We start from the raw sequence: 60,948 nt of genomic DNA, 5'->3' as shown, positions 1-60,948 counted from the left end.
AAACCCGGTCGTTCAGATAGCTTTTGGCCATGCAAATTCAAAACAAACTTAGCGCGTATTAACAGTGGTGACTGTGGGGTGTGCCGAGCGCACAGAGCGGCCACTTTGGAAGGAAGAGTGGCAATTTTGACCAAGGGTGGTGTTACATTTAAAGAAGGGAATGACCAAAACTCACGCCATTCCAAATGGGAAACCTCGAAAGTTTCCAGTAAATTTTCAAATATCATATACGGGGAGCGAACTGCGACATAGTCATTAAAACTAAAATAAACGAATGAAAGGCAACGCTTATAGATTACTAATTAGTTTTCAAACAAGCAAACAGAATTGTTATAAGTGAAGGCGCGTGGTTTAATGGTAATGGTATTGCACTCAGGATTATGAGATTGTGGTTTCGATTCCTGGACCGGTCGATCCGTTGCGTTTTTGAGCAAAACACTTCATTCCACGTTGCCCGTCCACACGGCTGGCAAAAATGTGTAATCCTGCAACGGACCAGCTTCCCGTCCCGCTGGGTAATATATATGCCACAGAATCCGGTCTTCTGAGCCTACGGCTCGGGGATGACCTCTAGTCCTATTTTTTATTGTTGTAAAAATTTCGTTCGTCTCGAAACCGTTGAAACAACACAGAAAGGCAAAGCGACTGTGGTTACTATGGCAATGGCAGAGCTACTCTCGCTATGCCGAAGCTAGCACTTTTTCGTACAGCCGCAGATTCATCACAAAAACATTATTTTCCGGAAGTGATACTCTCTCTTGCAACAAGGCGACACTGACAAATGTCCAACAGAATAAATAAAAATATGATTCGATAAGTATGCCGCCGTTCTGAATTTTTAAATCCCAGTAAAGAAATATTCTAGTCTCCAGCATTTAGTTTGAATCGGTAAGAGGATCATGCTTCCACAACATATTCATGACAGTGAATATAGACCAGGATGGTACCTAAAAGAGAAATTCTACGCATGGTTAAGGTGAGCAATTTAATCTGTCAACTTGTCGTACACGTGGCATTTATACACAAAACACAAGAAGACAACACTCAACCTGTTTCTTACCTGTCGATCTATTTCTCCTCTCACTTTTTCAACTATTTCATTATCATTTGTCCAATTAACCAAATATTTCGCTACTTCTTTCTTTAATCTATGACATCTTGTTTCAATTAAAACAGATATATTATCGTATTTTCTTCTCAAATTTATTTCAGTTTAATATTTATTGATCTATAAATGAATTAACACCGAACAGTCAGTTCTTAAAATTACTTTTGAAAGTTATTTAAATTACCCCAAAACTCCGCTAATAACTAACAATGGTTTCTATAAACTAACATATGTAATTTCTTGTCTTATTGACAATTATTTATTTACTCAATCCTAATGTTTTAGGCACATATTAATTTAATTTTCTAAATATATTTACATGTAGATGGCAACAATTACAATTGTTTAAATTTAAAGGGGGTCTTGCAAAAAACAAATAAACAAAAAAAAAAACTTTCAGACAACTTTATGTAAAACTCTACATTATTAATATTTTTATTTGCAGGTTAATATTTTCTGAAAAAACCTCAAGGAACATATTTTTGTTTCTTTTATTAAATCTGTCATTTGCATTTGTGGAATTAATATATGGCGTGTGGACGAACAGGTTTGTTACCGTTATATTTTTAATTTATCGTAGAAAAGAACCCCATATTTTAAAATGAAGTTTGGTTCTAATAGAAATGTTTTGATGGGAATTAAAATATTTCTATATTTTATATATATATGATTTATATTACCGTTACTGCCATTCTATCGATTTTAAAGGGCAACATCTGTTGTGACGTATTTATTTGTAGTTGTGAAGAAAAACCTATAATTTAAACTTATAAAAAGGGAAGCATTTACTTGTGAGTTAAAATATATACTACGGATTTACTTTGCCGTTTTAAAGCTTATGTAACCTTCTATTGGCTTTCTTTGATTAATTAGAGATATTAATGGTTAACCGGCAACAGAAAATGATAATCTTTTGATTTTAATATATTTGCGATGTTCTTTATATTAATTGATTTTATTATTCAATAGTTGACAAAGTTAATTTAAATCTTGCTCAGCAGCCAAAACTAGTGCAAAGCATATGACGAATATAGGAGGCTTGTCTTGAAATAAGAATAAGAAGTCTAAGATAAAATGTTGAATAATTTTTTTAAAGAAATATTTTGTTTAGAGCTTTTGATAATTCTAATATTTATTTATGTAATAATATGATAATATAGTTTACTGTGATAAAAGTAAATATTCATATTTCTTTGTGCCTTTTGATAAACAACAGACATTCTTCAAGTAATACCAAACTATCGCATCCTGGTTTGATTTTGAAATTGGAGCAGTTTATGTTTTTGCTTTCGTCTAAGATTACCGTTAAATGTTTATGTATTTCATGTCATCGTCACTTTTGCAGTTGAATGTGTTGTGTTTGTCAGATGAATGGGTTTAGGACATTTTCTATGCGAACGGATGAAACTTGACGTTTCTTGTTTGTCTACGAGTAACAACCACATACCAACAGACATTGTTGTTTATATCTACTAGTTAATCTTGATAAAATAAAAAGTATTCCTCCCAAAACTATCACATCTGTCTAAGGATTTCTAAGACTACATTATCCAATGTGTATTTTCCTCTCTCAAGACGGAGTATTATTTGAATGAAGTTTGGCTTCTCTTTCTAGCAGCTCTAAAGACCACGTAAAAACTCCTTCGTTGATTCGTCGTCCTTTGGTTAATGTGAATCTTTAGATTTTGTGCTTTGTATTTTTGGTCACAGTCTATTACCTTAACCTGAAGACGTTTTACCGTCGCAGCGACAATGGATTTGCTGTTTAACGGACACTTTGTACAACTGTCATGCTTTTCCAAATATCTCCATTTGTTGATTTTGTTAAAATCAATTTCGTTGCTCACCTCTTTTTGCATATTGACAGCTTATTGACTTTTATAAAAAGTTTTGCTTTAAGTGTAAATTGACTCAGGGATTATTCATTCGTTTGTTGACATTCTCCTTCGGAAAGTTTAACTCCTAGAATATTTTATTGTTACTGACACGCAGTAGTCTAGGAGCGAGAGAGGGAATATTTAGAAATAAGCTGACAAACGGTCTAGTGATGCAGTTCTGTATGTAAGGAGATCACTTCTGGTGCTGTTAAAAAACTGTTACCCCCATCGGTCATGACAACAAGGATTCCAGCTGATCCGATCAACGGAACAGTCTGCTCGTGAAATTAACGTGCAAGTGGCTGAGCACTCCTCAGACACGCATACCTTTAACATAGTTCTCAAGGTGGGTCAGCGTGACACAGGATGTGAGACAAGGCTGGCCCTTTGAATCACTGATATTACTCACTGGTACTACTAAAGCAGCGCGGACCCGAACGCGCAGTCGCGCGTCCGCGCTAGCTAGTCTTGAGTGGTCGATCCTAACCCTAACCCTGTCCCTAACCCTAACCATAACCCTAACCCTAACCCGCGTGTGCAAATGAATACGTGTTTAGGGTTAGGGTTAGGATCGACCACTCACGACTAGCTAGCGCGGACGCGCGACTGCACGTTCGGGTCCGCGCTGCTTTAGTAGTACCTTACTCACTTTTGCCAGTCAAATTGACTGAAGCAATGTGAAATAAATAAAGTGTCTTGCTCAAGGAGACAACGCGCCAGGTATCGAACTAACGACCTTACATTCTAAGCGACCCGCCTTTACCTGCTGTTAAAAATATGACCAGGTGACAGTTGTGTGTCTGGGAAGACGGTATTTCTAGTGTCGTGGCTAATATATGCATCAAGTATTTCTTCGTAATTTTAAGCTTCGGTGGAAATACGTCATTCTGTAACAGCTCGGTGAGACCCGTAATGGAATCTATATCCCACACGTGGGAAAGTACTACTGCTGGTTCACATACTACAAAATATCCTAGATCACGTTCGACGGAAAGGACCACTTGAATCATTGATAAGAAGTCGTTTACCAACACGTTCCTGTCTGGTTCACAGCCAGTACTTACTCCGCCTCCACCCTCTCTCTCTCTACTATTGAAGTGATCTCCCTTTCTTTGGAAATGACCGGTCTTGTCCAACTCACTCATTTCACGTTCATCTCCCCTTCCTAACTCTCACTAACCCCCTTCTCCCATTGCTTCATCCCCTGACCATCACCGTCCACTGGAATCCCTCCTCTACCTGTGTTGTTATCAACAAAGATTGAACAGATTTCTGAGCAAATGTAGGCCAGCCACGACCATCCCATTGTTTATTCATACAATACGAGGGGGTGCTGAAAAGCCCCTGGCTTTGGGTGTAAGAAAATACAGGAGGATCTGTTAATTATGCTTTTATTCAGCATATACCCCTCTCAGATTCACACACTTATTGCAGTGGTCCTTCAGTTTTTTGAAGTCCTATAAAAAAACTCAGAAGGTTGGGCCTCCAACCAGGCCTTTCACAATACCCTTAAAGCCAGGAACTTTTCAGCACCCCTTTGTATATCCAAGATCACATTATTCAGTACGTTGTATGGTTGTTTTTAAAATACTGTGATTTGAGGGAAGCTTGGCTGCTGTTTCTAGCTGTTTAAGAGACTTTACAGAGGCTACTCCGTTGTCTCCTGTGGCTGTTCAAATGAGGACTTCTGAAGGTCATAGGTACAACCCCTTTCTTCAGATCAAACCTATATCATAATCCTTTAATGTCTGTTTTCCATGCTGACCTGGGTTGGATGGTTTGACAGGAGCACAGGCAGGTAAACTGCGTCAAGCTCTGTTATCTGTTTCTCTGCCTTTCCTAATGCCAACCACTTTACAGAGTGGACCGAATGCTTTTTATGTAGCACCAGCACCAGTGGGTTCACCAAGTAACTTCCAAGACCAAGATTCCCTCAGCTGGGAGATGGAGTGGTGCTGAGGAAGGTGGCTTCATTCCAGTTGAGAGGTTGAAGAATAATTGAAGGATAAACATAGGTATCTTACTGTAGGGGAGATACTTTGGTCACCCTGATAGGAAAAGAGAGAGAGATTGACAGAGAGAAATAGTGTTGGAGATACATTGGGACATAGCTACAAGATGCAGTGAGGGGAATATAAATGGTACAAGGGGGGGTTGCATAAGAGTGTGAGGAGAGATGTTTAGAGATGGAGAGAGGTCACTGCAGCAAGTGATGGGGGGGAGGGAGGCTATGGTAGATATGTGATGGCATAGAGAGAGTGTGGGTTGGCACATGAGGGAGAGTGGAATGGTCTGCAGCAGGCGGTAGGATGGAGGAAGTGTTGGGGAAAATAGGTTGGGTAGTTTTGACAGACAACAGGCTGTATGGCCATGATTTTATTTGGCTTGGCATGCCTTCTCAAGCACAACAAATCACTAGATGTTTCAATCTCTTGTATTCTGCTCTGTGCTTGCATAAGTCACAAAGTTTATCCAGGTAGATGGTTGGATGCCCTTCCTGTCATCAACCCTCATCTGTTTCCGAGCAAGGTAATATTTCTCCCATGGTTTTCCCAGAGAATTGGAAATGAATGTCTTCTATGACAGCGACACTCATTTTAAAACTATCATGTGATAGTGAGTCAAGGAGTCACGTACACACACACACACACACACACACACACACACACACACACACACCATTATCAGCATCATTGTCATCCAATGCCAGTTTCCCATCCTTGCATGTGTTGGCCAGTTTGACAGGATCCAGCAAGCTGTGCAGCTGCACTGAGCTTCGGTGTCCGCTTTGGCATAGTTTCTTCTTCTCATGCCACCAGCACCAGTGAGGCCATTAATTCAGTTTGCAAGACGACCAACCTGGCACGAGGTGGGTGGCAACTTTATGCCAGAACAGAACTGGTTTGTTGTGTGACTACTGCTATTTCAGAAGAGAAAGTCGAAGTGACTGAATGGAGCCAGAGAGTGATGGGGTGGTGGTGGAAGTAGGAGATGACTGATAGTATGGAACAGCAGAATGGGAATAATGTAACAGTAGACAGGAGAAGGGCAAGAGAGGGATGATGTTGGGTAAGTTACAGGAGTGGGTGGATAAGAGAGATGCAGGTGTAGTGCATGAGGTGGGGGTGAGAGATGTATGATGTCGTGGGGGTGTATCAGCCAGCTGTCAAACTTCAGTCAAAAAAACAATATACCATTTGTTAATATCTGAATTTCTTCAACAATATTGATGCTTTTGTGCTACTGTTAAAGAGCAAGTTGGAATGAAGTGCTAAGATAAGGAAATGGTAAAGTTGTTAGAGAAGTAATGAATTACTGTCTGCTATAACTTTGAGGGGAAAGATCATTGATTAAATTCATTATCAATTGGCATCTATACTCTATGCTGGTATGGGTTGGAAGGTTTTGACAGGATCCAATGGGCCCAATGACTGCATTGTGCTCTACTATCGGCTTTGGCATGGTTTTCAACAGCTGGATGCCCTTCCTAATGATTAGTGCTTAGTAAAGACTAATTTTCCCTTGCATTTGTGATTTGACCCTTCAGCATTTAAAGCAGCCATACCTGTTTTATGTTCAAACTGGCCAGATCCAGTCTCTCACACCTACCCAACAATGTCATGGTAAAAATAAACAATTACATCATCAAAATTTTGAATCCATGAGATAATGCATGATTAATTGAATACAATATGAATAAATAAGCATTATATATGATAGAGGAGTCTGAATGCTAAAATATTTAGGGTTTTTTTTTTTGACCAGGTCCACAAAGTGGTGAATGAAAATTAAGGCTCAGTGGTTTGTAACTGACTGTTCAGGCTATATTCAAGACTGTTTGGTTTATTTTCCCTATTTTTCTGGGTGCCAGTTGTTTGAAATCCCTGGTTATTTGAGTACTGGATAGGAGGGAATCGACTATATTTCTTTTGGTCCTCTTGGGGGTTTCACAAGTTCAATACATTGGGAACCAACTCCTTTTCAACCGTGACAATTCTCCCCCACTTGCCCAGGAAGGCCTGCTTTCCCGCCACAAGGACCACTCCTAAATGCTTTAGTAAAAAGCCAAGCTGTTGACTTTAACCCCCACCCTAACTACTTCAGACCCCTCCCCACCACTCCTTGCCTCTTAAATTAGAAGTTTTTTGTCTGAACTTTCTGTTACCTCAATTGTTCTGTATTTCAGTTATCTTTTCCACAACTTAGTGTTACATTTATTTTCAAATTCACTGATAAAGGTTATTTCTACTGTTCATGCCTTATCTCTCCACAAACAGATTTCATCCACATGCAACGTAAACACCTCCTGCCATAGACGTACAGTCATAAGCACCGAGACACAGTCTCGAGAACTTCACGCTCATTGCTAGACGTCTTAATCTTTGATGATCTTTCATAGCAGCTGCACATCAGTAACATTGGTGTGACTGCAATATCAAATATTAAGCTTCTTTCTGCCACAAGGCTTAAGTGTTTCCATGTTAGATTATTGTTTTACACATGTGGGATAGAATAGCTTAACCCACCAACATCTGACTGAAAATCCAGCAACAGCATTTGATACAAAGGCTAAGCTTTCTCACATCAACACGCTGCTGCAAATACTAATTTACAGATATGAGTTTCAAATTTTGGTGCAAGGTCAACAACTTCAGCCGGTGGAGATGGAGACGGTAGTTAATTACATCGACCCCAATACTCAACTAGTACCTTTTTAATTAACCCCGAAAAGCAGAATTTGAACTCAGAACATGGAGATGAATGAGATACTGCTCAGCGTCTAATGATTCTGCCAGCTTGCTGTCTTATTAATCCACAGATATTAAAATGACCTAAATTAAAACCATCCATCAAAATTCCATATTAATTCAGTTTACATTTAGGAAGTGACTGGTTGTAGAATAGAAACTTCCTCTTCTAAAATAATCTAAATTAAAATCTTCCATTAAAATTCTATTTAAATTCAGTTCTCAGCAGAGATGCATCGCATTCTGTGATACAAACTTCCTGTTTTAAAGTAATGTAAATTAAAACCTTCTTTCGAAAAGTTTAATAACGACAAAGTTATTTTACTAAATTTTCTGTTAGTTTCCAAATTAATTAAAACGGGCTGCATATTTCAATAGAAATTTGGTAATGAAATGATTAAATCTATATTTCAATTGGATTGATCTCTGATTGTCATCTTATTTTTAGATGTAAACAAAGTCCCAGATTGGAGTTGAACTAATAACCATTATTTTTTAAAATTAAAATTAATAAAGATCTCATCCATGAAACTAATGCTACATGTATGTTTTGATAACAAATTGAGTTATGGTTTGAACACAACCCTCCACATTTTATATAGTCTACATGTGTCACGCCTGTCCTCCATGTTGGCATTGGGTAGGCTTGTATAGCGTACATGTATACTTGTACAAGTGACGGATTGTGTCTCAACATTTGTGAGTTAAATCAGTAAAAAAATTTATCGATTTTGGTTCCATACAGAAGTGCTTTGACCATTTAACATTTAAACAAGGCTGTATCTGGCCGAAATATTTTACATGCTTTACATTCAAGCTGGCTTGATCTGGCCTCTCATACCTACCCTAAAATGTCATTTAACATAAACAATCGCATCAGTGCAATCACAAGGCTACAAGATAATGCTAGATAAATTCAAAACAATGTGAATAAATGAGCTTTACGTTTGACAGAGGAGTCTGTATTCTAAAGGTTTATTTAATCAATTTTATTGATTGATTTTGTTTATATGAAATTATTTAAGTGAATGGATATTTATTGTAACAGCTGGATGTATCTGTCAAGAAAGCTAAAGTAACTTTTATTTCATTTCTCTTTGCAGTCTTGGTCTCATATCAGACTCTTTTCATATGTTCTTTGATTGTACGGCACTGTTAGCTGGTCTAGTTGCCTCAGTTATTTCCAGGTGGAAAGCAACAGAGAGTTTTTCGTATGGGTAAGTATTACATTGATGAATATATGTTATGTTTGTAGTATTTGATTATGATCAGAGTTGTTCATATGAACATAGGTATGTGGAATCTATGGATTGTTTACTTCTTATTCTGCTGAACAAATGAGGCTCAATTTGAAACTCGTTAGTAGCCTCCAATTCTGCAATTAATCAGTACTCAAGATCTTTATCATTTTGTTGGTTTTTGTTTACGCATATTTGGTTAAATTTGTAACTGAATTTATTTGACATTTTCAGACTTAAGAACCATTTGGTAAAAAGTTGGCTTCCTAACCACATGGTTTTAGGTTCAGTCCTACTGTGTAGCACCTTGGGCAAGTGTCTTCTACTATGACCCTGGGCTGGCCAAAGCCTTGTGAGTGGATTTGGTAGATGGAAACTGAAAGAAGCCTTTTGTGTGTGTGTGTGTACCATTACCTTGCTTTGACTCTGCATGATAGTAATAAATGATGTTGTAGCTGTGCCCAGTGCCCCCTGATTGGCTCCTGTGCTGGTGGCATGTAAAAAGCACCATCCGAACGTGATCAGTGCCAGGCCCGCTTGACTGGCTCCCATGCAGGTAGCACATAAAAAGCACCCACTACACTCTGAGTGTTTGGCGTTAGGAAGGGCATCCAGCTGTAGAAGCATTGTAAAAGTCAGATTGGAGCCTGGTGCAGCCTTCTGGCTTCCCAGACCCCAGTCAAACTGTCCAACTCATGACCGCATGGAAAACGGACGTTAGACGATGATGATAATGTGATAATGATAAATAGACTGCAAAAAATATGAATTCTTATAAACTATTGATACTTATTCCAATAATATTAAAATGTTATTGTTTTTTTTTTTTTTTCTTTTCTTTCTAATTTTCAAGCTATGTACGTGCTGAAATATTGGCTGGTTTTGTAAACGGTCTCTTTCTCCTATTTATTGCTTTCTTCATTTTCTCTGAGGCAGTTGAGGTAAGTTCATTTTAGTAATTCCAACACCAAACTTTCACGCATTACTCCTTGAATTTCTTTGGTTTTGCGATTTTAAAATAATTAGATTTATTGCAGTTTCTTGTTGGTAATTAGTCAGTACAATCTATTAATTGCACAGTCACATGATCGACCAGACTACCGGACATTGTTATACATCGCTGGTCATGTCTATCCTGGCTCCATTTGGGTGTCTGTGAATGACCTTCTTCCCAGAGGCAGTTCCATAGCTGGGATCATGACTGATACAACTACACATGGTCAAAATAGATCTCGGGGGGGAAAATAGTGGCCAAGATGTGGTTCTAGGCTTGTTAAAGACTTAGAACTCCCGAACCAGGGTCTCACTACCAGATCCAGTTTAAAGTCATACCCAGGACATGACAATTACTATAATAATGTCCTTTACTAATTACAGTGACATTAATTATTTGGTTTTATTTAAATAACTACAGGTGTCCCCTAGGTAACAAGCGTTGTGCTTTTGAAAGTCTTGACATAATGTGGAATTCTGTAACAGAAAACCTATTTTCCAATTAACTTCCATGTTTCATGGAAAAATATGTTTCTTATTACGAGACTTCTTAACGCTACGGCTTCGTCTTGTACAAATACGGTAGAACACGTGTATGACCGTAGTAATTTGCATAATTTAAATAAAAATGAGCAAAGGGAAATAACTCAGAGTGACCGGTCTGTGGGGGGGGGACCCGAAAACCCCCTGACAAATACAGGTATATCAAATACCTTACAACATAAATTCTTGATTTATTAAAATGTTCTGGCTATATATAAATGAGAAACCCATTCTAAATTATCTCGCTGACGTACTACGACGAAATACCCAAGATGCAGATAAGATAGAGATTTTTATTTATTTACGGCCTCAAACATCTCAATACCTTGCGCTTTAGTTTTGTCCCTTATTATTTATCTTGTTTCTCTCCATGAAATTCAATTGAATTCAGTTGTTGTCTTAAATTCATGCTTATTCATTTTCTAAGCTTCCTAAATTCATGCTACGTTATATTCTAATCACCCAGAATTCATTGCTCTTTTAAAAAATTACGATTTATGCATTGTTGTCTCTCAAATATTTAAAATCTACAATTAAGAGCCCTCTCTACTCGCTGGCGGTACCTACCCACCACCACTACCCATTTTCCTTTATTCAAAAATTCTTATCGCTCCTTAAAATTATGGCTTTTAAGTGTTGATTTCTCAGCCCAAGAATTACAGCGTGATGTGCTGCTTGACTGGTCCCCCCTCTCTCTCTCTCTCTCTTTATATATATATATGATGATGATGATGATGATCTTTTCTCCCGCCATGCCTCTGTCTACCCCTCCATCCTCTCTCTCCCCCTTCGTAGTTTTTCCTTTACGGTCTTCAGGTTCTGGCTATATATAAATGAGAAACCCATTCTAAATTATCTCGCTGACGTACTACGACGAAATACCCAAGATGCAGATAAGATAGAGATTTTTATTTATTTACGGCCTCAAACATCTCAATACCTTGCGCTTTAGTTTTGTCCCTTATTATTTATCTTGTTTCTCTCCATGAAATTCAATTGAATTCAGTTGTTGTCTTAAATTCATGCTTATTCATTTTCTAAGCTTCCTAAATTCATGCTACGTTATATTCTAATCACCCAGAATTCATTGCTCTTTTAAAAAATTACGATTTATGCATTGTTGTCTCTCAAATATTTAAAATCTACAATTAAGAGCCCTCTCTACTCCCGCCATGCCTCTGTCTACCCCTCCATCCTCTCTCTCCCCCTTCGTAGTTTTTCCTTTACGGTCTTCAGGTTCTGGCTATATATAAATGAGAAACCCATTCTAAATTATCTCGCTGACGTACTACGACGAAATACCCAAGATGCAGATAAGATAGAGATTTTTATTTATTTACGGCCTCAAACATCTCAATACCTTGCGCTTTAGTTTTGTCCCTTATTATTTATCTTGTTTCTCTCCATGAAATTCAATTGAATTCAGTTGTTGTCTTAAATTCATGCTTATTCATTTTCTAAGCTTCCTAAATTCATGCTACGTTATATTCTAATCACCCAGAATTCATTGCTCTTTTAAAAAATTACGATTTATGCATTGTTGTCTCTCAAATATTTAAAATCTACAATTAAGAGCCCTCTCTACTCGCTGGCGGTAACCCGCCCTCCCACCCCCTCCACCGGAAGTTCATTCCTCTGTCATCCCACCCCCTCCACCGGAAGTTCATTCCTCTGCCATCCCACCCCCTCCACCGGAAGTTCATTCCTCTGTCATCCCACCCCCTCCACCGGAAGTTCATTCCTCTGTCATCCCACCCCCTCCACCGGAAGTTCATTCCTCTGTCATCCCACCCCCTCCACCGGAAGTTCATTCCTCTGTCATCCCACCCCCTCCACCGGAAGTTCATTTCTCTGTCATCCCGCCCCCTCCACCGGAAGTCCATTCCTCTGTCATCCCACCCCCTCCACCGGAAGTTCATTCCTCTGTCATCCCACCCCTCCACCGGAAGTACATTCCTCTGTCATCCCACCCCCTCCACCGGAAGTTCATTCCTCTGTCATCCCACCCCTCCACCGGAAGTTCATTCCTCTGTCATCCCACCCCTCCACCGGAAGTTCATTCCTCTGTCATCCCACCCCGAAGTTCATTCCTCTGTCATCCCACCCCCTCCACCGGAAGTTCATTCCTCTGTCATCCCGCCCCCTCCACCGGAAGTTCATCCCTTTGTCATCCTGTCAACCTCGGCTGTCTCCCGGAACCCATCTAGTGGCCTTGGCCATCCTCTCCCCTACCTTTGGGTAGCGCATTAAGGTTGAGAAATGTTTGCAGGTTGTAGGTAATGTTTTGCTTATGAATTCTTCCAATTGCAAGTTTTCTTTTCAGGTACACGACACTGCTTTTCCTCTTCCCAGGCTACAGGCCCACACCCCCAACACCCATACTGTTAGGATTGGCACTCTCAACGTCGGCACGCTGAAAGGTAGATCTGGTGAAATTGTTGAGATGCTTGAACGGAGATGCGTAGATATGTGCTGCATCCAGGAAGTAAGATGGAGAGGAGGTTCTGCAAGGTTCCTCACAGGCAAAGAACACAGGTACAAGATTTTCTGGGCAGGGAACACTGACGGGGTCGGGGGCGTAGGAATACTTCTAGCGGAGAAATGGGTGGATAAGGTAATCGAGGTCGTTAGAGTAAGTGACAGAGTACTTAAGATCAGACTAGTGCTTCATCATAGATTAGCTACTGTCATCTCAGCCTATGCACCTCAACCTGGGCTACCAGATGGTCTGAAAGACCAATTCTATGACACCCTCTTGCAAACTACCTCGTCGACGAGTGACAGGGACCTTCTCTTTGTGGCTGGAGACTTCAACGGTCATGTCGGACGTCGTGCTGGGGGCTTCCATGGCATACATGGAGGCTATGGCTTCGGTTCCCGCAACGAGGAGGGAACCAGACTGCTGGAGTTCTGTGATGCAACCAATCTTATGGTCTGCAATACCAACTTCAGGAAACCTGCCAGTCACCTAGTCACCTACCGCTCCGGCAGACACTCTAGCCAAATCGACTACATCCTCGCCAGAAATAGGGAAAGAGGGCGGCTTATAAATGCCAAAACCTACCCTGGCGAAGAATGTACCCCACAACATAGATTAGTAGTTAGCGACTTTGGGATCAAGGCAAAATGGGTGCCCAGAATTAGACAGGCTTGGAGAAGAAGGGTGTGGAAGCTTAAAGACCCTGCAAACGGACAGAGACTTAGAGAGGGGATATAGCATCATACAACGTGGAAGACAATTGGAGATTTCTGCGGGACAACCTGTTGAAAGCCACCGACCAGATTTGTGGGTGGTGTAAGGTCCCCTCCCAACCCAGAGTAACGTGGTGGTGGAACAAGGAGGTAGACAGGGCTATTAGACAAAAGAAACAAGCTTGGAAGGACTGGAAGAACGGTGGTAGCAGGGAATTGTACCAATGTGCCAGAAGGGAGGCTAGGCGACAGGTTTATTTAGCCAGAGGGGAAGCAGATAAGGAAAGATTTGCCAATGTTCTGCGCCGTGAGGACCAAAGACTCGAGGTATTTCGGGTTGCAAGACAGTGTAGGAGAGAGAATAGTGATGTTGTAGGAGAGAAATGTGTTCGCATGGATGATGGTACGCTTGCATTAAATGAGGATGCAAAGAAAGAGGTCTGGAGATGCCACTACGATAGATTGCTTAATAAAGAGAATGAATGGGAGAAAGAGAGCCTGCCTTATGTCGACCCAATAGAGGGACCAGCTATCCGAGTTGATAGTACCAGGGTAGATAAAGCAATTAAGAGTATGAAGACCGGGAAAGCCCCCGGCCCATCAGGAATCACTGCAGAGATGCTCAAAATATCTGGCAGTGTTGGCTATAGCCTAGTCACCCGTATTACGAACCAGGTGATACACGAAGGAGTCATACCCTATGACTGGTGTAGCAGCATCATAGTCAACTGCTACAAAGGTAAAGGGGACGCTTTAGATACAAATAATTACAGAGGCATCAAGCTGTTAGATCAGGTTATGAAAGTTACAGAGAGGGTCATAGCCCAACTAATTAGGGAGCGAATCAATTTAGATGAGATGCAGTTTGGGTTCGTGCCAGGTAAAAGCACTACTGATGCCTTATTTCTAGTGAGACAGTTGCAAGAGAAATACCTAGCCAAGGATAAACCTCTGTACCTGGCTTTCGTTGACATGGAGAAAGCCTTTGACAGGGTCCCCCGATCCCTTATCTGGTGGTCAATGAGGAAACTTGGGATAGAAGAATGGCTAGTGAGAGCTGTGCGAGCCATGTACAGAGATGCGGCCAGTAAGGTGAGGGTTGGAAATGAGTACAGCAATGAATTCCGGGTAGAGGTAGGGGTCCACCAAGGTTCCGTCCTCAGCCCCCTATTATTTACCATAGTCCTCCAGGCAATCACAGAGGAGTTCAAGACAGGTTGCCCCTGGGAGCTCCTCTATGCTGATGACCTTGCCCTAATTGCGGAGTCACTATCAGAACTAGAGGAGAAGTTTCAGGTGTGGAAGCAAGGTCTAGAATTGAAGGGCCTTAGAGTCAACCTAGCTAAAACCAAAATCCTAATAAGTAGGAAGGTAGATAAAACACAAACCCCTTCAGGTAGATGGCCCTGCTCAGTATGTAGAAAAGGAGTAGGTAGTAACTCTATAAGATGTACCCGGTGCAAGCTATGGACACATAAGAGGTGCAGCAACATCAAAGGCAGGTTAACTAGCAAGTTAGTTTTTGTTTGTGGCAGATGTTCAGGTGCAATAAAGACTGCAAACAAACAGGAAACAACTTCTATCTCATTCCAGGGTGAAAAACTAGAGGTAGTCGATAGCTTCCGCTATCTGGGCGACCAAGTTAGTAGTGGGGGTGGGTGCGCTGAAAGTGTAGCTGCTAGAATAAGAATAGCCTGGGCAAAGTTTAGAGAGCTCTTACCCCTGCTGGCGACAAAGGGACTCTCACTCAGAGTAAAAGGCAGACTGTATGACGCATGCGTACGAACAACCATGCTACATGGCAGTGAAACATGGGCTGTAACTGCTGAGGACATACGTAAGCTCGCAAGGAATGAAGCCAGTATGCTCCGTTGGATGTGTAATGTCAATGTGAATACCCGTCAGAGTGTAAGTATCTTGAGAGAAAAGCTGAACATTAGAAGCATCAGTTGTGGCGTGCAAGAGAGACGATTGCGCTGGTATGGACATGTGGTGAGAATGGAGGAGGATAGCTGCGTGAAAAAGTGCCACACCCTAACAGTTGAGGGAACCCGTGGAAGAGGTAGGCCCAGGAAGACCTGGGCTGAGGTGGTGAGGCAAGACCTTCGTACATTGGGCCTCACCGAGGCGATGACTACGGACCGAGACCTTTGGAAATGGGCTGTGCGTGAGAAGACCCGGCAAGCCAAGTAAGATCGTTGCCAGTGCCCCTGGACTGGTTCTTGTGCGGGTGGCACATGAGATGCACCATTTTGAGCGTGGCCGTTGCCAGTACCGCCTGACTGGCTCCTGTAGGATTTTCGAGCGAGATCGTTGCCAGTGCCCCTGGACTGGCTTGTGCGGGTGGCACATAAAAGACACCATTTCGAGCGTGGCCGTTTTCGTGCGGGTGACACGTAAAAGCACCCACTACACTCTCTGAGTGGTTGGCGTTAGGAAGGGCATCCAGCTGTAGAAACTCTGCCAAATCAGACTGGAGCCTGGTGTTGCCATCCGGTTTCACCAGTCCTCAGTCAAATCGTCCAACCCATGCTAGCATGGAAAGCGGACGTTAAACGATGATGATGATGATGATGAACTCTGCCCCTGAGAAAGTATCTTGTCATTAGTTTACAGACATTGGCAGGTATTTATGGTAATATTAGCCTAACCCCTTTAGCATTTAAAAAGGCCATATCAGGCCCAAATATTCTCCGTTTTATGTTCAAACTGACCTGATCTGGCCTATCACACCTACCGCACAATGCCGTTCTAAAAGCAAACACTATCATTGAAATCCCAAGGTTATTAGCTGGTAAATGATCAGCTCAAACCAATGTGAATAAACAAGGATTACATTTGACAGAATAATCAGAAGGCTTAAGGGTTAATCCCTTTTTTTTTTTTTTAGAACTAGTCCTAGCTTTGGACGATTTCTAGAGTATTAGCTTCCATTTACCCCTGTAACAAAATGACTTTGTATCATATTGTAGAGAGCGGTGGAGCCTCCCGAAGTGAAGCATGAGCGGTTGTTTGTTGTATCTGTATTAGGATTTCTTGTCAACTTGATTGGAATTTTTGCTTTCCAACATGGCCACGCCCATGGAGGAGGTAAGCTAGACAGGGATTTTTTTCTGTATTTTCAATTTTTACTTTATTAATTTTCTTCTTCCTATGCATTTATTCTTTTCATTTTCTCTTGCTTTACATCATCAAAACCACCACCACCATCATCATTATCACTACCACCATCATAACCACATCATCATCATTTACCACTGCTATTGTCATTATCATCTTCCACCATCATCATTTCCATCAGCACCATCGTCTTCTTCACCATCTCCAACATTGTCATCATACCCACATCCCATGCTGAACCGATAGATGGGAACACCTCTGTCTTCCTCCAGTATCTCATTTTACGATTCGTTTCTGTGTCTGGATGCCTTTCCTCACATCAACCCCTTTACCAACCCTCAACAAGTTGTCTTGTCTTTGGCAAGTCTAAAGAATCCTCTCAGACCCTGCATTGTCTCTGCCCAATTCACCAACCACCTCACCATTATATGATGGCATTTATATAATTTCCCATTTTAAATACACATTATTTTAACATTTAATTTTACTCTCTTCTGAGATGAGATTCTGCCGAGGTTGACTTTGCCTTTCATCCTTTAGGGGGTCAATACAGTAAGGACCAAACGAGTACTGAGGTCAATGTAATCGACTTTTCCCCTCCCCCAGAATTGCTGGCCTTGTGCCAACATTTGAAACCAGTATTTAATTTCTTCTTCATACTTTTATTTAGACCATGGACATTCTCATGGACAATCTCATGGACACACACATAGTCATGGATTTGGTAAGTAGTCTTTTAATATTGTAAACAGTGACATTTTATTTAAAAAATTGTTTGGAGTAAAGGTTGTTTGCCAACATAACATGGCAGTCCTAGTTTAGGACGAATGTTGCTGTAATTTAGCCCCCCCCCCCCATCGTTTGATAACCGATGTTGGTGCGTTTACGTCCCTGTAACTTAATGGTTCAGCAAAAGAGACTGATAGAATAAGTACTAGGCTTCCAAAGAATAAGTCCTGGGATCGATTTGTTCAACTAATGGTGGTGCTCCAGCATGGCCACAGTCAAATGACTGAAACAAATAAAAGAATGAAAACCCCTGATTTTGCAGAAATTCTTCAGCCAAATGTCCGTTAGCAGTTCCGTACGATATGTACTTTGACCAATGATGTTATTTACTAATTTCTGTTTAGTCGTTTGTATTAATGAATTGTGCAATCATTTTGTTTTAGGTTTAGAAGTTCCCAGCCATGAACACAATCATCATCATGAACACAATCATCATCACAGCCACGACCATGATAATAAGCCTTGTAATAATTCACCCGGAAGATCATCTCAGGTGTCACAGAAACAAATTATGCAAGGTCAGGATTTTTACCCTTTTTTTTTTTTTTTTTGCTTTTTTTCTGTTAATTATTTAGAATTAGACAAGTTACTAATTTAGTACATCATAGAATTCTTTGATTATTTCTTTTAGATTACAGCAAAAAAATTTTGCAAAGCACCTGTGTTGGTACCCTATAAAAGACATCTCTCTGAGTAACTTCAGTGTAACCGAATCAATAAACTGGATTTGAACTGAGGCTCATTTAGGATAGGATAAATGCTGAAGTTTAGTAGATTATGAATGATTACAAGAGTCTGGAAGTTTAGAGCTGTTGAGTCAAGTAAAAACCAATATTGTAGCTGTGGCCAGTGCCTCCTGACTTGCCCCTGTGTAAAAAGCACTAATCCGAATGTGGTCGATGCCAGGCCCGCCTGACTGGCTCCTGTAACGGTGGCATGTAAAAAGCACCCACTACACTCTTGGAGTGGTTGGTGTTAGGAAGGGCATCCAGCTGTAGAAACCTTGCCAGATCAGATTGGAGCCTGATGAAGCCTCCTGGCTTGCCAGTCCTCAGTCACACCACCCAACCCATGCCAGCATGGAAAACAGACATTAAACGATGATGATGATGATGATGATATTTTTGTTTCTCTCACCAGGCATGTTTTTGCATAAAAATGTATTTTTGTTTCTCTTTTGCCAGGTGTGTTTTTGCATATACTTGCTGATACATTAGGAAGTGTTGGTGTTATAATTTCTTCTGCCCTCATTCATCAGTTCGGTTGGATGATTGCTGATCCCATATGTTCCATGTTTATAGCTACTTTAATAGGTGTCAGGTAAGTCATTTTTATTCATATCATACACAGTATTATGTTGTATCATGGGAGGATCAGTATGCCAATAATAAACACATGCACTGGTTCTATTTCACTTCTTTTTAGTATTATTAGTCAACTGGTTAATTATACAGTTCTATATTTAAGAGATGGGGAATTATGTACATTATTTACATTTGACGGATATTTGTCCTCATCTTGTTTGTTGTTAACAACAAACAAGATGAGGACAAATATTCCACCAGCACGAATGCCAATCAGGTGGTACTGTCATTGGCCTTGTCAGCAGTTTTGATTTTGATTTCACTTGCCTCAATAGGTCTTTGCAAGCAAAGCTTATTGTCCAATGAATGAGGGGTATTCATAAGTGGGCTGGTTACACCCACTGGCATAGGCCATGGTCTCGCTTGGCTCGTCAGGTCTTCTCAAGCACAGCATATCTCCAAATGTCTCGGTCATTAATATAGGAAATTAAGTCTAGTTTTACTGGTGTGTTTAGTGTGAGGCCTGATGGACATACATGCAGAACCTTATGTGTATGTATGTGTGTGTATATATATATATATATATATGATTTGAACAAAGTTGACACCCCCACTCCCAACATTGGGACCAACTTCATACAAGCATGAAGTGATGCTGGCAAAATGCTGCTGCTCCTTTAGATGCAAACCTTAGCTATCATTGTAATTTTGTGGCATGATGCAAAGCAGGCCTTGCCATCCACTCAAGAAAACACAGTAACCGATCCACAAGCACTCAAGCCAATTGAGTCCTCAACACTTGTCCCATTTGCCAAAAGGTTTGCAAGACACCAGCAGGCCTCAAGAGACACCTTCATGTCCATAGAACATGATTAATGCTTGATTTTACTGAAAATTTATTTGTTGTTCACAAGAGAATCCATCAGATACACGCACACACACACACACACACACAAATCATTCTTATTATTGGAAGTAGGTGACAGGATGGGCATCCAGTCATAGAACCTCTGTCTGATGCACGCAACCATGGAAAGTGGACATTAGCTGGTGATGGTGTATATCAATGAAAGCAGACATCTTCAGATCTATGTCAGCTGACTTTGTAAATATTAACAACACAATTACTTTCGTTCTCTTTTAGCGTAATACCACTTTTGAGAGACTCTGCAGGAATTCTGATGCAAAAGACCCCACGACAACTAGAATCCTCTTTACCTGGATGCTATCAAAGGGTATGTTCTTTAACCCTTTTGTTACTGTATTTATTTTGAGTTGCTCTGAGTTTCTTTCACTTGATTTTAAATATAACAAAGAATTTAGTAAAGTAACTTCATCATCCCTAAGCTAGTGTTAGGAACATAAATTGTGACTAAGGTTTGCAGGAAGATTTTAATTCAGAACTTATGAAAACAAGACATTTGTACAACAGAGTCGGAGGTGGTTTCAACTGGGTTGGTAACGAAAGGGTTAATCTCAATAAATGCTTGAAACTGGCACGTTCTTAGTTCCTTGGAATTAGTCTTTTATTCTTTTACTTGTTTCAGCCATTAGACTGTGGCCATGCTGGGGCACAGCCTTGAAGAAGTTTAGTTGGATGCAGTACTTTTTTTTTAAGCCTGGAACTAATTCTATCATTTGCTGAACTGCTACATTATGGGAATATAAACACATCTTTTACTTGTTTCATTCATTTGAATGCGGCTATGCTGGAGCACCAATAGACACTACAAGCTACCTTCAGTTTGTTTACCAAATCCACTCATACGGCTTTGGTCGACCAAAGGCTATGCTAGAAGACACTTGCCCATGGTGTCACAGAATAAGGCTCAACCCAGAGCCATGTGGTTCAGAAGCCACACAGCCACATCTATTTCTGACATTGGTGTAAAATCACACCATCAATAATTGTATTTTTATCAATAAAACACGTTCTTTCAAACAAGTTAACATAATCTAATTTGAAACAATTAACCGTTCTTTTATGATGTCTTTCAGGTTAGTCAACTTGAAGGAGTTTACAGTGTGCAGGAACCCCATTTCTGGACTCTTTGCAGTGAAGTTTATGTTGGTACTATAAAATTAGAAGTTTCTAATGATGCTGACTCCAAATATGTCCTCAGTCAAACTCATAATATTTTTACACAGGTAAGTGCAAATTATTATTCTTTTATTCAATTTGGCAGGTAAAAAGCACCATTGATTGATGCCAGTGCTGCCTGACTGACCCCTGTGTCAGTGGCATGTAAAAAGCACCATTCAAGTGTGGTCTTTGCCAGTGCCGCCTGACTAGCCCCCTTGCTGGTGGCACGTAAAAAGCACTATTCAAGCGTGGTCGATGCCAGTGCTGCCTGACTGGCTCCCATGCCGGTGGCACGTAAAAAGCACCATTCAAGTGTGGTCGATGCCAGTGCCACCTGACTGGCCCCTTTGCTGGTAACATGTAAAAAGCACCCACTACACTCTCAAAGTGGCTGGCGTTAGGAAGGACATCCAGCTGTAGAAACCTTGCCAGATCAGATTGAAGCCTGGTGCATCCTTCTGGCTTGCCTGTCCTCAGTCAAACCATCCAACCCATGCCAACATGGAAAGTGTACGTTAAGCAATGATGAAGATGATGAATTTGATATGAATTTCATTATTTAATTTTATACTTTGTGTTGAATTGTGTTAGAAAGTGAATTTCAAGGTTGTTGCTATAGCAACAACAACAACAACAACAATTGTTTCTACAATATGCACAAGGCCTGAGTGGGGAGAAGCACCCAGTCTACTCTAAAAAGTGGTTGGCATTAGGAAGGGCATCCAGCCATAAAAACCATGCCTAAGCAGACAATGGAATAATTCCTGGGGTCAATTTGTTCGACTAAAGGCAGTGCTCCAGCATGGCCGCAGTCAACTGACTGAAACGAGAGTAAACAAGATTGTATTGCTATTGATAACAGTTAACCATACGTTCATATATATTCATGAAATTGCTCTCAACCCTTGTTTACAATCTTTTTCAGGCTGGTGTTCGTCAGTTGTATGTCCAACTTGACCATACATCCATGTAATGCCATTTCTTCCTTTTATGATGTTTGAAGAGATCTGAATGTTCCAGAACAGAGCAATCACAATGGATTTAGTTGGTTAGGATTGTCTTTATTTTTATGCTGTGTGAATGAGACTGGGTCTGTGAGAATCTATCAAAACTTTTGCTTTGATCTGGAATTTACCGTCTTTGTTCCTGACTTTAAAGGTTCTTTTTACGAAGGAATTAAATGCATGTTTCTCAATCAGGAACTGTACTTTTGTACAGATTTATTTCAAAATCTTGAGAAAAAGTCTACATATAAAAGAACTCTAGCAGAGAAATAATAATAATAATAATAATAATAAAAAAACACAAAAAATATCTTTCTTGATCTCTATTTTTTAATTATGTATATTTTTTTATTATAAGATATTTAGTCTGGAATCATTTGACCAACAGAATAGGTTTTGTTGGACTAACGATAATAGATTAGATATTTTATTCACTCTCAGACTTTTCTTTGAGTTCTTTATTCTAAGTGGTCCAACCAGACTTCTTTTGAACTTGTCACCCTTGGAATATTTTTTGTTATACATATATATACTTTAAATTTACTGGGATTATCTCTATCTTATTTAGCAGGATTAAAGCACTAATTTGCTTTTACATAAAAGGACATGATATATATATGTATATATCTTCAATAAAAACGGTGTTTCTAAACTAAATTTTCATTACATTTAGCGAATATATTTTTGTTTACTGCTGCTTGTATTAACTTTCCAATGTTAATATAAAGGAATTAATTAGGGTAGACATTACAACTTTTGGGCATTCGTATTTTGTTCAAGTTCTTCCTAGCACTAATCAGACATTAGTGAAATGGTTCTGAATACAACACAGGCTCTCCTAGGGATAATAGTGAAATAAGGATGAATATAGGTGGAGTTACCAGTTGGTATCATATTGTTGTTGGCCTTGTCTTGTTCTCTGTTGCTGGGATACTTAATGAATGGCCAAATCCATCTAGTTCTCAGAATGTATGGTCAGTAATAATTCATTGCTGTGGGAGCACTTTGCGATTAGTGAGTAGCTTGTTGTTGGAAGTGCTGAGTTCAGAGTTCAACTTCTTTTAAAGGAAATCTGTTTGTGATGGTTCAGCAATCTATCCAAGGGAATATTTATCTCACTTCTCAATATTTTGGAAACCAGGGATAAACATCAATCCTAAGGATTTTTACAATCTAGGGAAAATATTAACTGAGCAACAAGTTAACCCTTTTTAGTTCTTTAAAAAGAATTATTTAGTTGCAGATATTTATGTTTGTTCTAAATTGCCATATTTTATTTGCTTTGAACAAATTTTAAGTAAAAATTCAGTTTGCAGCATTTTTGGAAAAATCAGTAAAGATATTGCTACCAGTTTCAAAACAAGAACCATTTTAAAATTTATAATAATAATAATAATGTTGCTGGAGCGTCATAGCTTTATCAAACATACATTCATGCATCATTGTATTCATTCCTGTTTTATTTTATAAATAGTATTCTATGCTAAAGAGTGTGTCAAAATATTTCATAATACATCTTTATCACTTATTTTACTGAAGATATACCATTCCAATGATGTATAATTTAAATTTTGACACATTTTAGCAGTGATGCACAGCTTGGTCCCCATAGACCACCATTTGGGATATTCCTCTGAGGACCCTCAAATTTTTAAGGGCCCACATTGAGTTTTATGTCCATTTGGTGGTTTGTGCATTTTTCTTCATGAATCTAGTTGAGTACCTTCTGTAAAAGATTGTGCATTACTACATTATATATATCATATATAATACATAGAATATATATATATATATATATATATAAAACACTATTGCAGAATAAAACAGAATTGTTTAGAACAGAACACAAGAACAATCTCAGACCAAGCCAATTGCCAAATAAGAACAACTCTTAACATATTTATAAACACACAGAAACTGTCCAGAATAATCAAATGATAGACTTCTCGTGAATTTTATTTTTTAATAAACTAAATCCATCATAAGGGTCAGTGCCCTGTAAGTGGTTATGGACAATTATATAATAAAACGTTTTCAATATATTCAAAATTCTAGTTTAAATTGTTATTTCTGTTTACATCACACAAAAGCATCTTGTTTTCTTTTTGTTTTTTGACTTTGTTTATTAACACATTTCTGAAGCCTTTAAAAAAAAAAAGGGTTTCATTTTATTTTCTGTTTACTAACTGAATGTTTTTCTATTCTGTTACTGGTTTCAGTCTTTGATCTGCAACAATGCCCGGTGGGGGCTCTGCCTTCACCTAACACAACTTGACCTCACTGCCATCGTTTTGGTAAATCCTATTGACCTTACGACTTTATTAATCTCTATTCATCAAATGGTTTAATTTTGGTCTACAAGGAAGCAACCTGTTCTACCAGAATCCACCCTGTCCCCTCCGTATGTTTCTGGCCATTCTGAGCAACTTCTCTTTGCTGTATGTCACAATTACCTTTGCCATAATTGTGTTTTTCTCTTGGCTGCTGGACATAGGTTAGGCTCATTACTGTGCTGATGACAGCTAATGAGGCAGAAACATGTGTCCACAACTGTCTTATTTCTAGACAATAAACCTGTCTTTTTCCTTGATGGTATATTGACTTTTGAAGAATGTTTGATTCTGAAGATTATCTCCCTTCACTTAATTGCCATCTGTCACATTCTCTAAAGGTGGAGATAGATCCAGGTTAGTAATTGGCTCTTTCTCTATTAACAAGAAATCTTGAAATAAAACTGTATAATGGTGCATGCGCGCGCACACACATGCAGATATATGCATGCATAAATAAATATCCGTATATGTAGTTGTCCAACTTGTTTTCATTTGTCAGGATAAAAACAAGTTTTGGTAGATAGATAAGAGAGTGAGTATACTTTTATAGAACGTTATAAATTTAGTCTCCCTGCAGCCAATTCATGTTACCAAACAGTTTCACATTGGTAAATGAACAATCATCAGATATGATTGAATGGAATAGCACAGCTTGGGCTCTTTATTACTAGAAGCTGAAAGCCTCTTCATCTCAGATATTTTATAAAAAAATCAGAATGAAACGCATAGAAGAAAATTTATGGCTTTCTCTTAAGGTTATCAGAGTTATGTCCCTTTGAATGGTCTTTTTTTTTTTTCCAGCAGTCTTGTACATTCAAGTTCGAATTGTACCCTCCAGTTTTTTTTTATGTCTTTGTAGGGTCAAGAGAGTGGTGAGGAGAGATTTTTTTGAAGGGCACATGTGGTCGTGTCTGTGTACTTTTAAGGAGCAGTTAAAGTGTAGAGCACCGTTTTTTTCTTTATTACTGCCTTTCTTTACTTGCCCTAAGACTGTTTCCTCTCTCCCTTTTTTTTTACCGTTTTTCTGCCGAATTGCAGTGCACCAGATCACTGTCTCTGGCAAGGTCGTCATCATCATTATTATGGCAGAATTGTTAACGCACCAAACAAAATGTTTAGCGACCTTTTGTCCGTTTTTACATTCTGAGTTTAAATTCTGCTGAGGTCAGACTTGTCTTTCATCCTTTTTGGGGGTCAATGAAGTAAGTACTACATGAGCACTAGGCTTGATCTCATCAAATAACTCCTTCCTACAAAATTTCAGGCCCTGTGCCAATAGTAGAGATTATTATTATTATTATCATTGCCTTTGCACATCTTCTAACGCTGGAGATGTGCTACGGTGTCAGTTGTTCACTACCAGTAAACTAAGGTAACACTTCTTATTTTTCGAGCACCTTCCAGAGTATTCGAGCGGTTCCGAGCAGTGCTGTTTTCTGCAAGTGCTCCACCCTTATTGCAGCCCCTATATGTCGGTACCAAGCACCTGTAACTCTATATCCATGCTGCCAGCATAGCAGCCAGTGGAGGTTTTAGGCTACCTTGCTGTGTCTGTACTTGTACTCTTTCAGCACAAGATCTTCACAAACACTAACAATGTGTCACACTTTCGATCCTCTTCCCACACATTCTACAGAGGTCTGTTGCACTTGTGTGGTATATATTCCTTTTCACTGAGTTGGTATTCAATGCCTGATCCTGGGCAGCAATGATTAGGCTTTCAGTATTCTTTTTTAGGTCACTCTTGTTAAGCCACCTCCATGATGCTTCAATCGTTAGCACACTGGGTAAAATACTTAGTGGTATTTCATCTTCCACTATGTTCTGAGTTCAAATTCAGCCAAGGTTGAATTTATCTTTCATCCTGTCAGGGTCGATAAATTAAGTACCAGTGAGACACTGGTTCGATGTAATTGACTCATCTCCTTACCCCAAATTCCAGGCCTTGAAAGGATTATTGTTATTATTATTAAATAGGTGCAAAGCAGCGAGCTGTCAGGAACGTTAGCACGCCGGGTGAAATGCTTAGCGGTATTTCGTCTGTCTTTATGTTCTGAGTTCAAATTCCACCAAGGTTGGCTTTGCCTTTCATCCTTTCGGGATCAATAAATTAAGTACCAGTTGCATACTGAGGTCGATCTAAACGACTGGCCCCCTCCCCCAAAATTTCGGACCTTGTGCCTAGAGGAGAAAAGATTATTAAATAGGTGCAGGTGCAGCTGTTTGTCCAGAAGCTTGCTTGCCAACCACATGGCTCTGGGTTGAGTCTTGTCCTGTGGCATTTTTGGGCGAGTGTCTGCTACTAAAGCTCTGAGCTGACCGAAGCTGTGTGAGTGGATTTAACAGAGAGAAACTGAAAGAAGCCTGTCATATATATGTGTGTGTGTGTGTGTGTGAATTTATACATATGTATGTGTTTGTGTTTGTCCCCATCGCCACCGCCACCACCACTTGACAACCGGTGTCGGTTTGTTTACATCTCCATAACATTAGCAGTTCAGCAAAAGATGTCGACAGAATAAGTCCTGGGATTGATCTGTTTGACTCACTCCCTTCGAGGCGATGCCCCAGCATGGCCACAGTCTAATAACTGAAACAAGTAAATCGTAAAAGATAAAAGACAACTTCACAGATACATTAATGGCGATCGATGTGAAGCAATTGTCTTCTGGTGATGGTGATTGCTAATAAAATGAATTTATTCTCCATTCTCTAATGTTCCTTTTCCATGCTGACGTCCGTTAAATGAAAATAAATCTCTGGTCCATTCTTTGTTCTAAACTTGTGCTGGATTCGCAGCTGAAGAAGGTTTAATTACTTGTGTGAGAAAAACGATTGATTAAACAATGAGATTCTCTCCCTCGACAGTTAATGCCACAACACCGGATGCAGTTTATTGCATCGGCCAGAGCAATCGTCATCATCATTGTCATCGTCGTCACCATCGCTCAGAACTCAGAATGTAAAGACAGACAAAATGCCACAAAGCATTTCACCTGGCGTGCTAACGATTCTGCCAGTTCACCACCTTAATAATAATGATGATGATGATGATGATAATAATAATAACAACAATATGGCATGTTTATTTTTATGGCCTACAAATGTATACAGTGCATTTCTATGCCCTAGGTGTCAGGAAGACACTCAGCAAGAAAAGGAAACAGAACTGAAAGATGATAATGAAAATAATAATGGTAATAGTAATTAATGGAACCCATAACAAAACCAACCAAAAGAGAAAGAACAGGGGACAGATAATCATAAATACTATAAAATAGTTGATTTAGGGGTTACACACACTCATACACTACAATGCAACACTTCTCCAAAAGCATACAAGAATAAACTCTTACTGTAAATACCCAACAAAATGAACAAAGCCCACAACATGTGCCATAGAAGGCCGATACCCGACAGAAGAACACAACCTGTGCTACACAAACAACACACAATACAAAAAGTAATGCAACAGAAAACTCAAACCAAACCCTATAACAAAATGTACTGATGCAATACAATATCACCCCCACCCCACTGCCCCGCCAAAATGCAGCACACCCCACCCCACAAGCACAAAGGGGCAATAGAAAGTTGCTTGAAACTTTCTGATGTTGAAAAATAATGGTGGTGATGAATGTTACCTTACCTCAGTTTATGAGAGACAGGGGTTTCTGAAGGGACTCTAGTTGTAGCAGCGAAAATGAAGCTGGACCTTTAAGGGAAGACCTCTTGCTTGGGAGTGGTTCAGTAAAGATGCAAACTGACTACAGCTGTTATCCTAACACAGCATCAGCAGGTAATAGAGTAAGGAGGAGGAAGTGGACCAGCGAAGAAAAGAGGATAGTGATGCAGTACTAGTTAGAAAGTGGAACCTAAAAGAAGGGGCTATAGAAAATGGATGTTAACATTTTGGGTAGAGAAGGGTATGTTCAAAGTGACTGAGCAGAGACTAGTTGATCAAGCTAATACTATTGGGAGAAGAAAGTGGATGACAGAATTGGAGGCAGAAGGGATCACAAGAGAACTGGAAAAGAAGGACCAGGCAGTGGGACAGACAAACAATAACATAAGAGACACAGCTCAGACTAAAGAAGAACATAAAGGAAAAATAATAATAGCGCCATCAATAAAGAAGGGACAACTGGCAACAGCGACTTAAGTGAGGAAGATTTTAGATGAGTTGCAGGAAGTAATGAGTAAAGAAGTAAGAAAAAGATTGCCAGGATTAAAAAGGTACCAACAGAAGGCAGCTGCTAGAAACGACTAGGAAAATAGATTTTGTTATCAATGGGATTGATAGTGAAAATATAGAAGACACTAACTTATTGATCTTTGTAGGAGGAGTTGTAGTCATCAGAAGATTAGCTCTCTCAGAGGAAAAGAGTAAAAATGAGCAAATGTGGAAAAGGAGACTTCAAAGTAAAGTGAAGACTTAAAGACAAGATCTGAGTAGAAGAGAAACCTGGAAACTAAACAAATTAGGAAACACAAGATGCAAATCTTCCCTCGAGAAAGGATACTTAGTGAAAGAGAAAGGATATGAGACAGTACTAGAAGGGTTGAAACAGCTTATCATAGCAGTAACAGGCAAGCTCTCCAGATATCAAGAGAGAATAGATCAGTATTAACAGAATAGATTATTTGAGACAGACCTGAGGAGATTTTATGATCAAACAAATAGTGAAGAACAGAATACTGAAGATTAGAAACCTAATGCAGAAGAAGCTAGAAAATTCTGGAGTAAGATTTGGGGTAAACCAGTCAATCATAATGGAGATGCAGTATAGTTAAAGAAGGTGAAGAAAGAAGTAGTGAGTGAAAAGCAGCCAGATCTAAGATTAACTAGTGCATTAATGAATAAATGCCGAATTGGAAGGGTCCAGGACCAGATTTAGTTCAAGGGTATTGGCTGAAGATATTCAGTAGTTTATATGGGAGGCTGAGGGAACAACTTCAGGGTTGCCTTAATGGAAGAATAATATCAGACTGGATGGCTAGTGGGAGGACAATACTCATTATGAAAGATAAGAGCAAGGGTAATACAGCTAGCAACTATAGACCAAACACTTGCTTACCATTAGTGTGGAAGCTGTTAACAGGAATGCGGTCAGAAAGCATTTACGAGCACCTTGACACCAGAATTTACTACTAGAAGAACAGAAATGTTGCTGGAAGAAGACTAGTGGAATGCATGATCTATTATATATAGACAAAGCAGTTCTAAATGAAGTTAAAGCTATAAAGAAAAATCTAACAATAGAATGGACAGATTATAGGAAAGCCTATGAAATGGTCTTACACTCATGGATAAGTGAATGTTTGAGTATAGTCAGTATAGCAGACAACATAAGAGAATTAATTAGCTTTAGCATGAAGAAATGGAATGTAGATCTCTACTCAGGTAACACACAGTTAGGAAAAGTAGTAGTGAAGAGGGAGACAGAAAGTTTGTTAGTAGCTGCACGGGATCAAGCATTAAGGACTAATTGGATAAATGCCAAGATAGACAAAAACCAAGTAGCTTCCCAATATAGATTGTGCAAATCAAAAGAGGAAAGCATTACTCATATAGTAAGTGAATGTAAGATGCTGGCACCGAAAGAATACAAGAAAAGACATGATAATCTAGGGAGAGCAATCCACTGGGAGCTATGTAGAAAGCTAGGATTTGAACATACTGATAAATGGCATGAAGATGAAACTAGTAAAGTACTCGAAAGTAAGAAATATAAGATGTTGTGGGACTTTAACATTCAGACTGATAGAGTAAATAAAAGCTAGAAGGCCTGATTTAGTAGTAGAAGACAAAGAGAATAGAAAGTGCCAGATAATTGACTTTACAGTCCCAAATGATGAAAAAATCAATATGAGAGGTATAGAAAAACTAGCAAAGTACCAGGACCTAGACATTGAATTACAGAGACTATGGAAAGTGTGGGTAAAATGTATCCCAGTAGATATAGGTGCATTGGTAACTATCACTAAAAATCTGAACAGATGGATAGAGGAAATAGGCATAAAACCCAGTTTTGTACAGCTGCAGAAAACAGTGTTATTAGGGACAGCTAGAATACTTAGGAAGGTTCTTAGCATCTAAGGCTACTTGTTGTAGCCTGATGTTAGGATTTGTTTCTTTTCCAATAGTCTAATCTGTTGTGTGTATATGAATAATAATAATAATAAAAATTTTTCATTACCTTATCACAAGGCCACAAACCAACGGAGCAGAACACAGACGATTGAATTGACCCCAGGTGCTTTTTTATTGATCTGTTGATAAGGATGGAAGTTCAATTCAGAATGTGAAGAAGTGTAACTAAATAGCTTGAAGTATATAATCAGTTGCCATGGTGATCGTGTGTAACACACCACTATCCTACTACAGCAGTTACCATCGTTTATGATTCATATTTTATTTTTTCTAAAGTTAGTTTCATTGATTCATGTGAGTAAAATAAATGTTGAAATGATGCTTACAATGAGGTTTAAGTTTATGATATTGAGAAGGTGCATGGCTTAATGGTTAGAGTACTTGACTCACAATCATAAAGCCATGCGATTGATTCCCGGCACTGTGATGTATCCTTGAGCAAGACATTTTATTTTCACGTTGCTCCAGTCCATTCAGTTGGCAAACATAAGTAGCACCTATGTTTCAAAGGGGCTAGCCTTGTCACACTGAATCTCCCTGAGAACTACATTATGGATACAATCTTAACTCTCCCTTAATAACTGTGTTATCCCAAAATAGTGGAAATCTGTGAGCATTATTCCCTGGGTCAAAAGTGGTAACCACACAACATATGTCGATTACTGCCCAGTCAATCTTAATAGCTGTTGCACGAAATTGATGGAATCCTGTGTCAAAAAGCTACTCTGGAAATTTCTGAACTTCCATAATTTTATACAACTTTGGTAAATTGGATTTATTCCTCATTCCAGCTGTTGGGGTCAACTCATTGAAATTCTTGAAGACATCACCCAAATTACAGACAATGGTTCATGGCTGGATGTTTCCTATCTTAACTTCACCAAAGTCTTTAATTTTGTGCCACACAAACGACTTACGGCAAAACTCTCTGCAATGGGTGTGGGAGCTTATCTTCATAATTGGTTCAAGTTCTTCATTCTTGGCTGGATAGAAACAGTCATAATACTAGGACAACATTCTGCACCTTGTGCAATAACATCCGGTGCCCTGCAGAGATCTGTTTTGGTTCTCTGTTATTTGTTGCATTCATTAATTGCAAGATCAGATCCTCTCTGGTACCATGAACACTTCAAAATTATATTTCCAATCATATAAACTACTTTGAAAATTATTTTAGCCATTTCAAAGAGATTTCTTTTGTGCCATAAACCATTTACCATTTCTATGGTGCCCCCTCCCCTCCCTTGATGCCCCAAGCACACACTTATTTTGCTCTATGGTTAATCCAAAGTTGAATGTAATGTCCATCTCTCTCTTCTGTCTTTTACAGACCCACTGACCCTTACAATTTTACCTCACTTGCTTTCTCATAGGCACAGGCATGGTAAGAAGCTTGCTTCTCAACCATATGGTTCTGGGTTCAGTCCCATTGTGTGGCACCTTGAGCAAATGTCTTCTATTATAGCCTCGGGCCAACCAAAGCCTTGTGAGTGGATTTGGTCAATGGAAACTGAAAAAAAGCTCGTCATATATACATACATACATATATATACACACACATATATATGTATATATTTATGTGTGTGTTTGTCCCCCTAACATCGCTTAATAACCGATGTTGGTGTGTTTATGTCCTCATAACTTAGCAGTTCAGCAAAAGTGACCAATAGAATAAGTGCTAGGCTTACAAAGAATAAGTCCTGGGGTTGATTTACTCGACTATCGGTGGTGCTCCAGCATGGCCGCAGTCAAATGACTGAGGCAAATAAAAGAATATCCCCTCCATCCACCCCAGACCCACTTCCTCTCTCTCTCTCTCTCTATCTCTCTCTCTTTCTCTCTCTCTCTCTCTCTCTCTCTCTCTCTCTCTCATTTCCATAATTTCTTTATTTGCTCAGAAGAAGCTTATGATTCCCTCCATTACTGATCCGGGTTTCTTGTTACATCTGATCATTCAGGACAAAAAGATTCACCTGGGCAGTGATGGATTAAAATCAATAACTCATACCAAATGTATTTAATTAGAGAAATAATTACATATATTTTGGAAGACATATTTATATAATTAGAGGTAAATATATTTAATTACATAAATGTAGCTATTTTCAGTAAGGTGTGCTCGCTAATAAGTAAATCACACATTGATTGAGATTATTATTTACTTGTATATCATTTAATTAATTAGCTGTGAGTAACAGACTTGCTTCGTCAGGCTTCTGTAATCTGATGGTAAAGTTCTCAAGCGGTGGAAACCATTGACGTGTGCTATATGAGAGTTTGTCTCCAAATGATCTGATTGTGTCGAAGCAGAGAAGAGATGGGTGATGGCATTAAGACTATTCTTACCAACTTTGAAATACTGGAAGGAAAAGCATTTAATCTTTTAGCATTCAGATTACTCTTTCAGATGTAAAGTTTATTTATTCACTTTGTTTTTAATTAACCGAGGATTATCTCATAGCTTAGATCTTGCTGGTTGGAAAACATAAAACAGACGTGGCCAGTTTAAATGCTAAAGAGTTGAACAATAATTGCTAGGAACTGAGTTGCTGCCATTCTTGATAACAGGACACAAGTTTCTAAATTTAAATTCTGAATTCTCTAATAATTAACTCGTTAATCCTTATGTAAATTTACTAATTAAATGATTTATTTTCATTGTAATTATTGCACCAATCTCATTAGTCTGAGATGCAATAAGAAATTATGAAGCTGAAGGAGAATCTGGCCAGCTTTGTATTCTTCCTTTAATGTTTTCGGTTTAGCCCTCAATACAAGCACAAATGGACACTGGATGTGAATGACAAATGTTTGAGACACTCAGAACTTTTCATTACTTTCAACTGCCACTCCATGTAGACAGATACTATGATATCAATAATGAAGCTAAACTCCTCACTAAATGTAGCAAGACCGATGATGATAGATTAGATTGTTTAGCTAAGAGAGAAGCATTCATCACTTTAAAAGACCATAAACCTAATTTTCATAGCAACTCCACCTATAGATTATTAAGCCCAGCTGAATTGGAAATTGGATTAGCAGTAAAAAAAGTACTTAAAAATGTTAATAATAGAATTAGGAAATGACCAGGTTTCACCCATGGAATAACAGTTTTATAATAATAGACTGGTCCAACAAGTTTAAAAATGAGAGTAAGGCTAGATTCACTCAGTTTGATATTATAGATTTTTACCCCTCCATATCTAGATTGCTGCTTGATAAAGCTATCAAATATGCCAAATTATATGTCGATCTTGACCCTAAAGACCTAGATCTTATCAAACATGTGTGGAAGACTATATTGTTTAGCAAAGGATAAACATGGGTAAAAAAGTGGAACAGTGATGAGCTATTTGATGTGTCTATGGGTGCATAAGACAGTGCTGATTTTTGTGATCTTGTACTAAATACATTAAAATCTAAGTATCCAACACATGGCATTGGCCTATACAGTGATGATGGTTTAATTATCTCCCACGCACGTGATGAGCACATCCTAGATAGATTTAGAAAATTTATCTCTACCTTTAACCAGTTAGGATTATCTATATCTGTAGCGACTAACCTCTCTGCAGTAGACTCTTTAAATGTGGTCCTATCTCTAACACTTCCTCCTATAAACAGAACAAGAAGCTTAAATATATAAATATATAAATAGGCAGTCTTGTCACCCTCCCACAATATTAAAAAACCCGGTAGCCAACATTAGTAGAAGAGTTTCTAACTTCTCTTCTTGTAAAGAAATTTTCGAGAGGGCAGCTCCCTACTATAATAAGGGCCTAACCGATAGCGGGTTTAAAGATAAGTTAACATATAATCCCTCTGACACTAATCATGATATTAAGGATACATATAGCAGTACCAACGATAATGTAGTACATAAACATACTAACATTAATCTAAATGCATCCAAAAAATTTTTTAAAATAGAAAAAGGAAAACAATTTGGTTCACCCCTCCCTTTTCACTCAATGTAAAAACGAACATTGGTAGGAGATTTTTGACTCTCCTAGACAAACATTTTCCTGTAAACCACAGATATAGTGAAATTATCATATAGCTGCTGCCCCAACATAAGGAGCTTCATTACACATGGCCAACATAAAGAGCCTGAAATCGGCTGCAACTGTTACAATCCAGGATCCTGTCCACTTGAACAACGGTTCATGGCTAAGGCAATTGTATGAGTCAGAAGCCACTACAACCCATAATAAAAAAGAAATAATAATAATAACAATAACAATAATAATAATAATAATAATAATAATAATACAATAGAAAAAAAGACACAAATACTGTTCAGATCAAAAATCCCCAAAACAATATTGAACTCAAGGTCTGAATTTTTCAGTGGTTGCAGACATGCAAAAATATATTTTGAAGAACTGGACAATCCCACCCATCCCAGATTGATTTGACCACCCCCCCATCGACCTTATTATTTAAAGACTAAGGAAGTCAAATCGCTTACCACTATAGTCCCCCCACCACCTTTATTTTAGTATTTCTTTATCCTTTATATTTTCTATTCTTTACAAATTTTATAAACTTTTACATTCCTGACATTTCTTATATTCATCCCTTCACATTTCTACCTAAGGATAAAAGGCAAAGTCTATCTTGGTGGAATTTGAACTCAGAACGTAAAAACAAACAAAATGCCTGTAAGCATCTTGCTTGGCTTCCCAACAAAAGCCTGCTTACTGCCTTCCAGAAATCATCAGTATTAATAATGCAAAGCTTATTTTCTTTACTATCGTAAATTCAACAGATACCTACTACAAGATGTATGCTGTGGAATCATCTAACATCTTTCTATTGATTTGATGCAAGTGTGAACACGAATGTTGATTAGACTTTCATTACTTTGTGTCAACAACTATTGATAAACACACACATTGACAATCCGATGATTCGATAGACCGACATATCTTGTATTGAATATAATTACAGTCGGTCGGTTTGATGAGTCTTGAGTCGAATTCATTTTCCTAAGAACTCTGCTGACGTATTTACTGACGTATGATACTGTAATTACCAGGCTTGAATCTGTCTACCAAGGCTGATGAAAGATTTTTTTTATTTCATCACAAGCATCAGTGATGTTGTCACTGGTGTAGTGGTGTGGGTAAGAGGTTCCATTTGTGACCATGAGGCTTTGGCTTCAATCCTGTTGCTTGATACCTTGGGCAAAGATTTTTCTATATCAGAATCATTTTGATTCAAATCCAAAGAATAAAATTTGGTAGAAAGAAACTGCATTCAGGTGCTATTTGTGCTGGCTAAATCTGGAGAATGGTAAAGTGCCATAGCCCTTGGCAGGTTCCTAGGTTAGTGATAGTGATGCCACCATTTGATTACCATAAACAAGTCATTTGTGCAAAGTGTTCAGCAAGTAATTTCAGAACCACCATCTTTCATAGATCGAGAGACTAACGTTAATATATATGAAGGTATATATATATATATATATATATATATATATATATATATATATGTATATGTTTTTATATCATTAATAAATTTATAAAATTATTAATAATATTCACAGGAAATCAATATCCAAATTTCCGAAAGATATATGTTTAATGTCACACAGTAATATTTTGAATTATAATTAAATTAAAATTTAAGATGTACAAAATATAAACATATATAAAAAATATAAATGTACATAAAAATACATGCGTATATAAATGTATATAAAAATGTATGCGTAATTGAGTATAAATATTATGAAAGTCTAAAAATTAAAAAGCATCTGACGATCGTTTCACAGACATTATTGCCTCTACAATGTAATCATTATAGATAAGCATACTGGCAATAATTCCGCTCTTCAGAGATGAATGGAGTTATTATATACGTGTTAAAAACGAATGGTATATATAATAAGAGGGTATTAATTAAAATATTAAAAAATATTAAGCATCTTAAAAATATTAAAATGTATACTGTCCTTTAAGAGTTTGTAAAAGTAATCCCTCCTATAATTTGGAAAATTCATATTTTTCATTTGTAGAAATTTTAAATGATATATATTTTATAAAAAAATTGATGTTTTTCAGAATATTTAAGAATTCTCAATATAAGCTCAATTAAATATTCCTTTTGAATATTCTTTATAAAATTTATATATGTGTGTGTGTGTGTGTGTGTGTGTGTGTGCGTGTGCGTGCGTGCGTGCGTGCGTGCGTGCGTGCGTGCGTGCGTGCGTGCGTGCGTGCGTGCGTGCGTGCGTGCGTGCGTGCGTGCGTGCGTGCGTGCGTGAGTTCTGCAAATATGTCTGAAAATATGTTAACAAGTGGAGTGATGTTGTAATATTTTTTCTGATGAAAGAAAATTGTTATGATGAAGTAAACCTGCTTCCAACATTAGCAACAATGTCAGGTATTTTTGTAGCTTTTCCAATTCAATGAAAAGGATTTTGTTGTGTCTGGAGAGAGGCAATACTGTCTTTAATGCCTTATTATCTAACACACTCACCGACTGAATTTCCACTCATTTATTATTTACATATTTTTTTCTTTCTGTGGGATGAAGTTAAAGTAATAGACAGAGAACAGCACTGGAAAATACGAAAGCTAAAAGAAGCAGCACGTATGCTAGGACACAACAACCTCCTAAGAAGACAGTGCAGATATGAGCAGCATATGGGAACCGGTATTAAGGAAGGATAGGAGAATATTAGATTTATAAGCTCAAAAATACACTCCATAATTGCCCATGGGCATATGGTGTAGTGGTTAAGAGCACGGGCTACTAACCTCAAGATTCCAAGTTCGATTCCAGGCAGTGACCTGAATAATAATAATAATAATAATGATGATGATAAACATCGAAAAATACCTTAGGAATGAGAACCCAGGTTCAAAATTTCCCCAAGACACCTGATGAAGGCTGGAGGGTATATCAGCCGAAACGTGTTTACAACAAACAAGATGAGGACAAATATCTGTCAATGGTGTTTCCTAGGGCTAAATAACAGTAATATTCTTCCCTTTCATGGGACTGTCATATTAAGTTGACCACATACTATCAAATTCTTTAAGGTTTGTCATTTGACACATATAAAGAGTGAATTCCCGGTGGGCCATGCAAAGCAAACTCAAGCATCAGTGGTCAACTTTCAACTAACAACACCATTGACAGCCAGGCAACCTTTTGCAAGAAGTGAACCACATGAGACATGGCTTTTCTTCAGGAGGGCCTCACTACTAAAACAACAACAACAACAAAAAAAAGATTCAATCTAAATTTTAATAATTCTCATTTTGTGATTTTAAGCAGCATGCTATTCAGAAAGTGCTGCAAGCCACAGTTTGTCCATGATTGCTCCATATATATATTGCTTGCTTTGCAAGAAATAGCTGCCAAATTTCCCTCAAATCAGACTCCATCTTCTTGTAAAATAGGACATGCATATGATAATGTAATCCTAGATCATCATCATCATCATCATCCCCATCATTTAAAGTCCGCTTTCCCATGTTGGTATGGGTTGGACAGCTCATTAGGATCTGGCAATCCACAAGACTGTGTTGAGCTGCAATGTCAGCTTTGGCATTATTTCTACTAATGCCAACCACTTCACAGCTTGTACTGGGAGCATCTTTCATGGCTTATGCACCAGTCAGCTCACCAAGTAACTTGGAAGTCAGGAAAAGGGAAGAGAAAGGAAACAGGAAATAAAAAGCCCATACACCCCAGCCATCTGACAGGAGGTAATTGATTTATGCAAACCGCCCCGGGTTGTTTGACCAACTTCCTAAATGCAATAAGTTTGGACGACAAGAGTTAAGTTAGGCTGTCAGGATAATAAAATGAGCTGCAACACAAATTTCCCAACAGCTACAACCAGAAATGTTTTGTTAAGATATTTCCAGTTAGTTTCTGGCTACGTGTGTGTGACAATCGTGAAAGTGACAGGCATTCATCAAAGAAAAGTTTGTTGATTTTAGAAATCAATAAGATCCGAACTTAGCCAGTTTTGTTCGTGTAGTTTCATGCTATCATTGATTTCTGTGTTGATTACCTTAAGCTGAATTTAAGGATGATAAATGTTGTGATAATTACTATATCAACGGTTGCTAGGTTTATGTGGTGATGTTTGAGGATGGAACAGAGGCAGAAAATGTTTTTAATGCTTGCCAGAAGATGGCTAGCTTAAGTATAACATCGTCGTTAGACACACTGAAAGATAGATTACACAGCATCTGTTGATGACAGCATGTAAATTATTAATTTAAGAATGACATTGGACATTTCCAAAATGAGCATTTAGGATTATGCAAGAAATTAATTAAAGAAAAAAGTGATTATATATTTGATAACTTTATATATCTTGGAGAAATACAGATTAATTGTACATGTAATCCACAAATACAATCTAAAAACACGTCTATCTGGTCTCTAAAATTATCCAAATCATATATACCCCTGTCACTCGGAGTTTATCTTATCTATGCATGCCTTGACAAGTTGTTGGAAAACTATAATTAGTTTTAATTTTCATTAAGCTCTTCAACAGATTTAATTAACACGTCATACTTGACGAAGACGAAGCGAAAACGAACAGTGGAAATTATATTAGAAATCAGTTTGGTTTTAAACTGAAGTAAAGTCACTTGAACATTCCTCGTTAGTGAAAGTTGTTTAAAAGAATATAATTTATTATCCTTCAAAAGAGAATGGAGGAAATTGTGAACTATCCAGAAGTCCATGAAAAACTCATGAAACTTTCCTGCTATTCTCGGGTAAGTTACAAGACTTTCGGTAATTTTTCAGATTAACCCGATTCGGTAATTTTTCAGATTAACACCCGCACGATTTTCACCTCCGCCCCAAAATTGGATTTTTTGTGTGGAATCAAGTACCCTGACCTCCTAATATGCTGCAAATCCCATATTTTGTATTGGAAAGGGGGCAGAGGGGGTTCCACCCGGGAATTTTCACTAAGGAAAAAAAAAAATTCGGATTTTTTGCGTGGAATCAAGTACCCTGATCTCCTAATATGCTGCAATTCCCATATTTTGGTTCAGAAAAGGCGGAGGACGAAGGGAGGAGATCCCCCGTCTCGGAATCATTGGAAATTTTTTTTTTTTTTTTTCGTTGAATGAATTCCTGTGACATCCTAATGTGCTACAAAACCCTTTTTGCCGTCCCCAAAACTGGGTGGGGTGAGGTGGAAGCCTCGGAAATTTTACCAACTCCCAACATTTTACAGAAATAAAATTTCCAGGGTGTGAATTACATGGTTCGATATTAAATATATATATATTGTGCATATTTGGTGTATATATATACATATATATATATAATAGCGTGTATGTAGACAAGTAAAATGTAGACATATATAATAGCATGGGCAAGACTTCTTTTTGTACACCCCAAAACCCCCCGCTTTTTGTTGACAACCGATGTCGGTATGTTTACGTCTCTGTAACTTAGTGGTTCGGCAAAAAAGACTAATAGAATAAGTCCTGAGATCAATTTGTTTGACTAAAGGTGGTGCTCCAGCATGGCCGCAGTCAAAATGACTGAAACAAGTAAAAGAATAAAAGGATATTCTGTTGGACTGAAAGTTAATAAACGAAATAACGAAGCCTGTTGCAGACCATGTGAATGTGGCTACATGTTTGAGTGGAGAACTGTGTGTGTGTGTGTGTGTGTGTGTGTGAATATAGTTTTGATTAGTAAAAGACAGCAAATGACTGGTTAGAACTAGGCATAACCAGAACATACCAAGGCAAATTGTACCAGAGGGTTTCCATGGGTTTTTTCAGTGTGTATGTGTGTGTGCGTGCATATATTTGCTTGCATGTATATGTGTCTTGTGTATAAGTGTATGCATACATGTGTGTGCATGTATGTGTATGTGTACATGCATGTATATGTGTGTATGCACATGTGTATACATGTATGTGTGCAGTATATGCGTGTGCATGTATGAATGTATACCCATGTGTTTTTGTATGTATGTGTGTGCACATGTTTGTACATGTATATGTGTGTGTATGAGTGTATGCATGCATGTGTGTATTACATGTGTGCATTCATATATGTGTGTGTGTGTATGTGTGTGTGTGTGTGTGTGTGCATGCATATGCATATGTGTGCATGTATTTGTGTATACACATATGCACATATGTCTTGTGTGTGTGTGTGATAACCATTATGAATGAGTTGTTCTCAATCCACTTATGCGTTTACAGTAATCCCTCGACTATGGCAGGTGTTCTGTTACAAAACCTCCAACAATTGGTGAAAATCTGCAAAATAGAAACAGCACTGTCTCCTTTTACTCTTTCATTTGTTTCAGTCATTTGACTGCGGCCATGCTGGAGCACCGCCTTTTAGTCGAACAAATCAACCTCAGAACTGATTCTTTGTAAGGCCAGTACTTATTCTATTGGTCACTTTTGCCGAACTGTTAAGTTACGGGAATATAAACATACCAACATCAGTTGTCAAACGATAGTGGGGGGACAAACACACACACACAAACACACACACACACACACACACACACATATATATGTATGTGTGTATATATATATATATATATATATATATATATACATATATATAGGGCTTCTTTCAGTTTCTCTCTACCAAATACACTCACAAGACTTTGGTCAGCCCCAGGCTATAGTAGAAGACACTTGCCCAAGGTGCCATGCAGTGCGACTGAACCTAGAACCATGTGGTTGGGAATCAAGTTACTTACCACACAGCCATATTTTTTTAATTATTGTTATAATTTGTATATGTTTATTTTATTTATAAATGCAAAACAACACCACGGAGGAATCGATGTAAGCTTAAATAATGAACCGCGATCGGTGAACCATGATATGGCAAGGGATTACTGTATACAATCAACCAAATCAGAATCAGGTTAGAAAATTAGAAATATTGATTTTGCCACAATTTGCCTTGTAATGTTCTGGCCATGACTGGTTTCAGCAATTATTCTATCCAACCATTTGTTGTCTATCACTGATCGGAATTATATTATGGTTTCCATGGAAAAAAACATGATTGTTATCAATAAAAATGAGGTGGAACAAGGCAGGGAGCTGCCAGAATCATTAGCATGCTTAGCAAAATGTTTAGCGGCATTTTGTTGTCTTTATGTTCTGAGTTCAAATTCCGCCGAGGTTGACTTTTCCTTTCATCCTTTCAGGGTTGATAACATAAGTTCTGATTGAGTACTGGGGTTGATGTAATTGACTAGCCCCCATCCTTGAAATTGCTGGCCTTGTGCCAAAATTTGAAACTAACAATTATGAGGTGAAATAAATATACCAGGACTGTTCTGCTCGTTGCTTTTGCTATCATGCCAAAGATATCTTGGCTTGCCAGGCCTACCGCTTGTACCATGGCTTTTACCATCCTGGTAGTGTCACTCTTCAGAATGTTGTCCAACTAGGCTCAAGTCTGATCTGTCGCTGGTGGCAAATTCAGCCATGGTTCCTTCTTGGAGCCCTTGGGGTTTTCAAGTTTATCCCTTTCTCTTGTGCATTGAGCAAGTTGAGCAGAGAGGCCCCGGGCACTGTGGTTTGCCTCTTTGCTTTGCACCCTGTGTGCATGTGTGTGTTTGTGTGTGTGTGTGTGTGCGCGCACGTGTACACATGTGTATGAGCATGTGTATATTACTGTCTCCTTGGCTTGACTTCACATGGTCATTGTAAACGAGTGTCACCATTTTGCAAGTGGTGCCTGTTGTTTCCTGTCTTCTGTGGAAACATGTCAGACCATGGTGGAAATATTGAACCTTACTTGGAAACAGGTGAGGATTAGTGAAGGAAGCTGTGTCTGGCCATTGAAAATCCACTTCAACAAATTTTATCCAACCCATTCTAGCATGGAAACATGGGTGTTAGGATGAGGATGATGATAATGATGGTGGTAGTGGTGGTGATGACGATGATGATGGTGATGATGATGTTGATGCTGTTCATGGTCTGCTAAAGTAGCCTATTATATAGAGTTGATATGGCTTGTGAAGTCCTGTTGGGGCAAGCGAAAGCGAAATCGTGATGGCACCAGTACCAGTACCAGTAAATCACTAAGAGCACCGTCCGAGCGTGATCGTTGCCAGAGCACCAACTGTCTGGCTTCCATGCTGATGGCACGTAAATAACACCATTCGAGCATGACCGTTACCAGCGTCACCTTCCTGGCAGTTGTGCCAGTGGCACGTGAAAAGACATTCAAGCGAGTTCGTTGCCAGTACCGCTGGACTGGCCCCTATGCAGGTGGCACGTAAAATACACCATTTCGAGCGTGGCCGTTGCCAGTACCTCCTGACTGGCCTTCGTGCGGGTGGCACGTAAAAGCACCCACTACACTCTCGGAGTGGTTGGCATTAGGAAGGGTATCTAGCTGTAGAAACTCTGCCAAATCAGATTGGAAGCTGGTGCAGCCTTCTGGTTCACCAGTCCTCAGTCAAATCATCCAACCCATGCTAGCATGGAAAGCGGACGTTAAATGATGATGATGATGATGTAATTAGTGTTAATGTAATTAGTGTTAATGTAATTAGGGTTAATGTAATTAGGGTTAGAGGAAGCATAGAAGTAATGAGGTATGCATTGTCCATTCTACAGCAATCGGGGCCATATTTCCTCATGTACAAGTCACACAATTCTGTTTTTAATTTTCACTGAAAAAAAACTTGGATGCAGCTTATCCATGGGTCAAAGTTAAAACTATGATGGAAAAAAGTTTGTACCAAGATTTAACACTAAATTAAGGGTCCAACTTCTGAGCAAATATGATATAGTCTTTTGTACAGTATTGCATACATATCAGGACAATTAACCTCTCATAGGACAACTATGCCCTAGGACAATTACCCCACTTGGTTAATTACCCCCTCTCCAATATATTAAGAAGATTTAAATCATCATCTGTGGCCCTTTGTGGGGGTTATTGTCCTAGACTCATTGCATAACTTAGATATTTGTTAATGAATTGACAGACATATAAGTCATGGAATTTTTTCCTTTTTTCCTGTAAAGAGCAGAAGTGAGCTAGAATGCTAAAATTTATGCGTGTGCACAGCAGACTTCAAGGTCAATCTGTGCCAAGTGGCTTCACTCTGTGTGCTTTAGCTTAATTACTATGGCAACAGTTTGGATACTTATTGACCAGACCTTATATATATATATATATATATATATATATATATATATATATATATATATGTATGTATCCATGTTGATAATCTAATTTGTAGTAAGTGACTGCTCACAGAGATTATTTACATTCTCCTGTCTTTGTTGACAGGAAAATATGAATAACTTCAAAATATAACATTAATGATACATAAATAATCAGGTTTGGTACAATGTACACATCCTGATATAAGATACCTGATGTTGGTCAGAGCTCAAAGGGATTCAAATGTAAGGTAGATTTAAATATTAAGTAATGTTTCATTCGTAAATATAATGTTACTAGTTTGATTAATTCTAATATTAGGACTGTGTATGCTTAAATATATAATTTGATATGTAAATGCATCATCTGAGCCCAACATCCGATTCTGTAGCTGTTGCGCTCAGTTCTCTAATTAGCTGGTTACATAAATATGCAGATGGTGACACAGAATCTTGTTTGTTTTACTTATAAATACGTATTTGATATGAAGCACACATAGCTCCTTGTTATATTGATTGCTTATGTTTTTATACCTCAAAATATAAACTAACGTCCCACCTTTCTCTCACACACACACTCAGATCAAACGCAGTATTATTTTACAACTTCAAAGGATACCTTGTCAAACATCTGCTTTACTGCAAATGAGAATGTTCTAGACTTGCAACAGAACTTTTGTGCTTTTCACCATTTATTTGCTGTAGATGCTTACTTCTGTTAGGTTCTCAGATAAATTTGTTTGTTTTTTACTACTTTGGCACTCTGTAGTCCAATTTTTTAAAAATCTTTTATCTCTTTCTGGTTTCAGTCATTCGACTGTGGCCATGCTGGGGCACTGCCTTGAAGGGACTAGTCAAAGAAATTGAACCCAGTTCTTTTTTTTTAAGGCCTGGTACTTATTCTATTGGTCTCTTTTACCAAACTGTTAAGTTACAGGGGTGTAAACAAAGCAACACCATTTGCTAAGCAGTAGTGGGGGAAAACACATACAAAGATGTACACACACAAAGATGCACACACATACACACACAAATACAACAGGTTTCTTTCAGTTTCCATCTATGAAATCTACTCACAAATTTTTGGTTGGCCCTTGTCTTTGACAGCATTGATGACAATTATGCTCATGTTTCAGTCTTATTACACCTTACCAGCATAAGATAATAGTTACTATCAAATTATGGTCATGTTTCAGTCTTATTACTCCTTACCAGCTCAGCATAAAATAATAACTACTATCAAATCTTAGAATAACTAGAGAGGATTAAGTTTTTAGGGATTAAAGATGGGGTAGCTTTAGGGATTAAAGATGATGTGATAGCTTAAAAAGTGAATAGTTGGGAAAATACCCAGGGAAAGAATTAAAATGAATGGAAAAAAATAAATGATTTAACCTGACAACCCAATTTACATTTGCTCATCATCATCATCATCCAGTGTTTTAAATCCGGGCTTTGTCCCCGTTAACAGGGTGACCGGATCTACCTCAATGCCAAAGCAACTGAGGCAAGCAGGTGCAACCCACCCCAGCCTTCGGGCTAGCCGGTGCCCATTCTTCCTTGCTATCATTAGGCTTTTTTGGAGCTGGATTTTTTATGGGAAGCATGCCCTTGCTTACCCCCAACCTCAGTTTGTAGACCGGAGTGGTCCTGAGACCAAGGCCTCTACCATGATTTTTAAGAAATGTGGTGGAAAACTAGCTCAAGGGTCTCAACCCTACTGCAGTGGCAGGCAGCTCACACAGAGGTAACGATGTATGCTTAATTACCCAGCCAACATGACGCAGAGACCGCATTGTATACATTGTGGGAGCTGTAACCAAGGATTTTGGAGGCATGAACAAAGTGTAAAGATCTTCTTTCAATATTCAGCAGAGGCAATATGTCACTACAGTAACCAGACGTTTAAAGCTTTTGCAAGAAAAGGTCATGTGAAATATCAGTGGGAGACTGATTGAAATGCTGGGCCTATTTTAACAGCAGCAAGAGATGTTTAGTGGGGAATATGTTGATCCTAACGAATTCTCTTTTGCAAGATATTATTCTGAACTCTAAAAACAGAGATTTCTATACTTGCCCCCATGAACTGAAATACATCCTAAGATTCATTGATAAGGAATGACCAACTCTTATAGATTTGGAATTAATTATTATGCTATACTTGTTATCCTTGTTTAAATAGAAAATTACATCTCCCATTCTATCTCCTCTATATTTTTCTTATTTTTTTCTTCTCATACAATTTTTACCCAATTTTTTAAAAGTAACAGTTATTAATTATAATTCTTAATACCCATTTGCATCTTCCATTCTTATTTAATACTATTTGTACAAATCACCCGACTCACGCCAGCATGAAAAGCCAACATTAAATGATGATGATGACAATGATGACGACAATGACAATGATGATGATGTTGTTGATGACGATGATGATGATGGTGATGACAATGATGATGATGATGGCAATGACAATGATGATGATGATGATGATGATGATGGTGATGATGATGACTATGATGGTGATGACAATTATGATGATGATGGCAGTGATAATAATGATGATGAGTTTGGTGGTGATGATGATGATAATGACAACGATAGTGTTAGTCGATTCACTGATTATTCAGTGAGTTGTAGGCTGTACCTGAAAACTGAAAACCACCCTCATTCATGCATCATTGCAATCCTGCAGTCTTCTCGTGTCTACAGTTCAGCTGATGTTGACAAGATATCTTCTCAACTTGTAAAATGATATCCTGCTTGGGGGGACGCATCAGTTTTCTAGTTTAATGCTTCAGTTTACCTTTTCTCCTCTTTCAAATTCTAAAAATGCTGTCATTGGTGACAAGTGAGCTGAGACAGCACAAGCAATTAAAAATGTAACAATTTAGGATTTAGAAAACAAACACACTAATATCTCCTCCTCCTCCTCCTCTCAAAGGTCAATGTCCACTGTTCTTGTTCAGAAATCATCTCTGGTGGGCTCTCATGTGGGCTACATGGCCTGCACTTGATCTGCATTAGCAATGCCACCTGCCACAGGTAAAGCTACTTAATGCAACAGTCCCACTGCGTGGTACCTTTGGCAAGTGTCTTCTACTATAGCCTCGGGCTGACCAAAGCCTTATAAGTGAATTTGATAGATGACGGAAACTGAAAGAAGCCTTTGTGTGTGTGTGTGTGTGTGTGTGTGTGTGTGTGTGTGTGCGTGTGCCTTTCATCCTTTCGGGGTCGATAAATTAAGTACCAGTTATGCACTGGGGTTAATGTAATTGACTTAATCCCTTTGTCTGTCCTTGTTTGTCCCTTCCATGCTTAGCTCCCTGTGGGCAATAAAGAAATAATTATTGATTAAATTTCATGTTTTCAAACTTTTCTGTCTTCCAGAAAACTTTCATAGATGTTTTACATAAAATATGTGAAGAAGAATCCAATGACATGATGGGGATTTTAGATCAGAGTCGAAATGAAATCCATGATATGGCATCGTCCATCCAGAAGGAGCAAAAAGCCTTCAAGGAGACGCTCCATCAACTCAGTAAGTTGACAGCTTCATTTTCTAAACTTAAATCTAATCAGCAAAATTATCAATCAATAAATATTTAGAATAAAGATTGTTTGCCTAAATAACATGGCAGTCCTGGTTTAGGACGAATGTTGCTGTAATATAGCCCCAGGAGACATTGTCTCCAGCTGGCTATACGACACAATCTGTGTCCTTATATCTTCGAACAAGGGAATCTAGCACCCCCACTCAGCTCAAAACAATATCTGTGTATTGTGATTTCTGGGTTATTTCCCTTCATCAGCACAGAATAATTGTTCGGCTAGAGGTGGCGCTGCCAAATTCCCGTTTGAAATATATAGTTTTCAAAGTGACAACTAGTCACTTGTTTGAAAATATAAGGACACAAATCATGTTGTACAGCCAGCTGGAGATGATGTCTCCTGGGGCTAAATTACAGCAACATTAGTCCTAAACCAGGACTGCCATGTTATGTTGGCAAATAATCTTTACTCCAAAATACTGTTGCTGAATATCTCTCGTTATGAGATTTACAAATAGCAATTTTCTAATAAATATTTAATTTGATCAGTCATTTTCATACATTTTGTTTCATAATGTGTAGAAGGAAAGGCAAAAGTAAGAAGACTTTTATCTTGAAATGAAATCAGAACAGGGTATCCAGCTTCGATCCACAAGGACCAGCCGAACTCTTTGGTCAAACGCACATGTGTACACTATCCTGACCTCTGGCCAGAAACCATTCTCTTTCAGAGATCCCTTCCACACATCATTGCCTCTTGACATCCTGATGAATAAAGAAGCTGTTCAAATTTTCTGCTTCTTGATGTGGCATCACTTCCCCTCTCTTCTAGTCACAATGTCTCACTTCACTTCTCCACAGAATGATTTCTGATTAATGAGACTCCTATGGCTACTAGAGCACCGCCTTGAAGGGTTTTAGTTGAACAAATCGACCCTAGGCCTTATGTCTCAAACCTAAAACTTATTCTATTGAACACTCTTGCTGAGTTCCTAAATTATGGGGATGTAAACACACCAACACTGGTTGTCAAATGGTGACAGGGGTACAAACACAAAGACACACACACACACACACACACACACACACGATAGGCTTCTTTCTGTTTCTATCTCCCAAATCAATTCACAAGACTTTGGTCAGCCCGAGGCTATAATAGAAGACAAGGTACCACACAGTTGGACTGAACCTGGAACCATTTGGTGGAAAACAAGCTTCTTACCACACAGCCACTTTATAAGACAGACATGTGATATGTCATTTCGTATCCTATAAAATGCTGATTCGGATTAACGAGATGTTTTGTGCATGTTAAGCAAAGGTTGTGTGAAATTCATAAATTTATATAAACCAATGTGTTTTTAAAAAAGGTGGTAATTAATTCATAAATGCTGATTGGAATCACCAACAGTTGAATCACAAGAGAGAAAGAATCTAGAGGAAGTTTAAGGTTTTGCAAGAAACTGCAGCTAAACTGGATAATATTACTCAAGAAGGAAGTATATTTGAGTAACAAGTGAAACAGCTTGACATTTGGAAAGCAAAAACCAGTAAATTGAAGTCATATAAAAAGACAGGTGAAAGAGGTCAAAGCATAAAATATAAGTTAAACTTAAAAGCAAGTGAAGCGTGATGATGATGAGAAAGACATCAAACAGACATTAAGCGCCATAAAAAATAACATATATCTCAAAAGATTACCTGAAAGATTTATTTATTTATTTTGGGCCGGTTAACATCTTTCATTTAAGATATGTAAAAAGCCATTAATATCTGCAGAATCCAGGTGATAGAATTATAAAACAAGGAGATGAAATTAACAGGCTTTAATCACAAATCACTACAATTGTTTCTGTGCATTAGTGTCAGCTAGTAATTGCTGAGTGTTTCATATATTGTATGCATTATTGCATTGATAATGTGATCCAACAATAGCTGTGTATCTATATATATTCTTTTATTCTTTTACTTGTTTCAAATCGACCCCAGGACTTATTCCTTGTAAGCCTCCATTTTGGAAAACAGGAGAGTGTTTTCCAAAATGGAGGCAAACACTTTTCTCCATGTGATTAGCTTGAAAAAGTGTTAAGACACTAGGATATTTTCCTACTTTTCTTAACATGAAACCAATGGTAGCCTTAATTCACAATTAAAGATATATATATATATATATATATATATATATATATATATATATATATATATATATATATATATATATAATATATATGTGTATATATATATATGTTTGTGTGTGTATGTATCTGTCCCCCCCCCCCGCCATCACTTGACAACCAATGTTGCTGTGTTTATGTCCCTGAACCTTAGTGGTTCAGCAAAAGAGAGGGATAGAATAAGCAGTAGGCTTACAAAGAATAACTCCTGTGGTTCATTTCTCTAACTAAAACCCTCTAAGGCAGTGCTCCAGCATGGCTGCAGTCAAATGACTGAAACAAGTAAAATAATAAAAGAATATCAAATATATAGTGTCAAACACTTTCGCTATGCAAATTATAGATCGTGCTAGCTTCATTTCTTTCAAGCCTATGCATGTCTTCAGCAGTCATGGCCCATGTTTTACTGCCATGTAGCATGGCCATTCGCACACATGCATTGTACAATCTACCTTTCACTCTGAGCATGTGTATGTAAAAAGGTTTCTTATATCTGAGCCATGGTTGACCAACATTCCTGTGCCCACTATCAAGCTGGCTGTACAAGAAGATTTCCAATATTCTTTCGTCATTCATTTTGATGACATGACCAACCCAGCACAATTGTGACTGCATACGGAAGCCTTTGGTTCCACCAATCTTATACTTGCTAAACAGGTCCACATTTGACCCTCTGCCTTTTAGTGAATAACCACAGATTGTCTTGAGATAGCCTCTGTGGAAGACATCTAGTTCGTTAATGTGCTACCTGTAGGGTGTCCACGATTCCAAGCCATACAAGAGTGTAGTAAGAATGGCAGCTTTATAGACCTGCAAATTGGTGTTTGATACCCTTTTCGTTCCATAGGTGATGACGGAGTTTGCCAAATGCGTTGGTTGTTCTCACAAGAGGCTGCACAATTTCATCATTAAGGGAAGCACTTGGATTCACTTTGCGACCAAGAGATGTAAATGACTTCAAATATTTTAGGTTTTTCCCATCAACCTGTACATGAATGTCAGGGAAAATGTGATCTGGAAGCTTGTTTGACACCTTGAATTTGCTTAGGAATAGAACAAGGTTGGTGGATCACTTCCATCTTCTTTATATGGCTGTGTAGTAAGAAGCTATAGGTGCAGCGTGACTGTGTGCTAAGAAGCTTGCTTACTAATCACATGGTTCCAGGTTCAGTCCCACTGTGTGGCACCTTAGGTAAGTGTCTTTTGCTATAGCCTCGGGCCGACCAAAGCCCTGTCAGTGGATTTGGTAGACAGAAACTTAAAGAAGCCTGTCATATATATATGTTGTGTGTGTGTATGACTGCTTTTGCCCCCCCCCCCCCATCACTTGACAATTGATGTTGGTGTGTTTACGTCCCCGTAACTTAGTGGTTCAGCAAAAGAGACCGAAAGAATAAGTACTAGGCTTACAAAGAATAAGTCCAGGGGGTCGATTTGTTCGACTAAAGGTGGTGCTCCAGCATGGCCACAGTCAAATGACTGAAACAAATAAAAGAATTAAAAAAAAAACTAAAAGAATACGTTTATATTTCTTTGTATGTGTTTGTATATCTTACTTCAGATATTCTTCTTTCAATGACAAACAGTTCTTGCAGTTATTGTAATGGAAAAGTTATTATCAAAAATGTAAATTCCATCCAAATTCTATTAGAAATTCTTTACATTTTTATGTTTTGATAATTTCATTGTAGAAATTGAACGAACAAATAGTGAACGAAATGAATCTCGAATGTCAACAGTGTCCTGTATAGATGGAGTGGCAAATGGTGGAAGAACAAGGAAAAAGAATAAAAAGAATTCTGGTTCAAGACCATCCAGTGTCTGTAGCCTACCTGCTGCGTCAACCACCCAAATTACTATTGAACAGGTAAGTACAAAATTTATCTTTTTCCTACTGTGTCACTACTTTGAAATTGTGCTTTGTGCTATGTTATAGGTATATATACACAGACACGACAGAAGTAAATAGACGCCCTTATAATCATTGAAATTTATTTAAATCTAAAATTATACATTCAAATTTTTTATTAAATGGTATAATGTGAATATTTAATATTTAGTAGACATGCCCTTTGCATTTTTCAATGCAAGGACTTATTAGGCATGTTAATGATCAGATTAATATTCTCTTGAGGAATTTCTTGCCAAGTTTTGTGCTGTAATCTCAAGAATTTAATAAAATAACTTAGTTATCATTAAGCTAGCTTTAGGAACATAAATTGTGACTAAAGTTTGGTGGAAAATTTTAATCGAGAAATTATGAAAACAAGACATTTGTACTCAGAGCCAGAGGCAGTTTCAGCTGGGTCGGTAACAAAAGGGTTAATGGTCCATGTAAAAACGTGTGCAGACAATTCATCAACAGACAATACGTTGACAGGATAATTTATTGATTGGACAATTCACCTATTGGACAATAAGTTGACATGCAGAAGTATTGATCATGGAGTTCATCAAAATGGAACGAGGAGACAGAAAGCTTCTATACAAAGGATACATCTATATTATTGATAGAACCAGAAAAGAAATTGTCCTGTCTGTAAGTTGTCTGTCAGCCAACTGTTTGTCAATGAATTGTCCATCTACCATGAAAAAAAATTACTTTGGGGATATTTATTGCTAGAAACAGGCCCAGTTACTTTCTCCAACGCTTTACCAAATTCATCCTACACAAGATAATGTGAGAAAAATGAAATAGGAATTTTGAAAGAAGTATCTATAAGATTAATTTTAAAACACTAAATGGCCATGGGGGTCTCCCAGAGTAAGGTAGGAATCAATGGAGAACCATGAAATTAAACAATCATTTCAAATCGCAGATAAACAAAAAATTATGCAAAAAACACTCAGCTTTCCATGAGAATGTTTTATTATTTTATATTTTCCTGTTTTCAGAATAGATTTATTGCTTCTAATAAAGTATGCTTGTGTTTTCCTAATTTACTTCTTTATTATGTCATTAGTTACTCAAATCAGATATTGGTGTTTGAAAACGATGATTCAAGCCAAGACATGATTCGATTGGTATTATTATTCACTGTGTGTGCGTAGGCGGGTGAGTGCTGTTACATGTTAAGACTTGAATAATCGTCTTTGTAAAGCAGAAGGAGAATGGGTTTATCCAACAGAAAACATGGGTGTGTTTAATTCTCAGGCTTACAGTCACACATCCATGCATATGTATAGATACATAGCTGAATCTGTGAAAGACAATATGACATCGATATAGCTATGGTAGATAACTGGCTTTCAAATCAAACAAAAATGTCACACTTAGATAAGCATGCATGTATGTATGGATGGATGTGTGTGTGTATATGTATGTCTGTATGTATGGATGTGTTTGTGTTTATGGATGGATGGCTGTGTGTATGTATAGATATATATATGGATGTATGGATATGTGTGTATATGTATGTGTGTATGTATGCATGTGTTCACAGAGCACCTCCGAGACATAAAACTTGACAGTGACACGCTGGTCTTGCACCATTTCTGCTCTACTGGTCATTCACTATAACATCTGTCTGTGTTCGGATTGTCTTTGCACAGGGGCCATCTGGACTCCTGCCTTTGCCGTGAACAGGAATTAATCTTCTCTCTTTGCTCCTTTGCACCACATGGGCTCAACTTCCTTCCTCTCTTCACCTGACACCCTACTTCCTCTTTTCACTCCTACCCACCTCTCCTCTCCTCTCTTGCTCTGACACCTACTTCCTCTCTTCATTAATACCCTCCACTCCCACTCCCACATATCCTACCTTTCCACCCACATCCCCACCCACACCACTCCACATACACTATCACTGACCATTTCCGGCTTTATACAACTACATTTTAAAAATTTCTAATATATATATTTTCTAATATAAGGAAAAGGAGACTGTATTCCGGAACTTGGATACTGCTGGAGCTAAATTAGATAATGAAAGGAAAAGACAAGCAGCACGTGTTGAAGAATTAAAATCACGTACACGCCAGAACCAAAAAGACAACGCCCACAAAGCCAAGGAACTCATGGAAGAAGCAAATAATCTATCCAAAATGTAAGGAATAATTCTATTATTTTCTGTTTTTTTTTGTTAACCATTTTTGATTTGTCTCAGTTGAAGCAAAAACTTAGAAATTTCTTTTAGTTTTTCTCCATTTGAAAGACTAAACTCACTAACTTGTAAAATGTGTTTACTATTTTGGTTCATAATATTATGGGCCTCTCTAAGGTGCTGAGCTGGCAAAAATCATGGGTTCATCAGGCAAAATCCTTGGCAGGATTTTGTCCGTCTTTTATGTTCTGTGTTCAAATTCTGCTGAAGTTCATTTTACTTTTCATTCTTTCTGGATTGATAAAATAAATACCAGCTGAACACTGGGGTTAATTTGATTGACTTGGCCCCACTCCCAAACCTGCTGGCCTTGTACAAAAAGTTGAAACCAACATCATGGACCCCTCAGTAGTGAGCTGGCAGAAATGTTAGCGTTGCCAGGCAAAATGCTTAGCAACATTTTGTCTATAAGACAGTTCTATATTTAAGAGATGAGGAATTATGTACATTATTTACATTTGATATTCTTAACCCTTTCGATATCAACCCAGCTGAAACTGCCTCTGGCTTTGTTGTACAAATGTCTTGTTTTCATAAGTTCTGAATTAAAATCTTCCACCAAACTTGAGTCACAATTTATGTTCCTAACACTAGCTTAGGGATGATGAAGTTATTTTACTAAATTCTTTGTTATATTTAAAATCAATTGAAAGAAACACAGAGCATCTCATAATAAATATGGTAACGAAAGAGTTATAGATTTGTCTCAGATCTGAAACATTTTATTGCAAACTTTATTTTTCATTATTTTTTTTATATTTTTCTTTTTAGGTTGGATAAATGTAAAATTGAACAACAAGAAAAAGTGAAAGAAATTGTGGAGAACAAAAGGAAAAAAATCACAGATTCTACAGCTGGGGCACAAACTATATTTGTAGTATCAGGAGATAATCCAACGGGCAACAATAATAATCCTGGCAACCATGGAGTTCCTGAAATTGGGAAATTCTAAAGACATTCGTATGGTTTAATGTTATTCTTTCAGTTGTATATAAAGACTTTTTATTCCTTAGCCCCAATACGATTAGTTTAAACAAACTCCCAATCAACTCTGTTGCTAATGACAACAACAACAACAACAACAACAACAACAACAATAGTAATAATAGTAATCACCATTTTCTCTGTAAAGAATGAGAGATCTCCAAACAATGGAGCTTGCATCACTTTTCAGAGATACCCTTCCTATCTTTTTTTTATGTTATCTCTTACATGTTTCACTCATTGGACTACAGCCATGCTGGGGCACCACCTTCAAGGGTTTTAGTTAAACAAATCAACCCCGGTACTTATTCTGTTGGCCTCTATTCCCAGATTCCTTCACAAAGCAACCAACACTGGTTGTCCAGCAATGCTGGGAGGGACCAAAACCACATAAACACTCACACACACACAATGGGTTTCCTCACAGATTCTGTCTACCAAATTCATTCACAAGGCATTGGTCAGCCTGGGGCTGGCACTTGCCCAAAATGCCATACAGTGGTACTGAACCCAGAACCAGGAGGTTGCAAAGTGAGCTTCTTAAGCAGGACTGTGCTTATACACATCCACGTCTGTCTCTATGCAGAACAGTCCCTGTAACTTAGTGATTTAGCAAAAGGAGACTGATAAAAAAATGTACTGGGGTCGATTTATTTGACTAAACTCTTCAAGGTGGAGCCCCAGCTTGGCCACAGTCCAATTACTGAAACAAATAATTGTTAATGAGACTCTGCTTCACCTACATTTTGTCTCCTTTGGTGTTCCTCGTGGATTGGTTTAAGTCCCTACACTTTTCTTTTATCATAATAACAACCATTCCACAATTATTTCTAACCATTTATATTCCTGGATTGCAGATCTCATTCTTTCTTGAACTACTGCAAACAACCATCAACCACATACAACTCTAAACACCTCACATTAAATTTGAAAAACTTTTATGAATGGACAGACGGCTCCTCCCCGTGTCATATAGATTCACAAGGCTAGTTACCTCAATTTCTGTTGCATATATATATTCTAACCCCACCTGGATGGGATGCTGGTCTGTTGCAGAATTACTCCTTTTTGCCAGCTGAGGAAACTGGAATAACATGAAATACAATGCATCATCTAATCCAGGAATTGAAACCACAATCTTACGCCCATAAGTCTGACACCCTAACCGCTAAGCCACATGCCTCCCCTTTTATGAATGGAAACTTTGATTGCTTCCTGCTTGAAATATGAGCAGTTTAATATTTCTTTCTTCAATGTTACCAATAATGTTGGAAGCTGCTTCATCAACATGAGAATATGTTAATGTGAAAAAAAAGGGAGAAAGTTAATAAAAACACCATTTATGTGATGCAAAAGTAGAAAAGAATTTCATTAAAAAACAATGAAGATGAGTCAAATATGCATTTAAAGGGGATTTTTTGGTTCCTTACATCAACCTATGAGGGACCTGTATATATCATTAGGGATGTTTCTTGGGGCTCATTAAGTGTTTTGGGTCTTTCAACAATCAGTAATCTCCACCCAGGTGACCAAGAACGGTATCATCAAGCCACAGCTTGTGTCCAGTCTGCACAATCCACAAGTAGCACTGCCCATTCTGGAGCATTCAGCCACCCTGAAACAACCTCTGCTTCCCTAACAGTCAACCTCATGGCCCTCTCCCTCCTTGTCCCTGTGATGCCAGGCAGGTTGTAAGCTCTGCACAGGGACCCACCATGATGGGACCCCATTGCTGTGGCATAGTTCCACCAGCTCAGCAGGCTTTTGCTATTGCCAGTCAGCCCCAGCAGCTGGCTTCTTCTTCTGACAAAAGCGATAAACTTCTTTGTTGGACAAATTTGTATTTCATAATTCAATGAATAAGTTTTTAATAATTATAGAGCTAATGCTGTCTGGTGTGGTGGTACAGTAGTCAGTCATTAATAAAATACAGTTGTGAGGTAGAAAGCTGGCGGAATTGTTAGCACACCGAGCAAAATACTTAACAACATTTTGTCTATCTTTATGTTCTGAATTCAAAGTCTGCCAACATTGGCTTTGCTTTTCATACTTCCAGTGTCAATAAAATAATTACCTGTTGAGCTGATGTAATCGACTTTCCCCCTCTCCCAAATTGCTGGCTTTGTGCCTAAATTCGAAACCAAAGCAATAGAGCCATGACTTGGTTTCGTTTACCATTTAGGACCATTTTAAACGAAGTAGGGAAGTGTAGGGGTAAGACTGCAATGCAAGAATGGTATGAAGACTACAAACTCTAACTGCTACTGGACACCATTGCATTATAAGTAAGAAGTAGATTTTAATGACTTACGAGGAGAATGTTAAAAACATGTAGCAAATACAAAACTGCAAAGACATGTCGAACAAAATAACGATTGGGGACAAATGTATTTATTCCTATAGATTAGAGATTTTGATCTATTGTATAATATCAACTTGTAAACTAAATCAAATATTTTTAGAATATAATTAGTTTTGTTGATCATGCTGTAAAAATATAAATTATAACGAATAAAATATTAGAAAAACATGTTTTCATTATTAAAATAAACAGTAAAAGAAGAATGTGCAAAAAAGTTGTTTTATTCTGTTTCATCATCATCATCATCATCGTTTAACGTCCGCCTTCCATGCTAGCATGGGTTGGACGATTTGACTGAGGACTGGTGAAACCGGATGGCAACACCAGGCTCCAATCTAATTTGGCAGAGTTTCTACAGCTGGATGCCCTTCCTAACGCCAACCACTCAGAGAGTGTAGTGGGTGCTTTTACGTGTCACCCACACGAAAATGGCCACGCTCGAAATGGTGTCTTTTATGTGCCACCTGCACAAGAGCCAGTCCAGGGGCACTGGCAACGATCTCGCTCGAAAACCCTACAAAGGCCAGTCAGGCGGTATATATATATATATATATATATATATATATATATATATATATATATGTCTGTACGTATTGTCGTCGTCGTTTAACGTCTGCTTTCCATGCTGGCATGGGTTGGATGATTTGACTGAGGACTGGCGAAACCAGATGGCTACACCAGGCTCCAATCTGATTTGGTAGTGTTTCTACAGCTGGATGCCCTTCCTAAAGCCAACCACTCAGAGAGTGTAGTGGGTGCTTTCTACGTGTCACCCGCATGTTCAGCTGAGAAAACATCTCTATTGTTCACTTGATAAAATACATCTGTTGAGATATATATATATATATATATATAATATAAATAATATATAAATATATGCATATATCCATACATATATGTACATACCTACATCATACATACATGCATATATGGGTACAGGACGTCAAAAAAACGTTAAACACAATGAGAGGTGAAAACATAGAAAACAAACTTTTTTCGAACAATGAAAAAAACAAACAGAGAAACGAGACATGCAACATAAAGAGTTTACCCCTTCGTCAGTTGTCTCTGTTTCATCTACTCCGCGTTTATATGTATGTATGTATGTATATCTAAAACACGAGGATAGGCAGCAAAATACAAATATGTATATATACACACACACATATATATATATATATATATATATATATATATATATATATATATATATATATATATAAAGAGAAGGGAGGAAGATAGATACTATCTGTCTCCTAATGTGTTTAAAAATAGATGTTTTCATAAAACATCTATATATTTTCTGATTCAAAATTCAGTTGTTCCTCTCTTCTCTTTATATATATATATATATATATATATATATGTATGAATGCATGTATGACTCTGTGTGTATGTGTGTATTTATGTGTGGCTGGTTTTAGTCTTATTGTACCACAATAACTGCAGAGTGTGCACAGCCACTCCACAGATAAACTGCTGAACTAGAAATGCAATGTACTGTATGAGATGCATGGGAAGATAATTTAAGGACATTACTAAAACCTATATAGGAGAAATAACTTTCAGTTTATGTGAAAGATATGTTGATCACTAGTGAGAATACAGTGTAAAGAAGCAAATATTTGTCATCTATCAACATTCCACAAAGAATCACAAAGGCTTGACAAAAACTGTTGAACTAAAATTTTTCTCAGTAATCCCAAACATCCAACATTTAGATAAATGCAAACATTATTGAGCAACTTCAAACACAAAATTTGAGTTTTGTTTTATATACATATATATATATATATATATATATATATATATATATATATATATATATACATATACATATATACACATAAGATAAACTTACTTGGAAATGGATGCGTGGCGTTCAATTATATAATGATATAAATAAAATAAAAAATAAATAAAAAATATATATATGCATATATTCATACATATATGTACATACTTACATATATATATACTTACATATATGTATATATATATTTACCGCTTTCGGTAAATATGTTGCTTATTTTTTGGTAGTTTTTGACTTATTTAGTCCCTCGAAGCGTGAGGCATTACTACACAGTTAATGCCCTTTATATATAAATTATATATATTTATGAAAAAAATGATGAATTTTTTTCATTATAAGGTTTTTTTCACGCTGACTACTTGATAAATTCTTATAAAGATTTTATCCTATATCATATTATATATATATATATATATATATATATATATATATATATATATATTGAGCGAGATCGTTGCCAGTGCCCCTGGACTGGCTCTTGTGCGGGTGGCACATAAAATACACCATTTTGAGTGTGGCCGTTGCCAGTACCGCCTGACTGGCCTTCGTGCAGGTGGCACGTAAAAGCACCCACTACACTCTTGGAGTGGTTGGCGTTAGGAAGGGCATCCAGCTGTAGAAACCCTGCCAAATCAGATTGGAGCCTGGCGTAGCCATCTGGTTTCACCAGTCCTCAGTCAAATCGTCCAACCCATGCTAGCATGGAAAGCAGACGTTAAACGACGACGACGACGATGATGATGATATATACACACACATATATACACAAACTTATATAATCATCATCACCTTTTAACGTCTGTTGCCCATGCTGGTATGGGTTGGGCGGTTTTGAACAGAGTTGGCAAGCTGAGGGGCTGCATCAAACTCCAGTCTGATTTGGCATGGTTTCTACAACTGGATGCTCTTCCTAACACCAACCACTTCACAGAGTGTAACGGGTGCTTTTACGTGCCACTGGCAGAGGTGCTATTTTGTGTGACATCAGTATCTGTCACAACTACAATTTCACTTGCCTGATGGGTTTTCTAGTCAAGTATGGCATATTGCTGAAGCTCTCGGTCATTGCTTGTCAGACCCAACACTCGAAAGATTCTATTTATGTGCCACTGGCACGGGGGCTAGTTACGCGACACCAGCATTGGCCACATTGCTTCCGTGAGGCCCAGTGCTCGAAAAGTGCTCTTTATGTGCCACCAGTACAGGTGTCAGTTATGCGACACTAGCACTGGTCACATTGCCTCCTTGAGGCCCAACTCTCAACAGGTACTTTTCATGTACCACTGGCACAAGTGCTAGATACCTCCATGAAGCCCAATGCTTGAAAGGTGTTTTTTACATGCCACCAACACAGGTGTCAAGTCGACTTTGCCTTTCATCTTTCCGGGGTTGATAAATTAAGTACCAGTTGCATACTGGGTCGATCTAATTGACTGGCTCCCTCCCCCTAAAATTTTGGGCCTTGTGCCTAGAGTAGAAAAGATTATTATTTCTTTATTGCCGACAGAGGGCAAAAGTTTTTAACAATGAAACAACTTCGACTAACCCTTTTAGCAACCTCATTTAGGAGTCAAATCAAAATATTTAACACAGGGAAACAAGTTAAACTATCAAACAAAATTGAAGACAACTGGAATCATAATGCAAAAATGTTATGAAGATCATCATCATCATCCTCATCATCGTTTAATGTCCACTTTCCATGCTAGCATGGGTTGGATGATTTGACTGAGGACTGGTGAACCAGATGGCTACACCAGGCTCCAATCTGATTTGGCAGAGTTTCTACAGCTGGATGCCCTTCCTAACACCGACCACTTAGAGAGTGAAGATATAAGAGTGAAACTGATTTACAAGTGAAACCATAATTTTATTCATCAAATTAAACTTTTAAAAAATGATAATTGGTGAAATTGCCTCGAATTCTGCTAGTTTATTACAAAGTTGACTGTAATGAGATTTGGGCATAGCTACACAAGTGCGCCCCACTCCGACTGTTTCCTCATAACTTCCAGAGAGATATTTTTTTAATGAAATTTTCTACATATACCCTTCAGATGGTGTAAATTACCATTACATCGGAATTTAATATAAAAAAAAAAAAATGGTGGACTCGCACCGCAATTTTCTCACGAAATTTCAAGTTTCATTTTGTGATGTGTCAGTATGTATGTGTGCAAGCCTACCATTTTTTTTCTTTTTCAAATTATATTCCAATATAATCCGTAATCTAGGTCGCCTGAAAGGTACTTATAGAAAATTTTAGTAAAAAATACCCCTTTTTTCTGAAAGTCCTGAGGAAA

General features: G+C 38.1%; 2 protein-coding genes across 4 annotated transcripts; both read left to right on the top strand.

Moving 5' to 3' along the window:
- Positions 1-657: 657 nt before the first annotated feature.
- LOC106871590 (zinc transporter 7-A) lies at positions 658-22,310 on the top strand. Its single transcript, XM_014918107.3, has 11 exons — positions 658-976; positions 1,554-1,655; positions 8,837-8,950; positions 9,825-9,912; positions 16,672-16,789; positions 17,490-17,543; positions 17,992-18,126; positions 18,793-18,928; positions 20,057-20,147; positions 20,911-21,060; positions 21,921-22,310. Exons 1-11 carry the CDS (start codon positions 900-902, stop codon positions 21,966-21,968), a joined length of 1,113 nt encoding a protein of 370 aa, XP_014773593.1. The 5' UTR covers positions 658-899; the 3' UTR covers positions 21,969-22,310.
- A 16,063-nt stretch (positions 22,311-38,373) lies between these two features.
- On the top strand, positions 38,374-57,046 carry LOC106871581 (uncharacterized). Of its 3 annotated transcripts, XM_089354613.1 has the most exons (6): positions 38,374-39,245; positions 41,299-41,388; positions 47,049-47,199; positions 51,075-51,250; positions 53,257-53,429; positions 54,258-57,046. In XM_089354613.1, the coding sequence occupies exons 2-6, from the start codon at positions 41,341-41,343 to the stop codon at positions 54,436-54,438; spliced, it is 729 nt and encodes a 242-aa protein (XP_089210739.1). In that variant the 5' UTR covers positions 38,374-39,245; positions 41,299-41,340; the 3' UTR covers positions 54,439-57,046. The 3 variants fall into 3 exon arrangements, with proteins under 3 accessions (XP_089210739.1, XP_014773574.1, XP_014773575.1); XM_014918088.3 differs by lacking the exon at positions 41,299-41,388 and having other exon boundaries at positions 38,516-39,245; XM_014918089.3 differs by lacking the exons at positions 38,374-39,245; positions 41,299-41,388 and adding an exon at positions 43,860-43,904.
- The last annotated feature ends 3,902 nt before the right edge of the window (positions 57,047-60,948 follow it).

The sequence above is a fragment of the Octopus bimaculoides genome, chromosome 7 (genome assembly GCF_046866305.1).
Source record: "Octopus bimaculoides isolate indiv1 chromosome 7, ASM4686630v1, whole genome shotgun sequence".
Classification (NCBI taxonomy): domain Eukaryota; kingdom Metazoa; phylum Mollusca; class Cephalopoda; order Octopoda; family Octopodidae; genus Octopus; species Octopus bimaculoides.
This window is presented reverse-complemented; position numbering and strand designations above follow the sequence as displayed.

Excerpts from the sequence above, each read along its gene's own strand:
- LOC106871590 (XM_014918107.3), top strand. The coding sequence starts at position 900 with ATGCTTCCACAACATATTCATGACAGTGAATATAGACCAGGATGGTAC. Across the intron at positions 8,951-9,824 it reads ACAGAGAGTTTTTCGTATGG|CTATGTACGTGCTGAAATAT; the intron begins GTAAGTATTACA and ends CTAATTTTCAAG. Across the intron at positions 21,061-21,920 it reads CTCATAATATTTTTACACAG|GCTGGTGTTCGTCAGTTGTA; the intron begins GTAAGTGCAAAT and ends AATCTTTTTCAG.
- LOC106871581 (XM_014918088.3), top strand. The coding sequence starts at position 39,180 with ATGGAGGAAATTGTGAACTATCCAGAAGTCCATGAAAAACTCATGAAA. Across the intron at positions 47,200-51,074 it reads GGAGACGCTCCATCAACTCA|AAATTGAACGAACAAATAGT; the intron begins GTAAGTTGACAG and ends ATTTCATTGTAG. Across the intron at positions 53,430-54,257 it reads GCAAATAATCTATCCAAAAT|GTTGGATAAATGTAAAATTG; the intron begins GTAAGGAATAAT and ends TTTTCTTTTTAG.